This window comes from Zingiber officinale, chromosome 10B, assembly GCF_018446385.1.
Source record: "Zingiber officinale cultivar Zhangliang chromosome 10B, Zo_v1.1, whole genome shotgun sequence".
Lineage (NCBI taxonomy): Eukaryota > Viridiplantae > Streptophyta > Magnoliopsida > Zingiberales > Zingiberaceae > Zingiber > Zingiber officinale.
Window position 1 is genome coordinate 83963653 of NC_056005.1, and position 71576 is coordinate 84035228.

General features: G+C 38.3%; 5 protein-coding genes and 1 long non-coding RNA gene across 7 annotated transcripts; 2 read left to right on the plus strand and 4 right to left on the minus strand.

Moving 5' to 3' along the window:
• Positions 1-7156: 7156 nt before the first annotated feature.
• LOC122030478 lies at positions 7157-8084 on the minus strand. Its single transcript, XM_042589696.1, has 2 exons — positions 7692-8084; positions 7157-7617 (listed from the first exon to the last, which is right to left on the minus strand). The coding sequence occupies exons 1-2, from the start codon at positions 7933-7935 to the stop codon at positions 7241-7243; spliced, it is 621 nt and encodes a 206-aa protein (XP_042445630.1). The 5' UTR covers positions 7936-8084; the 3' UTR covers positions 7157-7240.
• A 6120-nt stretch (positions 8085-14204) lies between these two features.
• LOC122029609 (PH, RCC1 and FYVE domains-containing protein 1-like) lies at positions 14205-18649 on the minus strand. Its single transcript, XM_042588674.1, has 9 exons — positions 18141-18649; positions 17973-18059; positions 17811-17900; positions 17647-17733; positions 17459-17581; positions 15352-17382; positions 15160-15285; positions 14699-15072; positions 14205-14605 (listed from the first exon to the last, which is right to left on the minus strand). Exons 1-9 carry the CDS (start codon positions 18186-18188, stop codon positions 14449-14451), a joined length of 3123 nt encoding a protein of 1040 aa, XP_042444608.1. The 5' UTR covers positions 18189-18649; the 3' UTR covers positions 14205-14448.
• Positions 18650-19442: 793 nt separating this feature from the next.
• Positions 19443-20900, plus strand: LOC122030450. Its single transcript, XM_042589650.1, has one exon. It carries the CDS (start codon positions 19602-19604, stop codon positions 20784-20786), a length of 1185 nt encoding a protein of 394 aa, XP_042445584.1. The 5' UTR covers positions 19443-19601; the 3' UTR covers positions 20787-20900.
• A 7064-nt stretch (positions 20901-27964) lies between these two features.
• LOC122029902 (fasciclin-like arabinogalactan protein 2) lies at positions 27965-29608 on the plus strand. Its single transcript, XM_042589040.1, has one exon. The coding sequence runs from the start codon at positions 28050-28052 to the stop codon at positions 29310-29312; it is 1263 nt and encodes a 420-aa protein (XP_042444974.1). The 5' UTR covers positions 27965-28049; the 3' UTR covers positions 29313-29608.
• Positions 29609-34747: 5139 nt separating this feature from the next.
• LOC122029347 (E3 ubiquitin-protein ligase RGLG2-like) lies at positions 34748-40148 on the minus strand. Of its 2 annotated transcripts, none has more exons than XM_042588296.1 (12): positions 39990-40148; positions 38856-39148; positions 37922-38006; positions 37475-37615; positions 37228-37341; positions 37038-37135; positions 36817-36896; positions 36611-36716; positions 36399-36526; positions 36097-36316; positions 35052-35108; positions 34748-34979 (listed from the first exon to the last, which is right to left on the minus strand). In XM_042588296.1, the coding sequence occupies exons 2-12, from the start codon at positions 39078-39080 to the stop codon at positions 34899-34901; spliced, it is 1335 nt and encodes a 444-aa protein (XP_042444230.1). In that variant the 5' UTR covers positions 39081-39148; positions 39990-40148; the 3' UTR covers positions 34748-34898. The 2 variants fall into 2 exon arrangements, with proteins under 2 accessions (XP_042444230.1, XP_042444231.1); XM_042588297.1 differs by having other exon boundaries at positions 38856-39144; positions 39990-40146.
• A 1896-nt stretch (positions 40149-42044) lies between these two features.
• LOC122029856 lies at positions 42045-45968 on the minus strand. The gene is made up of 9 exons (XR_006125215.1): positions 45798-45968; positions 45436-45696; positions 44850-45008; positions 44432-44571; positions 43360-43554; positions 43078-43243; positions 42811-42859; positions 42607-42744; positions 42045-42246 (listed from the first exon to the last, which is right to left on the minus strand). It is a non-coding gene; the product is annotated as an uncharacterized LOC122029856 (long non-coding RNA).
• Positions 45969-71576: the final 25608 nt, after the last annotated feature.

The window sequence follows — 71576 nt, forward strand, 5'->3', positions numbered from 1 at the left end:
ATTTGTCTCACAAATTTCTGATGCTCCAGCCCACAATGGTCCAAACAAATCTTGAAACAAAGTAGGAACTAAATTGAGTAGAGATCTCATGATCACTATGATCCAACCCTATGCTCATTCACCAATCCTACTTAAGATCTAAGTCTTGAAAGCCTCAACTTAATAAAATATATAATTACAGTATTGCTAACTTTAGAGTAGATCATTTCGTACCATGTCACCTAAGAAAATTTTTTATATATGATAACCAATTTTAACTTCAGAGTATAAGAAGTTTTACTAACTTTTGTAATCATCATCCATCTTAGAGGAGTACCATATAAAAATGCAACTCCTACTAGTTATAATGCATTGTTCATATATCTCCTACATTAATAATATTAGTCATCCTTAGCCATAATAATGTCAAGTTTGAAATTCATCTAACAAAACTAGATATTGAAAGATAATCCATATGATAAAATCACAAATACCAAATATAATTTTTCAAGAAATATTTTGTTAAGCATTAGGATCTTAAGATCCTATGACTCCACAATATTTCTAGATAGGATCTTAATCCAAAACAAATAAATATGCCAAGAGATGCAACTTACAGTGTCATATTAGATATAAATTTTTACAATGATACTAAATTACCTATCAAGTGTGGCACTTATGACGAATGTCTGACCAGCTAAACAACCAGGAGCACCTTCTGGAACTTCCTACTCAACCAGAGAAACAAGACTAAAGCATGGAAACTAGATAGATTTATTAAAGTTAATAATATAATTATTTACCAATTACCTTCTCTCCTTTGTGTGGAGGATTATTCCTCTCTCCAAAATTCATAAACCCACCTCTACCAGCTCCTCTCCCTCTCCCTGCGGCCATAGATCCAGAACCTCTTCCACCTTTGCCCCTTCCACCAGCTTTAACAGGAGTTTCGGGATCCGTATCATTTATCTCATCATCAAGGTTATCACCAACTTTATGAGAACTCTTAGTCATCTTAGTTACTGAGCTATTCTTCATTTTCTTGTCTGGTTTAGGTGATTTCTTAACATTACTTGATGGCATGAAGTCATCATTGTCATCATCAACTGTCTTAGAACTCTTTGGCAATGTAGGTTTAGAGTCCTCTGTAACATCCTCACTAGATTTTTGGGGCTTCCTTTTTGATGGTGTTTTGGCTGCTACTTTTTCTTCTTTTATAATTGTCTGAGGGTTCACTTCCTTAGAAGGTGTAAAATATTTGCTAGTTTTTCTTCTCTCTGAATTTTCTTGAGTTGCCTGGACCGAATTCTTCAATAACAAAAATAAAACAATTTAATTGCTCATTCAGTTGTAAAAAATTCTAAAATGATCTTCCAGTGTATAAGCATAATGGCAAAGGAAATCAAACATATAGATTAGTTACACTAGTTTGCTATGTCTTAAAAACAGTAAATAAACAGTAAATTTGTATGGAATACTTTAATGACCCTATATCTACTCCTAAAACATTTCATTAATAAATTAAAATAAATCTCTAAATCCCGAATGGTGCAACGCCTTCCATCAAACTAGATAAAGAAAATTGATGCTTTGACCTGAACTTTTTTCCTTGTTAACCCTTACAATGGCAGCCAAGCCGATTAATAAGAGTAAGGGAAAAAATATAGGTGAATTACCGATTTCTCTGTATTTGGAGAATTAGGTGTTTTTGACTACCCACAGCAGGCTTTGATGATGTTGTAGCCCCTTTGTCATGTTGCTTCATGAACCATTTCCTCATATCGGACAACTTCATGGATCAAAGAAGAAAATTTAAGGCAGAATGTCAAACAAGTGATAATTAATGTCACCATGTCACCAGGGCATTAGAAGAAGATAAAGGAATAGAAAAACTAAAAACTAAAAACTTGGCTGACCATTTCTTTATCAGGGATGCAATCACCAATTCCTAAAGGCCTGAAACCATCAAGTTAGGAGAAGTCATCTAACATTGAAAACAAAAACCCCAAACGAAAAATAATAATAATAATAATAACAAAAATAAAACTAATAAGGGCGGACCTCTAAAGATCAGACCTTTAACACAAATATGACTTGGCCTGAAACCATCATGGCATCGACAAGTGGATGTTGCTGCTTTGACAATTTCTTCATGTCTTCAACTGGACACCTTCTCCCAATCCTTAACACTTCTCCGAGGATGTCAATCAGGAGCGAGTCTCATCTAGCGCTGATCCTAGGTCGTTGCCTTGGTCCCCGATGCCGTCCTCCGCGGTCGGATCCGGCCGCCAAGGGGGGCATGCGTCCTGGCCTCAGTCGCGCACGCTCCCATGATCCGGACCTTCGCTGTCGCCCTACGATCGCTCTTCCCGGATGCTACTGCTCCTGCTCGACTCCGGTGAGCGAGAGATTGTGAGAAAAGAGGGGCGGAAATGCTTAGGGATCGAGAAGCTAAAGGGGGGAATGTGACAGCAAACAAATTTCGGGGAGAGGGAAAGAAAAAATGCGGCGGTAAAAATTTCGTTGTCGCACATAATCCTAAAAAAAGAGCACATAGACAAGAGTTTTAAAAAATCATTGTTGTAACCTTCAAAAACCATTGTCGTAGCCCCAAAAAAGTATAAATAGACAATGGTTTTTAAAAACCGTTGTAGTAGGTCAAAAAAACTGCTAAAAGACAATGGTTTTTGTTAAAACCGTTGTTAAAAGGCAAAACAACAACGATTTGGCATAAAACCGTTGTCGTTTGAGTGTTGTTAAATGAGGATTTTCTTGTAGTGCTACCCGCCAACATTTGAGGGGGAGTTTTCATTCTGGAAACAAAAAATGAAGGTATTTTTTTGAACTGATTTTAACATAATGCTTTCTATGAAATTTGGTTTTGATGTCCCCAAAAGTAAAGATGGAAAAGAACTCGAGAAGCATCTTTGGACTCAGAAGCAACACGACAAATTCATAGCAAATGGTAATTAAGGTCGAGTTTCACCTACTGAGTGTTCTTCCTACTCAAGAACTCAACAAATCGGCAACTACCAATGCACAAAAGAACTTTAGGGAAAGTTCTAGGAGCTCTATGAACAACCAATGAAAGAAGAATCTGATTACACTATGGATAGCGACTCGTCTTCAAAAGCATTCAGATCCGAGGAGATTACCGGAACAGCGCTAATTGCTAAGTACCTACCCGAAGACGATGAAAGCACCTCATAAATGAGCATCGAGAGCATCGATGAAGGGGGGAGACACTGCAGAAGAAAACAATAATGAAAGGGGAGCATCTACTGACGAATATATGGTAAGTCAGGTAAGTAAGCTTCCTCTAGAGTAATTATTTAAAATTGTGCGAGTGCTAAGTAAATCATTATATAAAAAGAGAACAAAGTATATAAAGTCAAAGAAAGAACATGCATGCCTATAAGAAGAATTTGAAAAATTAATAAATGAAAATATAAAATTAAAAGATAAAATTGAAATGTTAGAAAAAATGATTCTTGTTCAAATTTTCTATATGCTAATGATAGAAATTTTAAATATGATCGAGGACTTAATTAATATTTTAGATTTCATAAGGGCCAAGTTAAAAGAATATCACAAAAACATATTCCGAAGAAATTTTTTATTAATCCAATTGGAAAGAACCTATATTGGGTCCAAAATAATGCTTAAATTGAAAAATCATTATGCATGTGTTGCTTTTATTTTGATTTCATATTCTTGCTTAGAATTATCAAATAAATAGTTCTGTATAATTTTTGTTAAAAAATTAATTAAAATTAATTTTTTCTAAGAAAGAGAATTTCAGTATTCATCTATAGAAAAATTTTCAAATTTTGTTTGACCGTAATACTATTTTTATATGATTTTTTTTTACAAAATTCATATTCTTTCATTTAAAAATATCTTGTAGTGCTATCTTTTGTAAAATTTATTTTTTGTGAAACTTTATCCTTTTCTCTATCTATGAAAATTTTCTTGAAATTTTTTGACCGTTGGTGAATTTTCTATGAATTATTTATCTAAATGTAAATTTTTAACATGAAACTTTTTTGAAAATTCAATTCTCTAAAATTTATTTTTTCTAAATATTTCACATTTTTTCGAGGTTAATACTTCGGGCCTCCCCATAAGTATCTGATCACCTCTGACTTGCTTCAGGACTCCCTACGAGTATCTAGTCACTTTTGACTTACTCTGGACCTCCTCGTGAGCATTCGGTCACCCTGACCTACTTCGAACCTTCCCCGCAAGTATTCGGTCACCCTAACCTTCTCCGGACCTTCCCGTAATTTCATTCAAGGCCACCCCATATGACATTTGGTTTGGGCCATGACTTTAATACTATTTGTTATGTCCAAAAGGATATTCACATATCTCCATAATAGCATGATATTATCTACTTTTGGCCTAAGCCCTCATAGCTTTGTTCTTGGGCTTCCCGCAAGCATCCAATTATCCTGATCTTCTCCAAGTCTCCTATAACTTTGTTCAAGGTTACCTCACATAACATCTAGTCTGGATCATAGCTCTGATACCATTTATTGTGTCCAAAAGGATATTCACATATCTCCACAATAGTATGATATTTTCACTTTAGTACTAAGTCCTCATAAGTTTATTTTTAAGCTTCACCAAAAAGGTCTTATGTCAATAGAAATATCGTATATTCTTTTAAACCTATGATCTTTTCCATATCTTTCCAATGTGAAATTTTAATTGTATCTCTAACACCTACACTTGTGTGATGCAAAATTCAGTTCCTTCCACTTATAACAACAACAACAGCAATAGCAAAAAACTTCAAACAAGAAATCTAACTCCTTGGCTCCAACTACTTGTGTGATGTGAAACAAGAAATATTAGTTATAAGGGCATTTAAGGATTGAAACAAATGTTCAACAACATTGATAGTGATAGAAGTTGACTGAAATTGAATTCAAACAACTTATGGATGGGTTGCACACAACTCAAACAGAGAAGAATGTTTCCTTTTCAGTGATAGCACTCGACACCATCTAGAGTGCCATAGATAAGAATTTGAATTTCCATAAGCTTTGATCTCCACGTGAAGGACCAAGCTCTGCTTGGAATAGCTATATATATCTCACCCTTTGTCTCGAAAATAAGCTTGTGAGACCACCATTCTCTAAAGTTTCCAAGGACATGAATGATACAACCACCACCATTTACCAAATTGAGCTATGTATTCTCTCCAGCAATGAGAATGTCGAGGCCTCCATTCCTCTTCGAATCTTGTTCTCGCCAAGCAGGTAAGATACATTTCGAGCATGTGTAGTTAATCAATAAAGTGAGTATCTTGAGCTACCTCTCATAAAGTATAGTTCGATGTATGAAGTTCTTATTAATATAGAGTCTTGAATTAATAAGACTCAGATCATATTGAATATATTGTATGTAGTTTTATCCTGTAAGAGATTGTTTCCATAATTTAATCCCATGATTAGATTTGACCACAGACTGGGTTCATAATTGGGTAAATAGGTCAGGTACCCGTTGACCCAATTTTAGGTCAAAAATCATAATCGGCCTGGCTCTTTGTTGGGCCAATTACAATTCTATCACATACAAATCTTTGAATCGGTGGGCTTAGATGAAAAATTATTTTAAACAATGGTATTGCTAAGACTTGAACGTGTTCAGTTTTTTTAAATATGGATAAAAATTTATTAAACCAATGGTATTGCTAAGACCTAACCTTGATCTCTCTTAAGAGACTAGTATTCAAACCAACTAGGCTATAATATATTTGATATTTTTATTAGTTAATTAATAACTAATCAATATTTTTTTTTCCTATATCATTATTATTCTTAATAGTACAAAGAAAAGTAAAAAAGTAAAAAAAATAATAATTTCTTTCTTAATAAGTATGATTTAGAATCTAGAGGGAATGGGCAAAATAAACTCCAATTGTTAGACGGTTCTTATTGTCAGGTAGAGGAGAAGAGTTTTTATTTATTTTTTTAAACGGTTCCTATTGATGTCAATTCAGGATACTCTTATAAAATCATAAGAGATACGTAAGCCATTTAAATAAATGCAAATTTTTATTTATTTATTTATTTATTTAATATAGTATTCTTGAAAAGCGGCGAACTGTGAATGAACCATGAATTAATTGACGGTTCCGAACCGTGAATCGTAATCATTTTAGATGGTTAAAGTTAAGAGTTGACCTATCAGGAATCATTGAACTAGCGATTCCAAACCATGGTTGGATCTATCCATGATCTCAGAGTCACATGACAATAATTCTACGATTTCACCGAAACTCACCTTTAACTCCATGATAATCACTACTTTTTTTTTGTTGCTAGGATAACAATCCTCCCCCGCGCTACTTGAACACCAGTGCCATTATCGCGGATCATTCACCCACCCAGTGGAAGTCTAAAGGACTAAGTGACAAAAGAATATCAATAAAGATAGTAAGAACTTTCGGATTTCTCTTCGTCCCAACAACCATGACAACTTTTGGCAGCTTGTTTAACTAAATGTTGCACTGTACTTTAGGGTTATAGTTTGCCTTTATCAGGAACTATATCATACTCTTTTGCCAAGACTAAACTATCGGTTGGTGCCAGATACATCTAAAAACACAAAGGGACAGTCATTAATGCAGGAGATAGACATGTAACCAATGTCTCAAACATTAGGTCTAACTAAAAACCATGAATATGACAAGTGAGCACGTAAATGTTAATGAAGGTCCCAAATGGTTTGGAATCTTTTGCTTGCTAACATTATGCAAGACATAATTAATTAAGGCCCCCAAAACCAACTGTGACATATAGTTTTTTTTTTGGTGTAATTATCACATATATAGTAACTATTTTAATTGTGATGGCAGTTAGTAAGTAGTTATAATAGTTAGTAATTTTATTAAATGGAATATGGAGCAGTTAGTTAAGTTGGGTTATAAGAAACTCTTTAATAGCCTAAATTGAACAGAGTTATTGATCAAATATGTAAACAACTAGGACAATTTTGTGATTGAATATTCAAGTCAATTATTTCACAAGGAAGAGTATATAATTGTGAACAAACATATAATAATATGTAGTTAAGAAGCATCCATCACCTATATTGATATTTCTAATTTATCTGAATTTAGTAGCAGTTTAAGGGTATTGTGCTTTGGTTGCTCTCTCAATTCACTACCAGAAATTTCAATCAAGCACTCATGTCGAAGTGCAGATTACAGTAAACCTTTCACAAACTCCAAATAGATGAAATAATTTTGCTAAAAAGATGATGAACTCCTGCTGAATTTACAATAAGATCTTATCATCTCAATTATCGTTTCTTCTTTAATTTCTTTAAAAATCATGTCTTCTACCTCATCTCCTACTTCTCGTACCTGTTTCAATCCACTCCACGCCCTCCTCGAGCTGGATACTTCCAAAGTCGTCATCTCTCTTATGACCTCTTCAATCTTCTCATGCCTGAAGCATTCATGAGAAGACCCATGGAGTTTTTTCTGGGTCCTCCTCGGCTCGCAATTAGCTGAACGTTTGAACTTCTGCGTTTGATCGAATTTGCATTTTGGCGATCCAAGTAGCTGGTAAAAGGCAGGAGTATAAGCTAGCTCAAAGAGCTCATTGAACAATTCCTCAATACCTGAAGCAAGAAATCAACGTTATGAATCACTGTCACATATATACAGCCAGAGCAGAGGAGAGCAAGTTATGTACCGTGAACTTTTCGGGGTTCAGCTGTTAGCTCTGTCGAGAAACCACCAATATTGAAAGGAGCTTTTTCGACCCAATTGGAGATGCTCTTGAGCTGCATTTGAATCCAATTATGTAGCCTCTTGTAGTAAGCTTTGCTGTATGTGGAAGGGAGAAGTTTGAGGAAGGGCTCTTGTGGTTCCTCAAGGAGCTCGAAAAGGCGGCGCTCATGGAGTGGCGTTGGGGACTGAGGCAGAGTGAAGGCCATTTAAGGAGTCTCGGAGTTGGGAAGAGGAGAGAGAGAAGATGCAAGGATTCTTCTTTGGTTCTTGCAACGCTTCTCCTCAACTTTTCTCTGCTAGTCCCACAGTCGAAGCTTCGGCAGCATGGGGTAGAAGCAAGGACTACAAAAGAAGGGCTTCTGTGCTGCTTTAAGCGTGCATTTCTTGGCCTTCAGGCAATGCTTCCTTCATCAAGTTTGTTGTTGCTGTGAAACTGAATCTCATGGTTGGCTTCTTGGGCTGTAATTGGGCTTTGATTGCAGATAGATGGGCTGAGGTATTCAGTCCCTTAACAATCCACGAAGAAATGTAGAGGTAGGGTTTTAAATGAAAGTTTTGTGTTATTTAAACTTGTTTGTTAAGTTAAATCAGGCCAAGCAACTTAAAATGAATTTGTTCAAACTTAATTTAATTTCTTTTTCATTAGTGATTCTTTTTAGAGCTTGTTTCATTGATTAGTGAACTTGATATTACATATATTACACGCTTGTTTATTCCTTTTTAGAGTTTTTTTATTACCTATTTACAATTTACAATTTGATAAGAAACTTATTAGTGAACATGATTCATAAATTTTATTTATGAATATTATTGTCGAGAATATAGATTATTTAGGAAAGCTATGATGTGTAAATTATGCTAGCTAGCTGTCTTGATTATTCTTAGTAAGCTTTAATTAACTTTAATTAGCTTTAATTAGCATTAATTAGCTTTAATTATTCTTAATTGTTGTAAATCATTGAGCTGTAATTATGTTGTAAATTATTATAAATACAATCTCAATAGGAGAGATCATTATGCCCTCAAGTCATCTATTTCAAGTTGGTATCAGAGTCATCCTTCCCTGTCTAGAAATTTCTTAAGCCAAAGCCATGTCTGAATACCCCAGCGAATCCACCACCATTCCTCAGTCCTCCTCACATCCCGCCCAGATAACCACCATCAAGCTGAACGGAGACAACTTCTTACGATGGCCGCAAACAGTGAAAATGTATATTCGGCGCCGAGGAATGATGGGCTATTTAACGGGTGAAAAGAAAACTCCATCGGAAAAAGACCCAATGTATGCTACATGGGATACCGAAAATTCCATGGTAATGACATGGCTCGTAAATTCCATGGAAGAGGAGATTGGCGTAAATTATATGTGTTTCCCTATGGTATATGAATTATAGGAAAACATAAATCAGATGTACTCTGATTTGGGGAATCAGTCCCAAATTTTTGAGTTGACTCTCAAACTTGGTGAATTGCGGCAAGGAGAAGAACCGGCCACCAAGTATTTCAACTCCTTGAAGAGGATCTGGCAGGACCTTGATCTTTTTGATGCATATGAGTGGAAGAATATTGAAGATGGATAGTACCACAAGAAAACAGTGGAAGACAGTCGTATCTTCAACTTTTTGGCTGGCCTCAATGTTGAGTTCGATGAAGTAAGAGGAAGAATCATTGGTACGATCCCTCGGTGAAGTCTTCTCCGAAGTTAGAAGGGAGGAGAGCCGGAGGAATGTTATGCTTGGCAAGAAAGGACCTACGACTATCATTGAAGGTTCAGCCCTTACCTCTACAGGCTCAAACATACGCAGAGGCACTACCAATCTACGTAAACCAGAAGAAAAGTCAGTTCTGTGGTGCGACTTTTGCAACAAGCCACGCCACACCCGAGAAACCTGCTGGAAAATTCATGGCAAACCTGCTAACTTTAAAGGCAAATCAGGTGAGAAAAATGGGCGTATATTTCCCACTGTGAATGAGGCAATAACTACTGCCAGCACCATCATAAAAGAACATCTGGAGCAACTTCTAGCACTGTTAACTTCAAACCCATCATCCAGTACTCCTAATGTTTTTGTGGCGCATACAGGTAACGAAATAATTGCCTTTCCATGTGGTTTCGGAATTTTTGCTCCATGGATAATTAATTCTGGAGCATCTGATCATATGACCAATTCCTTGAAATTGTTAAAATTATACTCACCCTGTCCTGAAAATAAAAAGGTTAAGATTGCAGATGGAAGTTTTTCAACTATTGCCGGAAAAGGTTCAGTCCAAATTTCTGAGAATATAGATCTTAAGTCTGTTCTCTATGTACCTAAACTTACATGCAATCTTCTTTCAGTCAGTAAATTATCCAAAGACTCTAACTGTCGTGTAGTTTTTTGTGACTCTCATTGTACCTTTCAGGACCGGAGCTCGGGGAAGATGATTGGCAGTGCTAAAATGGTGAATGGTCTTTACTACTTTGAGGACATTTTACCTAGTAAGGAAATTGTGCAAGGACTTAGTAGTATTAGTTCTCTTTCCGTTTATGATCAAATAATGGTTTGGCATTGCCGTTTAGGTCACCCTAGTTTTTCATATATGAAGCATTTATTCCCTGATTTGTTTAAAAATATGAACCCCGTAGATTTTCAATGCGAAAGTTGTATTCTTGCAAAAAGTCCTCGTAAAACATATGTCTCTAGACCTTACCTTGAATCAAAACCTTTTTACTTATTCCATAGTGATGTGTGGGGACCCTCAAAGGTAACTACATCATCAGGACAAAAATGGTTTGTAAGCTTTACCGATGACCATACTCGACTCTGTTGGGTATTTTTGATGAGAAACAAGATGAGGTTGAGAAAATTTTTAAAGAATTCTACAATTTGATTGAAAACCAATTTCAAACAAAAATAAGTATTTTAAGAACAGATAATAGTACAGAATATTTCAATCAATCTGTAGAAACTTTTTTGAGGACAAAAGGCATCTTACATCAATCAACCTGTCCTGATACTCCAGAACAAAATGGAGTCTCTGAAAGAAAAAATAGGCACTTACTCGAAGTTGCTAGGGCCATAATGTTTTACATGAATATTCCAAAGTACTTGTGGGGAGATGCAATTCTAAAATCAACTTATTTAATTAATAGAATGTCTACTAGAGTTTTAAACTACATCACGCCGTTGTAATGTCTGAAAAAATACTTCCCTGAATCTCGCATCAATTCTGATTTACCCCTTAAAGTATTTGGTTGCACTGCTTATGTACACATACCTAAGAGATCACGGTCAAAATTAGATCCTAGGGTAGAAAAATGTGTTTTTATAGGCTATGCTGCAAATCGCAAAGGCTACAAATTTTTTTGTCCTCTAAAAAAATGGTTCTTTGTAACAATGGATGCTACTTTCATGGAAACCAAACCATATTTTACCAAAAATTTGATTCAGGGGGAGAATCTAAGGGAACCAAATTTTTGGGAGATAACTAGAACTCTTCCAAATTTGGTTAATGACCAACCTCCAAAATCTCAAAATGAAAATAATGGGGAGTCCGAACCCATAATTGTCAATCATGAAATTGGTCTATCAGAAAAGGAAATACTTCGAATGGAAAAAAACTAAAATATCCTTGAACCTTTGGTTTATTCTAGGAGAAATGTCCTTGGAAGAAGTAGAGATGAATTAACCATTCCAGCACAAGCCTCATTAGAAGCCCCGGGCAAAGGAACTCTGAATACTCCAGGTACCTCTTTTTCCCCTAACTCACATGAAAACTCCACTTTACCTATTATTCTTGAGTCTACTAGTCCAACCTCAATTGTTCCGCAAGAAAATGACCATGACAACCTTGACCTTCCCATTGCTTTTCGAAAAGGTACCCGAACCTGTACCAAACATCCCATTGCCAGATACATAACCCATGACCATTTATCTGAATCACATAAGACATTTACTATTAATATTTCAAAACTTGTTGTACCTAGAAACATTCAGGAAGCATTGGAGGACAAGGATTGGCGATTAGCAGTGTTTGAAGAAATGAATGCCTTACAGAAAAATGGTACTTGGGAAATTGTTGAAGCACCTAAGGATCAAAAGATAGTAGGGTGCAGATGACTCTTCACTATAAAGAGTAAACCAGATGGGAGTGTAGAGAGATATAAGGCAAGGCTTGTAGCAAAAGGTTTTACACAGACATATGGAATAGATTACCAGGAAACATTTGTCCCTGTCGCAAAAATTAACTCAATTCAAGTTCTTCTGTCACTTGCGGTCAATCTCAAATGACCCTTATATCAGCTGGATGTTAAAAATGCCTTCCTAAATGGAGATCTAGATGAAGAAGTACTTATGAGCCTCCCTCCAAGTTTTGAAAGAAAATTCGGAGTCGGAAAGGTGTGTAAACTGAAGAAGGCCTTGTATGGTCTAAAGCAATCCCCAAGGGCATGGTTTGAACGCTTTGGCAAAGCTGTGAAGCGACTTGGTTATGTTCAAAGTCAAGCTGATCACACCATGTTTTACAAACACTCAAAGGAAGGTAAAACAACTGTGCTTATTGTATATGTTTATGATATTATCCTAACAGGGAGTGACTACAAGGAACTTGAAGAACTTAAAGGAAAGCTTGCAAAAGAATTTGAAATCAAGGACTTGGGAGTGTTAAAATATTTTTCTTGGCATGGAGCTTGCAAGGTCCAAAGAAGGTATATTTGTCAACCAACGAAAATATGTCCTTGACTTGCTGACTGAAACTGGTATGCTGGGATGTAAGCCAGCTGAGACGCCTATGGAGCCTTACGTCAAACTACAACCAGCAGCGGCAGAATCAGTAAAGGAAAGGGAGCGCTATCAAAGACTTGTCGGGAGACTGATTTATCTATCACATACTCGACCTGATATAGCATTTCCAGTAAGTGTAGTTAGCCAATTCATGCACTCGCCTGGGTCTGAACACTTCGATGTTGTGTATCGAATTCTAAGGTATCTAAAGAGAACACCCGGTAAAGGACTTCTGTTTAAAACCCGGGGACATCTACAAGTTGAAGCTTACACTGATGCAGACTGGGCAGGAAGTCTAACTGATAGAAGGTCTACTTCGGGATATTGCTCGTTTGTGGGTGGTAATTTGGTCACTTGGCGTAGCAAGAAACAAAATGTGGTAGCTCGAAGCAGCGCAGAGGCTGAGTTTAGAGCCTTAGCTCATGGAATATGTGAAGTTTTGTGGATCAAGAGACTATTATTGGAATTGAAGATATCAGAATTGGTGCCAATAAAGATGCACTGTGACAACAGAGCAGCAATTTCAATTGCACACAATCCAGTACTTCATGATCGCACAAAGCATGTGGAAGTCGACAAGCACTTTATCAAAGAAAAAATAGATAATCATGTGATTAGTGTGGACTATATCCCCACCATTGAACAGGTTGCTGATCTACTTACAAAAGGGCTACACAAGAGACAGTTTGAATGTTTAGTAAGCAAGCTGGGTATGGAAGATATCTTTAAACCAGCTTGAGGGGAAGTGTCGAGAATATAGATTATTTAGGAAAGCTATAAGGTGTAAATTATGCTAGCTAGTTGTCTTGATTATTCTTAGTAAGCTTTAATTAGCTTTAATTAGCACTAATTAGCTTTAATTATTCTTAATTGCTATAAATCATTGAGCTATAATTATGTTATAAATTATTATAAATACAATCTCAATAGGAGAGATCATTATGCCCTCAAATCATCTATTTCAAGTATTATTCATCAAAATTATTTATGAACAATTTATGGTATTTTTCATGAACATTATTTATGAATAACCCTCACAAGTTGGCATAGCTGGTATCTGTATGAGTAGTTATTCCAATAGTTCTTAGGGTCAATTTTCAATGGGTGCAAAATGTTTCATTGGATGTCTAACCTTTCCCATACAAAGGGACGTTGCACTACGACAAATACCCTTCATGATTTACCCCCTTCTAGAGAGTGTGTGCTCGTCCTAGAGTGGCCGCTAAGGTGATAACTTTAACTTTGCTCCAATCAACATTATTTATGAACCGTTCATGAATATTGATAAGTCAAATACATATGTTGAAGCTTGTCCATCTAGTTTAATGAATTATTTAAATTTGTTCATTTAATTCATCTTGTGCATATTAAACCCGTATAAACAAGTTCGAACTAAGTCAAATACCAAATTTATTCATAAATATTTAATTCATTTATAGTCCTATATAGAGGAGAGGCGATGAAGGATAACCTTGGTGTAACAGTAAAATTGTCATCATGTGACCTTAATGTTACGAGCTCCCGTCGTGGAAATAGTCTTTTATAAAATGCAAAGTAAGACTACGTATAATAGATCTAATATGATCTTACTCTTGTTAAGATCTTGTATCGACGGAAACTCCATACACCCAATTCTTCTTTATAGAGGAGAGGTGCTTGTGAAGTGACTAGAAGGGAACTAACATATATAACACCAAGAAAATACAAGTGACTAGAAGGGAACTAACATATATAACACCAAGTATTATTTTCCATTTGTTTACAAGTGTGAGACTACCTCAAAATACAGGTATGCCTAGTATTGTGGCATCAATTTTCTCAAACATCAATTACCCTACACAATGATCAAAGAAAAAGAAAAAGAAGACTATCTGCTAAAAAGGATAACTGTTCAAGCTTTCTGTCTAGTTTGTAACCTCACTCTACAACTCTCAGTGTTCCTTATCGTAAACCAATTCAAGTGGAAGGGGATGGTGTCACATCTTCCTCCTCATTTGGTGCACTTGTAGGCAATGAGACAATTGCTTGGCTTGGATAGCTATATTTCTTGAGCACTCTTTCCTTGTTTTCATTCCACCAGCCCTCTGCTTCTTGCGCACCAAACCTCTTCCTCCTATGAATGAATCAAGAACAACATGCGAAATAAAAATGCGGCATCTTTTGGGGTATATCGGTCGGTTCGTGCTACTTATGACAATTAGTTTACCTGAATTGTACCCGTTTGAATATCTTGGCACCACTGCCTTGTTGAATGTAGGTGATGTACACACCAGACTCAAACTGTTCTACGAGCTCTGTTTCTCCATCACTGTCACATTTGATTCTAGGTGATTTCGTGCCAATGTCATTGCTACCGGCAATTGCCGACTTACTGCCGTTGTGAGCACCCTGTGTTGTTTCTAACTCATCCTTAGCACCATCATGAGTTAGGAGTTGATCACCGGATAAAGAAACCATTGTCGAAGAGATATCTGATTTGATATATTCATTGTTTTGTTTCAGGAATGTTTCTACTTGAGAATGTACTTCCCTTAAGCAATCGCCATACTCAGAGGGCAGCTTTTCTGTTATATCCTTCAGCTTTAGTGAGAAAGGGAAGAATCAGTGATTTCTATAAGAGAACTTACAAGCTCCAATTACCCATGAAATTTTTGTAAGAGCAAGCACCTGAACGTCGAGGTTTCTGAAAACTTCTACTGCAGCAATGCATTTGGCAGATTCTTGTTGAATTTTCATTTCTGAATTCTGCACGGCGAGTTCTTGCACTTCACATCTTTTTTTCAAATTCCTGACCTGTTAGAAGACGAGGTTTATCGTCCATACTGAAAACAAAAGACAATTCAAAAGTTGTGGATGCACCTGCAATTGCAACTTCTGGACCTCCTGGTTCAGTATTTCGTTAGACTGAATGAGACTGTCAGTGACCCCTTTGGAAAACACAGGAGCAATGGAGCGTGGAGGGCTCGGATTTCTCGAGTACGGCGATGCCGCCGGCCGGGAGCTTAGAGGAGGCGACGAGGGGACAATCGGTTTCAGAGCAGTTTGAAGCGCGCTGATTGAGCCAGTGAGAGAGATGTCTTTCAACACCTGCGGAGCTCTGAGCATAGACAGAGATTCTGATTTGGCATCGTTCTTCATCGATTTAGCTTCAAATTTCGTCTGGTCCACGCTCGGCGACACCAGAGATTTCGAAAACTTCATTTCGCCTTTGTCTGGCTTCTCCTTGATATCGATGGATCGACGGGGAATCACAGCCTTCTTGCTAGCAGCCATGAAGTTCCCGGACTCAGCGGCTTTCAGCTTAGAATAGCAAGAGTCGCACACGCGATGAGGCTTGCCTGGTGTCGGCGCCAAGGCGGCTTTCAACACTTTCCTGGAACTGCAAGCATGGCAATGCACCAGGCCACAGTTGTAGCAATTGTGCCTCTTCTTGGTGAAGCCAAATGCTTGTCGACAGCCGGAACAAGCCGACTGGTCGGCGCCGGAAATCCATTTGTGGATGCAAATGCAAGCCGTGAAATTCGAACCGCAGGATATGCTCTTCACATGCCTGTCCTTGAGAGCTTCGACGAGGGTAGGCGTTTTCCGGTCCTCTGCGTCTCCATGTCCGAGTCGGCCATTGGAGCCTCTTCCCCACGTATACACTTCGCTGCGCGAGGTCAACACCGCGACGTGGCTGGCTCCGCAGGCAATTTCTTCGACCAGCTCACCGACCAGTTTGTCTTGCACCAAACAGGGAACCTTGCCGTCGGACTGCGGGTTGCCGAGCTGGCCGTTAGACGCGCTGCCCATCGTGAAAACATGGCCGGAGGTTGTGAGTCCGAGCGTCAAGTTGTGCCCGCAGGCCAGTTGATGGAAGTTGTAGTCGATGAGCGATGGGACGCAAGTGGGCACCAGGCGCGCCTCCTTGTCGCCGTGACCCAGACGGTACTTGTCGCCGTCGCCCCAAGTGAACAGTTTGCGAGAGATTAGATTGCCGCCGGCGGCTTGCCCCATCACTTCGACAATGGCCGCAGTGTGCCACACGCCGCAGGCGATCTTTATCGTCCTCAACCCGCTCAAGGACTCGACTTCCTTCGGCCGCACTAGACTCTCCCGGTCGCCGTGTCCGAGAACGCCGAACGTCCCGTCCCCAAAGGTGAACACTTTGCCGTTCGACGTAGTCAATGCCGAATGCCACACACCGCATGCGACGGCAATAACTTGCAGCCCTTCCAGAGGGCCGGAAACTTTCTTCGGTATCCATTGACTAGCATCGGTGCCGTGGCCGAGAAGTCCGGTGTAGTGGGCGCCATCTCCCCAGGTAAACAGATCGCCGGAAGTGGATATAGCGCAAGTATGGTACTCGCCGCATGCAATGTAATCCATGTTCCAGAGTGCCAATGACTCGACGAGACGGGGGCGGCTGACGTATCTGTCAATGCCATGGCCGAGCTGACCGCCGGACTGCTCCCCCCAAGCGAATATTTCCCCTTGCCTCGTAACCAGAGCTGCGTGCCGAACACCACAAGCTATTTGATGGACATCTAAAACTACATCTGATTCTAACGATCTTGGGATCAACACATCGGTTCTCGAACACAGAGCATCAGCTACAGGTCCGTCAGACCATACCACTCCCCACACATACACATCGCCAAGAGATTCGATGTCATCGTGTCCAGAGCCTTGGCTGGAAGAACTGGGAGCACTTGAAACGCTAAGTCGCACAGAACCATCTCCGTTACTCAATCTTAGTTGCATATTTGTGTGATCTGACCCAACATCTGATCTTGCCAATCCAGCTGAAGGGCCACCAGTGTGATGTTTTGAGCCAAAGCCACGAGATTTGCTGATCAAAGTGCCGCCTTCTAGTCCGTAACTATGGCCACTCGATACCGAGTCTCCATCCTGATCAGGAAATTAAGCAAGGTAGAGGTACTTACTTTTAAGCCTCCAGCAAAAGGATGCAACAAGTATGACTTACATCAGAGAAGAGAATCCCGTCGCTCTGGTTATCAGTTGATCTCAAACTTTGAGACTGCACTGAAGAGATGAGAGCCCTGAGCCCCCCAATCCACAGTTCCAACTCACTTTGGTCCTTGCAAATCTATACAGAAGAAAGATATGTCACCATTAGAACATGGAGCTAATGTGCTTGTTTCGTACGCTAACCAGATCAAGAGATCTCTCTCCGTTGTTGTAGATAAGAGAGAACGATAAGTAGTCCCTCTCCGGCCGAAGATATCTCCTAAAAACAGCCTGTGAAAAGCTATACCAGTAAGAAGGTTGCACTTGATTCATGAATTCATGTACAGGTACAGCTAAATGAGGCATACAGTTCTCTGTCCAGGAACAATTCGTATTACAGAAGACAATTCGATAGCCCTCTCCTTCTTGTGAGATAACCAAATCAATGTAGTTTCATCCTGGGAACACAAAAGCAGCAGCAAGTTATTATAAATTCATACAAACAAAGACGAAAGGCAACAAGAACTCACATTAGAAATTCGGAAGGGGCAGAATTTTGGCTTTCTTTTGCGACTGTACTTGATTAACTGGCTGCCTTTCTTCAGTGCAACAAGCGCCTTCAAATTATCCACGATTCAGTATTCTTTTCTGTCAGAATTGGTTGTTTATTGCCTTGTGAAAGCTGAAGGAGAGGGTACCTGTTGGATCTCGCGGTCGGGGTTCCCATAATTGGCCGGATCTGCCATTCCATCTGAGACGACGGTCGGGTAGAATCATGAAGCGGAGCATCAGAAGAACTATTCCGCCGCGTCTCCATCTCCATCGGTGAGTTGAGGAGGAAGAAGAGGAGGAGGTGGAGGAGGAAGAAGAATAAGATGATGATGATGATTCGGCTCTCCGCCCGCTCCTACGACCACGCCCTCGCCTCTCATCAATCACTGCTAACTATTGTTCTTCCTTCCGATGGCTTCCCGGCCTTACCTCTGCAACCATCGGTCGGCGCCTCGCCTCTTTCCCTCCGCCGGACGCATAACACAATGGATTGAGAAGAAGAGGAGAGCCCCGGGTGTGGAGACGCTACTGGATAGGCGTCCTGGCTGGGGCTGGCTTTCCTTCGGTGTGGCCTCCGCTCGTCGTCGGGGAAGATGAAGTAGCTCGCGTACAAAGCGCTATGCGGCTGCCCCGAGTTTGCGGGCCATGAGTCGCAACGTACGGTCGTTCCTCTCGAGCACCGCAAATTATATATATTTCTTTTTAAAATCCGCATTCAGTCAAAAAAAAAAAAATTATTCTTGTACATAAAACACACACTCAAATTTAATATTTATTACATTTTATACTAAACTTTAAAAAAAACTTAATATGGAAGTCCAACTTTAATATTTATTAAAAAATACATTTATATTTTAAAATATCTTTTTCTACTGATTTTTTTTCAATCTCTGAAAAAAATAAATTTTTATAAAAAATTAAAACTTTAAAGAGATTGATTTGTAATTAGATAATTAGCTCGTAGACTCTCATGTTAGTTTGACATCATATATTCAATTTATATTTGATTAATCTCCAAAATTTTTTATTGAAATAATCGAAAAACCCTTACCCAGAGAGCACATTAATTTTTGCATTTTGGACCATCACAAGGTTTAAACTTTCCATTTTTAAGGTTATTGTATTTTTTTAGAAAATTTTTGGTAAGAATTAATTAGAAAAAAAATTAAAGAATATTTTTTAAAAAAACTAAATTTACTTTTTTTTTATTAAAAATTAAAATTAAGTGCTTTGCCAAGTGTGCATATTCTGTACTTCAAATGTACTAATAAATAAATTAAACAAAAAGATCAAAATTAATCGAGTGTAAATTTATACATTTGAATTATATAAAAAAAAGATGTTTTAATTTTTATTTATTTATTTTTTTAATCTGGAGTGCTTGATATGGTAATTTATAAAAAGAAATAAAAAAATAACAGACGCTTCCATTTGTTCTCCTTAACCAGGTGACGTTTCAGTTGCATCCAGTTCTTCCTCCCGTTTCTTAAATCGTTTCCTTTCTTCTGCGGCCTCAAAACTTCTCCTTTTCTTCCCTTAAACCCTAGCGCTGTTCACCGGATCATTCGAACCTAGGGATTTCGAAGCGTTTATGATTTCTATCGGCGATGGACAATTCGATGTTGGGCGGTGGCTTGTTCCCTTCTTCGGTCGCTGGGAATCTCGATCTCGATCCCTACGTGAACCACCACCTCCACTTTCATCCTGGACTCGACTACGGCGGCCAGATGTCTTCTCTCTTTGCCCCTTCGTCCGCCGGCGTGGCCACCAGCGACGACGAGGACCATTTCCACGCCAGCGACGAAAACGGCCACGACCCTCGCTCTCTGCCCGACTCCCGAGGCAAAAAGGTATCGCCTTGGCATCGTATGAAATGGACTGATGAAGTCGTGCGGCTACTCATCTCGGTGGTGGCGTGCGTCGGCGATCACGAAGATGGCGCAGTGGACTCGTTGGCGGCGAGGAAGAAGCACGGGGCCTCCTTCCAGAAGAAGGGCAAGTGGAAGACGGTTTCGAAGCTGATGCTGGAGAAGGACTGCTATGTCTCTCCCCAGCAGTGCGAGGACAAGTTCAATGACCTCAACAAGAGATACAAGAGGCTGAACGAGATTCTTGGATGGGGGACTTCCTGCCAGGTCGTGGAAAATCTACCCCTTTTGGATTCCATGCCCCATTTATCTCCAAAAGCCAAGGATGATGCGAGGAAGATCTTGAGCTCGAAGCACCTCTTTTACCAGGAGATGTGCGCGTATCACAATGGGCAGAGGATACCAAGTTGCCATGATGTTGATTTGCATGTCAGCCAAGTACCCAAAGTCACTTCTGTAAGGGATGGTAGAGGTAACGTAGAAGATGAGGGGGAAGATGAGGACAAGGAGGATGACAATGACGAAGAACGCGAAGAAATGGGAAAGTGGGAGGTGGAGAAATTCCGGCTTGAAATTGATGCAGTGCTTCATGACACAACTAGATCATCATGGGAGCATAGGGAGTGGTTCAAGAGACGTGCTTTGATGCTCAAAGAAGGCAGAATAGAGATTGAGGCTGAAGCACTGGAACTAGAGAAGCAACACTTCAAGTGGCAGAGATTTCGCAGCAAGAAGGACAGGGAGCTTAAAAGACTGAGGCTGGAGAATGAGAGATTGAAATTGGAGAATGAGCATATGATATTGCAGGTGAGGATGGAGCTGGATCTTGGCTCGGGGAGGCTTCGGGAACCTTTGAGTTCTTCTCGTCTTGTAGCAGAGAGGGAGCAAGTAAGAGACCCAATGGAACTAGCTATGTCACATTAAAGGTACTGCTTCTTCAGTAATACCATCTTGTTAGTGTTCGTTGCCTTGTTAAATCTTCTGTGTTTTGTTCTCTTGTTAGCAAATTACTTGGTAGTTGTTATTCTCTGTTTATTATATTATTGGTGCAACTTGTTCCCTTCTTATTGTTATGATCTTTATTCTTCATATGCATCAAGATTCATGCAATGAAGAATCCCTTCCATTAGAGCTTGCTCATTGCTGCAAAATAACCATTTTTGTTATTTGTGATGAGCCGACATTACCTTGCCTGGAGTATTCAGGAAATCAGGATTCAAGAATTGTTCATTCTTGGTGTCTAGTATGTGATTCATCTGTCTAGTTTTTTTTTTCAGTTGAAATTGGCAGTCTGATGCCTCACAAAGATCTGAACTATGTGATTTCTCAAATGCTTGTGTCTTTCTATTATGGTCTGCTGCAAAAGGTGAAATCGTTCGTCCCCAGTGCCCCCGCTGCACCCAACCCAAGGCCATCACGAGGGAGATAAATCACGGTAGCCGAGAGGACAAGTGGTGGGTGGGGTGAGGTACACAGGGTCTGGAGATTTACATCTTTTTGTTATGTGACAAAAGGCGAAATCGCTCGTACCCAGCGCCCCCGCCGCACCTGACCCCAGGCCATCATGAGGGAGGTAAATCACGGCAGTCGAGAGGGCAAGTGGTGGTGGGGTGAGTTGCACAGGATCTGAGAATTTACGCCCCGACAGTCCTGCGGTTCGACCCCACGACCTCATGTGGCAAGCATGTCACCACTTACTATCTCGGATGACCTGTGGGATTTACATCTTTTTGTTATGGTCGAAAGCGAGAGAGAGAGAGAGAGAGAGAGAGAGAGAGAGAGAGATCTATCGACTGCACTAGTATTGCTTAGGCTTAAATAACAAGTTTTTGTTGGAGTTAGGTTTGGTTGGATTATTAGTTATGATAGTGAGAGTTTGGTAGAGGAAGTTAAAGTAGGGCTTTGGGTCCAAGTAAGATTCATAGAGTTAATAGGTCTAAGTGGGATTAGAGATGTGCAAAGTCGAGAAAAGTTAGACTAATTTATTAACAAACTATGAGATGGATTTAGTTCCTCTTTTATCGGCCTTGAATGAGCACACACTCAATATGAGAGTTGTCTAGTGGTGCCACACTCTAATTGAGAACTAGCATAGTTTGTAGAATCACGATTCTATGCAGGATCGATTTTGGGTCAGGATCGGATCGATTAGGATCGGATCGTAGAAACGTACGATCCTATAAAAAATCTTTAATAATTAGAAAGGGTGAATACAAACATAAAAAAAGGATGATGTGAAATAATACCAATTCACAATAAATATATCTATGTATGAATGATTTATTTGGAAATGGAAATTTTTAAAAGTCAATATAACTAAATGTAATAATGTATTCATGAATTTAGAATGTCCAATTCTGAGCTAGAACATCATAGTATCATACTATTCAGTGCTCTTTGTTACACACAAAAATAGACATCATGTATTCATACCGTTTGGAATTTTTCTGAAGTCCTCGAAGCCAAAAGCTTTTGGGAGTAGAGTTAAATGTGAATCTGCACATATCCTCCCTACACCAATGAGATTGCAGAATATTTACATAATCCAAAATCCAACTTCAATAAGCATCATAAGTATTAGAACCAATCAAAATGAATAAAGCACACAAACATCCCATTGCAACCACTCTCTGCACTAAACACAGTTGCAATCTCTGCACTACACACAGTCACACACACTGCCGAAATCCCAAAACCAGCAAACCACCTCAGAAAGCTGCAAAACGAGACCATGCCAAGCCTCCAATACATTCACACTTTCAAGTTCAACTCTATTTTCTACAGAATAAGTCCCAACATACACCATATGGCCATAATCCAGAAAAAACCCATATCAAAATGCTCCACAATTTGCAATGCTCAGCCACTTAGACAATGATTCCCCAATTGCCATAGAAACAAAACAAAAACACACAATCCAGAAAACCACATTTTAAACTCTGGTAACATAGCATCCGAAACCCAATAGAAATAGCACAAAAATCACAAAGTGACACAGGAGTATAGGACAAGGCATGGAGGTGGTGTGGTCGTCGCTGGTCGGTGTGGTCGTCGCTCGTCGCCTCAGCCCTCGTGGGTGGCGCCGTGGCGGTGTGGTGGGCGCTCGTCGTCTCATGGGTGGCGAAGGGGAAGCAAACAGAACTACAGAAGTCTTTATCGAGTAAAAACCTAATATCTATTAAGTAAAACAAATTATTTAATAATATTTCGAAATTCGGATTAGGTTGACCGACTGGGTTTATGGGCCAAAAAAGAGCCAAAATAAGAAATGGGCCAAATTGCCAAAATGTCAAACCATGGGTTAATTTTTAAAAACAAAGCAGAATCGTAGAAACGTAGAATCGTACCGATTCTACCGATCCTATACGATTCTACCGATCCCACCACGATTCTACTACGGAAAACGATCTCGAACGATCCTGAATCGATTTTAGGGTTCCGGATCGTAGAATCATACGATCCTACGATCCGGATCGCGATTTTACAAACTATGAGAACTAGTCTACATTTTTTGTTTAATTCATAGAATGAAAAAAAATTATCTTTATATTTGATTGAAAAAATATTCTAAATATTATTATATAAGGAATAATCTTTAGATAAAAAATATATCTTTACATAAATAATTTTTTTGGCTCATCTTACTTGCATGATCTACTTCAATTGGCCTAATAGATATGTCTAATGCGATTGGCTCATTTGAGTTGATCGACATGATCAACACATCTGACCTAATTGAATCAATTCATCTAACTAATCCATCTAGACTGATTAACTAACCCATCTGACATGTCTAAATTAACCAATTTATTTAGCTCGACTGTTTTGTCTTGCCGATATAATCATGCCTTAAGTAGTCAAGTAAGATCAAATATTTTGATATAATTAATAAAGGAAGTTTAAATTAGGTTTATGTTGTGTTTATTAATGTATTTGTCAAGTATTTGATATAATTAATAAAGGAAGTTTAAATTAGGTTTATGTTGTGTTTATTAATGTATTTGTCAAGTATTTGATATAATTAATAAAGGAAGTTTAAATTAGGTTTATGTTGTGTTTATTAATGTATTTGTCAAGTATGTAGATACAGAGAACTTAACGCATAATTGCAAGAGCAATAACGACTCAACACCAGTGTTGTGTCCAAGTATCTCAAGATTAACCGAATACTTGACCGACAAAGGAGTACAATAAACTTTGACAAACGAAAAAGTCTAAAGCACATTAACAAACGGAGAAGTCCAATTGACATTTGGTCGACCATGCTATTCAATACACTTTAGAAGACAAAAAAGTCTAACTAGTCCCAAAGGACCTTACTTATGGCGAAGGCTAATAAGAGTTAGTGGGATTCACAATAGGGTAGATGAGGATAATATGGAGAAAAGGACCAATAACACTTAGGAACTCTAAGTGTAGATAAAAATTACAATTTGATCATAAATATCACTTAAAAGTTATTCTTCATCCTAGGAGGCCTATGCTTGACTCTTCTTGTGATGAAAAGTGTACTTGGAACATGATTGAATTCATGTACGACTCATTTATATCAAAATTCATCCTAATTTAGAATGATTATTTTACCACACTTCACAAAAGTAACAACCTACTACTTCACCATTCTTGTGCAATCAATCACCTACTGAAGCTCCAGCCTTTGCTGTCTCTGGTGTGAAATAGTAAGCTTTTTGGTGAGAACATTAAGTGTCAAACTTTGCATGGCCAATGCTACCAAATGGCATTTTTCATGTGACTAAGGCACAACAAACACGTGTATGCAGAGAAGTTAGACAATGAACAGCTACCTAATTAACTGAATTCACTAAACAAAACACTTGAACAAATCCTGAAGCCTAATGCTGGGGACCCTCCAGTGAGCCATTGTTCTTGTCTAGATTTGCCTAGGCAAAGCCATGAAAGAGCATGAATGATTCGAATCCTTTGGAAATTAAATATTTGGCACTGTGTGGCCACCAGTTTGTCACTGGACCATACATGCTTCTTCTTCACCTTCAAGTAACCAGGTCAGTAAGAAAAACTTAGACATTTTTGTTTGTCTAGTAAAAGTGGAAAAAGAATGAGAAAAAAAAATTACAATTACTTTGTTATGTCTCATCTTCTACTCCATGGTCAACCACGACCACTTAGACTCGAAGTCTTGGCCTCCTAATCCTTGTCCTCGCTTGTCTCTTGATCTCGCTCATTGACAATATTTAAACTCAACCTTGATCTCTATAGACCCTGCACAACTCACTAAAATGTGGCAAGCTTCTTGTCCTCATGGCTAGGCATATAATGCTAGATATTCATTTGTGGGATCTTGGAAAGGGGAGGTTGCTAATGTAACTTGGAGTTGCTGCCCTAGATTTCCCTAGTTGTTGCATGATTTTAAGCAAAAATAATTTGTGCCCAAATTCTTTTATGGAAGGAGATTTGGGCTAATCAATTTTTAAGTAAATGATTGAATAGAGCCCAACGGATGTGGTGTAATAGTAAATCACTTGGCCCCCTTATTGTTGGCACGCATGGTAAAGACATTTCGAATGCATATGAGAGATCACGGTTCAATCCTTTGTTGGGGTATGCCTAGACACTAAATTTGTCGAAAAATTATGTTGGACAGTTTCGGTCGAAATATCCACGTGTGGAAAAAAAATTAAGAGTTTGCCCTCTTCAACATTAGAACGATCTTATAGGGACGGTGAAGACCGTGGTGATCAACTTTTAGGGGTGTTTGGTTCTTTCCTAAGAATAGGAATCGGAATGGGAATCATTGTATTGTGGAATGGGAATGGGTATGAGCATGGATATCACTCTTAAAAGTAATGTTTGGTTAGTTGCATATTTTCTATTTAAATAAATCAAAATTTTCTTTTTTACCCTTAAAGGAAAATAAGAGAAAAAATTAGATGTAAGAGAAAGATGAATGTGAGAGAAAACTATGATGAAAGAGAATGATGAGAGAGAAAATATGATGAGAGAAAATGAGAAATAAGAGTGTGATAGAAGAGAGCATGATGAGAGAAAAAAATATGATGTGAGAGAAAGTATGATGGAAGAAGATGAAGAGAGAGAGAGAATGTAATGAGAAAAAATAAGGAGAGAGAGTGTGATGAGAGAGATTGAGGAGAGAGAAAGTATGATGAGAGAGAAAGTATGATAAGAAAAAAAAAGAACAGTGAGTGTGATGGGAGAGATTGAGAAAAGGGAAAGTATGATGAGAGAGAAAGTATAATGAGAAAGAAAGTGTGTTGAGGAAAAATAAAAGGAGCGAGTGTGACAAGAGAGATTGAGGAGAGAGAAAATGTGATGAGAACGAAAGTGTGATGAGAAAAAAGAGTGTGTTGAGAGAGATTGAGGAGAGAGGAAGTATGATGAGAGTGAAAGTGTAATGAGAAAAAAGAGAAAAGAGAGTGTGATAGGAGAGATTAAGAAGAGAGAAAGTGTGTGATAAAATGATGAGAGAGAAAATATGATGAGAGATAACAAGGAGAGAGAAGTGATATGAAAGAAAAAATAAATAAATATATTTTGATATTTGATATTAAGGAAGAAAATTTTAGTTTTAGGTTAAGGGTATTTTTGGAATAAGGGAATATTTTGATTGATGAAAATAAGATAATGACTTATTGAAGGGGAGGTACATGAGAATGAGTTATTATCCAATTTCAAGGATTCATTCTTTTATTTGTATTCCTATTCCTATAATTCAAATATTAACAATCTTCTATTCCCCTAAACTAAACACCTCCTTAGTGTATTACAATGAGTATTTTTAAATGTACTTGATGGATGAATACGAGGGGAGGATGAAGATTGGACATTTGAATAAATAACTCATATAATTCAAATAACTCATATAAAAATAATTAAGATTATGAAACTTAAATTTTAATAAAATGAATATTCTGAACATGCACCTAGATAAATATTAAATTTTAAATAATAATATCTAATAATTTTATTTGATATCGAATTGCAAATTATTTGTTTAGCAAACTTTAAAAATACAAAATTAAAATTCTTGAGACAAATTATTTATTTTACCAAACCAAATAATGTTAACTAGAATTTATTATTTATTTTATAAATATTTTAAATATCAAGGTTATCCAAATAATTAAGATTTTATCATTATTATCATCGTCTGTTTTAAATACTCTATCATTCTTTTCCATTTCTCCCTTATAACCAAAATACAAATTCTTTAATAAAAATAAATCCCTAGATGACTTGTGAATGAGTTCTGGAATCTGGTAAGGAACAACAAAGTAGACAAAAGAAAGGGAAAGAAATAAAGGGGAGAAAAAACACAGAAGACAGAAGCTCTTGTCGTATCATCATGCACTGGCACTGCGGTGGATCGCAGGATGGTTTACCTTGCGTCAGGGTCGAGTAAAACCAGGGCCCCACCTCTGCTGTGGGCCCAGAACCATCGGTGTCGGTGGGAGCAGGTGGCCGTCTTCCGCTTAATCGATATTATTTTATTTATTTAATTTTTATTAAAAAATTGAATGGATTTGAGAGTTTGATTTTAACTTAGGGGGTGTTTGGTTCATTCCTAGGAATGGGAATCGGAATGGGAATCATTGTATTGTGGAATGAGAATGGGTATGAGCATGGATATCACTCTTAAAAGTAATTAAACCAAACGCCCCCTTAGTTCTCAACCCTACTCACCGGTCGCGACCACCTCTCCCCTCTTTCCCTGTAACTCACCGACAAAGTAGATGGGTTATCTAAGCCGCTCTCTCATGTCAGCAATCACATGCCTCCTCCAGCTTTCTCCCGTCCCCCTCGTCTTCCTCTTGACTTGTCTTCCAACTCGCTCCGTAAAGTTAATGCGTTTCCATCCACATCGCTACGCTTGTCCTCCCGCTGCCAGCCCATGCATCGCCGCATGCCAATCTGCATGCCGCGTCGGTCGCTTCCAGTTTCCTGTTCCTTTAACATATTTTATACACTTAGATTCGACGAGCCAGGCGTGATTGATGCTCGATTGCCAGATATAAGTACCAAACTGATCGAAGGGGCAGGCCTGGTAAATTTCCTGCAACTGCAGGGGCATTTGTGCTGTTCACTGACCCGGCCCTAATACTTCTTATTAGGCTGTATACCGAAGCCACTGCGCTCCACTGAACTGGTTAATTTGGCTGACGGGCTTCGCCACCGCCACCAGCGTTTGCAATGCGGCGATTTTCCTCTGTCCTCGCCGCTTCCTTGGTGGTGCTGGCGGCCGCCGCCTCCCTGCTCCCCGCGGCGCGGGCACACAACATCACTAAGATCCTGGCTCAGCACCCGGAGTTCTCCACTTTCAACCACTACCTGTCGGCCACCCACCTGGCCTCCGAGATCAACCGCCGCCTCACCATCACCTTGCTCGTCGTTGATAACTCCGGCATGGCTGACCTCCTCGCTAAGCATCTTTCCCTCCCCACCCTCCGTAACGTCCTCGCCCTCCACGTCCTCACCGACTACTACGGCGCCAAGAAGCTCCACCAGATCACCGGCGGTGCCACCACCTCCGCCACTATTTTCCAGTCCTCCGGCCACGCCATCGGCACCGCCGGATTCATCAACATCACTGACCACAGCCGCGGGAAGGTCACCTTCGTCGCCCGGGACTCCGGCGGCGCCTCGCCTGCCACTTTCGTTAAGTCCGTGAAGGAGATGCCTTACAACATCTCCATCCTTCAGATCAGCACCATCCTGTCGTCGCCGGAAGCGGAGGCCCCTGTCGCCGCCCCCGGCCCCGTGAATCTCACCGCTCTCATGGCCAACAAGGGCTGCAAGGCCTTCGCCGACCTTCTCCTCGCCACTCCCGACGTCCTCAAGTCCTTCCAGTCCAACCTCGACAGCGGCCTCACCGTCTTCTGCCCTGACGACGAGGCCGTCTCCGCCTTCTCTCCCAAGTACACGAATCTCACCGCCGCCGGAAAGTCCAGCCTTCTCCGCTACCACGCCGTGCCCGTCTACTACTCGCCCCAGCTCCTGAAGACCAACAACGGCCCTTTCTCCACCCTCGCCAGCGACGCACACAACAAGAACTACAAGTACACGGTCAAGAGCGACGGCGACGTCATCACCATCAAGACCCATATCGTCACCGCCGACATCACCTCCACCCTCATCGACCAGGACCCCAACGCCGTTTACGTCATCGACAAGGTCCTGGAGCCGCGGGAGCTCTTCAAGGTCCCGGAAAAGGTGATCGCCGACGCACCCGCTCCTGCGCCTGCCGCCCCACCCAAAAAGAAAAAAAGTACTGCAGCCAAGCACAAGGCCGCCGCCACCGCCGCGAACGGCGCCCCCGCACCAACCACCCCGGCCGGCCCAGAGGAGTCGCCCGCCGACGACGACACGGCGGCGGCGGACAATGCTGCACTCCGAACCACCGCCGCAGCCTGGACGGTGCTCGCCGCCGCAGCGGCGGCCCTGTTCCTTGCATAATTAATCAATTAAGAGGTTTTTTTTTCTCCCCTTTGTATTCTTATTTATTTCCCTGTCTGCCATAAAATTTTCTTCCTTTAATTTACTGTTCCTGGTGCCGCGATTGCATGACCTGAACCATCGAGTGAGGAAGAATAATTGAAGAGATTATTGTACTGTTTTCTAGTTCCTCCGATCTATGTGTCTGCATTTGTAATGCTACGTTTGTTACTTCTGTAGATGGTGTGTGATTTTGAGTGAAATAGCGATGATTACTGTATTTATAATTTGAGAACTGCTTACCGTTTTGATTCTCATATCTTTGCTTTGATCTGCTTCAATGTACATTGTTGGATCTGAGTGAAAAAGTAAAAGAAAAACAACACACTTTCATTGCACATGGTGTGTTTGGGGAAGAACAGACAGGTGCAGTACTGATTGCACTAACTTCCATTCAAACGTTGTGAGGAATCTTCATAGAAATGAAAATGTTAGTTTTATTTACTGATTTCCACCGGCTTCTAACGTTACAGAGGTCCACCTTCCATGCTGAAAGAATGGACAGATTTCACAGAGAGAATGCAATCGGTAGTCCATCGCCACACAAAAGGACTAATTTGTTATGTCGATCTAAGTTTACAGTGCCCGGTCCTCCTAAGGAGATCAACTCCCCTAACTAGATGATGTCCGCTGCCATCGACCTCTTATTCTGCTGCAACACTTTCATAAGGGTTCATACGGATACAACCTTCAACTTTCAGCGGCTAAACAGTCCTTCGAGGGCCTCCAATTCGTGGCCTCAGGTTCACCACAGTCTTTCAAGGGGCCTCCAATTCGTGGCCTCAGGTTAATCTACGCGAGAGCCTCCAATCTTCTATATGATAGCAACCCTTGCAGCTCCGCCTGCAACTTGCAGCACCTTCAAACTACAGTCTAGTATACAAAGTTAATATAGGTGAGCGAGGTTTGGCTAGCTGCCTCAATGAAAAGGTGTCTCCCTAAATGAGAGTGTTTGAAGCTGTGAGAGAAAGATCTTCCGTTGGGGAAGACTTTGGTCAGCCGTGGACTGAGGTTGGGATGCCTTCCGTTAGAGGAAAGATTTTGAGATAGGAGTTGCGGTGTCTTCCGTTAGAGGAAAGACTTTGGCTATCTAAGGAATAGTATCTTTCCTAGAGCAAGGGTTTATTTTATGATGACAAAAAATGATTCATTCGTAACACATAAGAAAAAAATTATGATAATTATTAATCTTAGATAATTGAATAACACATACGAAATGATGATATAATCATATGTCATCATACGTTAATCAACTGTCTGCCAATTCAAGTTGTAGAAGAATAAGAGGAAGAAGGAGAAATGACATGGTGCAGTGGTTGACCAAGTCAACTCACTGGCTTCACTTCTTTTGACAAATGAAGCTCAGTTTTGCGTGTGCAAACACCCATGTCACTTCACCTTTCTGTGATAAGCATCATGTCAGAAACACTTCCTGCCTTTATCTTGCTCCGAACAAGTAGGGGTCAACATTAAGGTATGGAATGATGGTTGTCACTTCATATAAGTAGCACCCCATGGTTTGATGGGCATTTCTCCTGCTACTAACCTCTGAATTCAGTTGACCACACGCAGCTAAAGGGGGAAGAGTTGCATAGGAGGTCCTTTACAAGGGCTGCTCTCATGACTTATCTGTTGACATAACTCAGTGAGCCAGACCTCCCCTACTAGAAAGCTGATGAAAATGAATTAGCAAAGGAGCCAGAAGAATAACCCTTTGTTTGGATGAAATGAGGTAAGATTTATTAATGGAAAGGGAAGGGAGAAAAAGAAAGGGAAAGTAATATATTTATCTTACCCTTATTTGAAAGGGAGGGAAAGTTCATTTGAAAGGAAAGGGATGGAAATAAATGTTAAATATATAAATTTATAAAAATATCCTCTTATTTTTTTTAATAAATCTATATGTGAAAAAATAAATATAGATAAAATTGGAATAATTTCTCCTTTCCCTTCCTTACACCTCAAATTAGGGTGTAAGAAATTTCGCTGATTCCGAGCATGTAAGGGAAAGCTTTACCCTTCTCTCCCCTTCCCCTTCATGACTCACTCTCTCCCAAACAAGTGTAAAAATTCTTTTTACCCATGTTTACCCTTCCCTCCCCTTTACTCACCTCCTCCCAAACAGAGGGTAAGGGTGTCGAGAGAGAATCTGCAGAGGACTGGACTGCTTCAAAGCTTGACTAACAGAGTCCCCTGGTGGATTGCTAATTAAAGAAGCACTAAGGGGAGTAGTAAAAGAAGATAGTCGAAGGGGTAGAGGCCAAAGAGATATTTCCATGAGGATGTTCTCATTGGCTTGTGTGATAGACTGTGGGCATTCCCTAGCGGGAATGTTCCTGTGCTGTTCCTAAGCTTTCAAAGTCCATGAGGACTTAACTTTTCTTGAGATGTACCTAGCGGAGATTTGTTCCCGATCCTTTACCTTTCGAAGTCCATGAGGACTTAAACTTTCTGGGAATGTATTTATCAGGATTGTTCTCGAACCCTTATGAGAAATTATATTTTCAGTCTTGTAATTTGTATCTTTTTCAATTTTAATCCTGTTATAGGTTAATTTACGTTCTTAGTTCTGTAACTTATAATATTTTTCAATTTCAATTATTTTTCTTTCAAAATTGAAATTTTTCAACAAAAAATATCTAGTTTGTGGTTGGAATATAAAAAGCACATGAGTCATAAAAAAAATCAAAATCTCCAAATTCAATTTACAACTCATCATTTTCCATTGAAAATTTTCAATTTTAGAGGAAAAAGAATTGAAATTGAAAAATATTACAAATTACAGGACTAAAAATGTAAATTAATTCATAACAGGACTAAAATTAAAAAAAATATAAATTACAGGACTAAAAATATAATTTTCTCGAACCCTTATCTTTCGAGGTCCATGAGAATATAACTTTTTCATAAATATACCCAGTGAAATTATTTTCGATCCTTTTTCTTTAAAAGTCCATGAGTACTTTAGTGAGTGAATACCGTCTTCAGGTCACATCTGTTTGTGGTCCTTCATGGACTCACACAAACAGATTCAAGCACGGACCGCAAGGTACATCTGAAAATACTAGGGAAGTCACTGCTTTCGTGAGAATGTTTGATTTGTTTACCGTGTTAGATGAGAAAGCTACTAAATGAGCTGCCTTGTTTCATCAGGCCAATTTACACTTCTTGATTTTTTGTTTTGCCCACTCACATTGGTCCACTTTCTTTGTCCTCAACTAGCAAAGAGTCAATGGGGAATTCGCATGGATGCAATGCGCACTTCAAGCCATTAGACAGCCATAGAAATTCTGTCCACTGACAAAAAAATATTAAAAAAAAACTTTCCTTCTTAAATGTAACCTTTTTATTAGTCATAATTGACAGCGTAGACAAAAAAAAAAAAACTGCATTATTTTGTTCTTTTCAGTTATATTTATATTATGAAGGAAGTTAATGATTTTCCACGGAATTGAAGCGCTGGTGAGCCAAACAAGGTAACAAGGAGGTGACCACCAATCAATGTCGTTATAATTGCCATAGCACCGTTTTCATTATTGCAGGGCAATGAAACACAGCAAGATGAAGTTTGCCTGTCTACCGTGCAGCCACCTACAAGCAACAATACACCAAGGAAGACTGACCTGCTTCCATTGACCATAAGCGTAAATTGGAAAGCACTCGCATAGAACGGTACATTAACTTAATATTATTAGATCAACCGTCCATTAAGAAAAATTCAACCATTCACCGGAGTTGAGATCCATAGAAGTGGATTAATTTCCAAAATGATAAAATAAATGGTTAACAAAGCTTCTTTTTGACCTCTTTGCATTGTAAGGAGAGGCTGCCACTTCTTGAAGCTTGTCCTTCAGTGCTATCAGATAGAGCAAAAGAACTAAATATCAGCTCTTAAGTGAACCATTTCTCTCTTCAGGATCAATTTCCTTAGAATGTTTGTCAGGCAACAAAAATGGAGTAGGGGAATAAGTTCAAGTTTCATGGCTTTATAAACTAGGATTGCAAGTAACAGGCCCAAGCTTAGATCCCGAAATCTGCATTCTGTTTCTTCAATTGAGCTTCGTAACCAAATTTTAAATCGGTCTCGCAAGGAAGAACCCAAAACCTTGTCTTTGTCATTAAAATAGGTGTTGGGATCTTTGGTTTTGCATGGGACAGAAGATCTGGTGAATGTGATTAAGTTTTGGTGGCAGACATTTTGCAGACCAACCATAACCGAGAGTGTTGAAATACTAATTGATATATGTTTGAGAAGAAATATTTCCAATACGAGCATCTTGATTGAAAAATGGCAACTTTTGTACTTGTTTTGGGGTATTGAATTCCTTAAAGTGTGAGGGCAAAGGGAACTCAAGCAATCCATGCGACACTTTTGCTCATCATCTATCCTTGAATAGGACTATAATTGAACTAAACATTCATTAGCCAACTGCAATGTTACATTACAAGAAGATAATATAGTAATATCCTTATTGAAATATTTAGGTGGTGTTCTATGAATTGAAAGAGAAATGAGAATGATAATATTATGAAATAGGAATAGATATGAATATAGATATTACTCTTAAAATAATATTTAATTAATTAAATATTTTCTATCAAAATAAATTAAAATTTTATTTTTTACTCTTAAAAAAATAAGAGAAAAAATTAGATGTGAAAAAAAAGTTGGATGAGAGAGAAAAATATGATGAGAGAAAATATGATAAAAAGAATGAAGAAAAGGAAAGTGTGATGAGAGAAAATGAGGAAAAAAGAATGTGATGAAAGAGAGTATGATGAGAGAGAATAAGGAGAGAGAAATGTGATAAAAGAGAAAGTGTGATGGAAGAAAATAAAGTATGATGGGAGAAAATAAAAAAAAAAGAAAGTATGATGAGAAAAAAATGAGAGAGTATGTGATGAGAGAGACTGAGGAGAGAGAAAGTATAAATGTGAGAGAAAATGTGATGAGAAAAAAATAAGAAAAGAGAGTGTGATGGGAGAGAAAGCATGATAAGAGAGGATGAAGAGAGAGAAAGTATGATGATATAATGAGAAGAGAGAAAGTATGATGAGATAAAACAAGGAGAGAAAAGTAATATAAATAAAAAATTGAATAAATATATTAAGGATATTTTCGTCCAAAACTTAATTCTCATCCCATTCCCATCAAATCCAAGGGATGAAGTTAGTTTCATTAATATCCAAATTTTTGGATTTTACTCTAAAATTTTAATTACATTCCCATCAACTAAACAAAAGATTTGGAAATGAATCCATTTCCTCATCCTAAATCCTTAAATCAAACGCCACCTTAAATTTAGATCGGTAAACAAATTCACCAATGGCATAGCCACTAATTCTCTACGAATGAGATTAAATATACAACTTCAATAAAATTCACAAGAAAAATATAAAGCAACAATCAGCAATGATACATTACGAAAAGAGTGCAATAGCAATATCCTTATTGAAATATCAAGAAGTGATCCACACAGACTCAGAAATGCAAGAAGAGACAGACCTACAAGATCTTTGCGAGTGCAATGCATTTTTGTTCAGGGATTAGTAGAGCTTTATCCTAGTTGTAATATTATCCTGGCATAAAGGGCAACGCTGCAACTCTTTTCCGCAGTCGTAACATGTCTGTAGAAGAAGATAATTACTTGTCGTTTAACCGATCAATTGATCAAATAGCTACAAATGGTATTCAATTACCTGATGGCCACATCCAAAAGCAAGATCCTTTTGTTTCCAAAGGCAAACTGGGCAGGTCTGTAAACAAATAATTCCATAGGACGAAAATTAACATTTGTACAAAATCAACAAACACAAGCTAATACAAACCATGATCAAATAGATGAGTTTAAAAGCCCCAACACTGGCTTTCTGGTTGAGTAAATTAAAAGAATAAAGACAGAAAAATTCATTCATGAGTTCAGTTAATTTTTCTTCTGATAAAGACAACATTTGATGGAAATTTGGCTCACAAGGCTAAAATTATGTGCTCGTCTCCCAGATGCTTCCCTGCTTATCATCGTTCGCGCAATATATCGTCTCCAATTGAATTTGATTCCGTAGTATTGACAGCAAAAAAGATCGAAAAAAATCTATTTGAATTCTAGATGTAATCATTCAAAGGCTTTGTTGTAACCTATGTGGCCACTAATCACACATGAAACCTATGTCGACTTTATATCTTTTACTTTTCAATTGCGATATAGGTCCCAGGCAAGTAAAATGCAAGCGAAATTTGACAAAACAAATACTTTTTATTGATGCACTGTGCCTCCTTATGAGAGTGCAGAGATAAGAAATTTGGCTGTGGATTGGCTAGAGTTTCACTGAAGGACTGCACCTGCTTATGAGAGTGTCAAAATATGAAAATTTGGCTGTGGATTATCAAGAGTTTCATTGAAGTAATTTCCCTACATCGTAAGTACAAAGAACATTGATCAAATATGGAGTATTCATTAAATGTTTCATTTTATCTATCGTAGACAAATCTACCGGTAATGAAAATTATGAATAGGTAAGACCTAGACAAAGCAAAGGTTAGGTAATAGAGCTAATTGTTATCAATGCACAAATATACAAGTTTATGAGAAAAGGTATGGTAGTTCTTAGATGAGACATAAAATAGTAAATGACATATTTCAATATGATTCTATTTAGATCTTTATTTTGTTTGTCGTGGAATTTTCATCGCGGCTAAGCATTTACTGAAATGCAGACAAATTTAGAAAACTAGAGCCATTCATACCAGCTTCTCCTCTATAAGTCTTTCAGACGAGATAGCTTGTGGACTTCTAGTGATTCCAGATCCTTGCTCCAAGATGCTGGGAGTTCTGGTGTATGCAGGTCCTTGCTCAAAGCTGCTATTTCTGGTGAATGCAGGTCCTTGCTCGAAACTGCTTGACCTTGAATAACGGTTCCTAGTTGGTGGAGGTAGACAAACCCTTTCAGGTATCCCTTTTCGTCGACTGAAAAAAACATAGCATACTAATAAAATGAGCCACACTTTTCATTGAATATTAATAAGAATAGAGGAATATGATTGAGTACCCCAAAAGTTGAAGGTCTATTGTTGCCTTATACTGTGAAGGGATCTCCATCAGTGCTGCAAGTGCAAATTCTGTCTCCTTTCGACTCGCAGGAATGTTTCTAGACATTATCTCCGTAAAATTCACAAACTGAATACGAAACAACAAAAGTAGGCAATAAATCATATACATGTAGAAAGATATAAAAAACGTCATTTAGGTTCATCTTGCAACCTGGAAATTATCAAATGCCCGGGAAGGTATATTGTCATCAAACTCATGCATCATATCCCATGGACCATCACCGACTCCAACCAGAACTATTGACAATGGAAAACCACTGGAAGTGACAAAAACATAGTCAGAATAGTTTTATTTTTTAATAGAACGACATGATGAAGCATCCTGAGCATTGTGGAACCTCAGTTGGCAGTACTTACCTAGCTTTAACTATTGCGTTTATAGTATTTCTCTCTTGTGGACTTAGTTGCCCATTTTGTGTGTCAACACTTCTTGTTACCTAAACTCATTATCGACGATAGCCAAATAAGTAAGTTAACTCATCACGACTAACTTGAAAGAAAATATTCAGACAAGAACATGAAGTCTGAAGGTAGACAAGACTATGGGATGATATGACGCTGCAAAATCATTAGCTGACCTGTCCATCAGCAATAATGAGTAGAACATGGTACTGCCCACCAGAGTTGTCAACAATGCCTATGGCTGTTTCAATAATTGGAGCGAAGGATGTTGGCCCTGAATGAAAATTGAACACGCTAGTCAACACAGACAATATAGAACTGATATCAACTTCAAAGAAGCATAAGAAGCACGATACAACCACATACCAGCTAGGCGGAGATTTGGCACCAGCTCCTTGTACCGCTCCAGTGCTTCTCCAAATCCTTCACATGGTCGGTTATCTGGATAAAAGCCGAATATTTCCTGATCATGAGTAGATGCTGCACAATGAGAAAGAAAATGCATTAGCATCTAAAATTTTCCCAGATAGTGTAGTATCTGGATTGCTTTCAAATACTATGTTAATCTACAGAATGCCAATAAATTAATTCCTTTACAAAGAATTATACTGACCGTCGCCAAATCCATAGCAAGGAATCAGATTATCTTCATCAAAAGCAGAGAGTGTCCTTCCAATAATAGATATTGCTTGTTGGTAGGGATTTGGGTCACTCCCAATGTCATGCAAACATCGGCGTTTGAAAGAAACTTTACCTAACAACATTCACCAGGCTGTCAATCTGAATCTTAATATACTTAGTAAGATACGGTTTCTTAAGAAAAACATAAGAACATGAAAAGAGGAAATCTAGAGGCTTGAAAATTGGCAAGTTTTATACTAACATTCTGTAGTCAACATTCATTAAATAACTCAACAAAATTTAAGTTGATGATTGAACCTTTCTATACATATGTTTGAAATTTTCATCTATTTTATATGCAATTCAGAAGTAGGAAACAGCTAACGTTCATCGTAAAAAAGAATTCAAAGGAAAAAAATATAGGCTTGTAAGTCAGAACCTGTCCACTCATTGCTCTTTGTAAAGTCAATTCCCACAATTAAATTTGAAGATTCAAGGCCTGCTTCTGCAAGGGCATCAGTGACCTAGAAAAACATTCATTGTTTAGACTAGTAGGAAAATATAACATGGACATTCGATAAAATGAGTAAAATGGTGGAACCAAAGTTATTATATGGCACGAAACTCTATGCGGTAAAAACTAAAATGGTAAGAATATCAACCACATCATCTGATGATTGTCTTTATAGTCATCTAGTCATCTTGTAAGATAATGTAGAATCTCATAAGATATGGATCGATATGATTTGTCATTAGATGGTCCTCTGAAATCTATAGACACACTAAAGATTTCTTTTCATCTCAAAGTCTATCTAGCTCATCTTGTGACATGTGTGCTATCTAATCCTACTTTAGTAATCAGGAGACATGATGTCTAACAACCAATGTCCGATGCAAACCTCCAATTTGATGGGAGTTTTATCTTCGATTATTTTTCAATCTAATTCCAATATTTTCCTATTTCACCATGATACAAAAGCATCTATATATCTTTTTCAAGTTATTTACCATCATTATCACCTCTATACAAGATGACTCATGTTATCACATCAATAAAAGAGGAATCATCTTGTTACCTCCTTACAATATAATTCATATATTATGATTGTTCAAGAGCTATGAATTAAAGTCTGAAGATAGTGAATGAACAATAATTCTTTTTAGACAATCTCATTCCTTTCATAAGCAAGTTGCTTTATTAATTTCCAGACATCTAATAGAAAAAGGCATCTAAAAACAATCATAGCACCACCAGATATGCGATATTCAATTCAAAGGATTACTCGTCACCACTTAAAGAGACACAGGACGACACCAATTTAGAATAGAACAACAGGAAAATGTTAGCAATTTCTGTTTTAGCTAACATATACCTGATTGAGTGTCTGGAAATCATCATTGATTCTTGAATACCTCTTTTGCACCCTGCTTGTTGCTTCAGCCTGTGCATAGCTTGTAGACATAGTGGAGTACCTTGGCGAGTAACCTGAAGAGTTCCCAGATTCGTATGGGCGGTGATGAGGACTGTAATCTGCAGAGTTCCCAGAATCGTATGGGTAGTGATGAGAACTGTAATGTTTAGACTCTCCCCCTCCCATTCAAGAAATTCCAATACACCACAACTCTCAGACAACTAAGCTCTTCTCCAGAAGAAGTTCTAAGCTGACTAGAAAAAAAAACATAATTCATTAGATTTAAGCAACTAAGAGCCAAATTCTTTTACAATATATGAATTTTTATAAATATAGGGAGTGAGAAGGCTTTTTTTCTCTGTAAGGAAGCAGGAAAACCAAAATAATAAAAGTTTTATTCAGGAAAGAATATCCTTATAGCGACCTATTTAAGCACTATGCTTAAGCGTATTGGATTCTTTTTCCCCTAAAAAGGGTGTGCTTGATCCGAAAGAAATTGATTGATAAGCCAACCTTTGTTTACTCTCCCCTTCACAAAAGGCTGTTCAGTAAAAGCTTCTAGCAAAAAAAAAAAAGAAGACGAAGAAAAAAGACTCAAAAGCCTCAGTCCCAATTCACATGTGAAAGAAAAGGCAAAGCATCCAGTCCATGTCAATAGCTAGACAAACAAACAAACAGGATATTCAAATTTTGACCTAAAGAATTTTTCCAAACAAACAGATATTTAATTCCCACCAAAATTTTAAGTAGACAGCTAAAAGGCAATAAATTGAGAGAAGAAATAAGTAAAACCCCTGCAACCCAAGAAATTGTAATTGAAACTGAAAGAAATTATGCCTGTGCCTTAAGCTAATCGGGCAATCCAGACAAAGGCATTAATCCTAGCATGACCTAAGAGCATCACCATCACCAAGCAAGGAACAAAAATGCCAGCTAGGGCATCCAAGAATAATGGTACTCGCAACTCCATTCTCTGCAAGAATCAAACTTTAAGAGAACCCTAAGCCGACTCAAGTCTGACAACTACTATAAAACCTTTAAAAAAGGGGGGAAAACAAAGGCAATCCATCAAATTCAACAAGGTTTGGAACTCACAAGAACACAATCAGCAGCTAAAGCGAGCAGCAAGCTGCAATATTTGCTACTCGCCCTGTGCTGAAGAACGCTTACCACCAACCCTAAATGCACGCACTTCCTTGACCGCCAAGGCTTGCGCGTGATAGGAGCTCAACGAGTCAGGAAATTACGAGGAAGGAAGAAGCAACCACAAATTTGCACCAAGCGTAATTTGCTACGAAACAAAAGAGCTCCGACCAATAAACACTAGAAACGTACCCAAACGTGTAATAAATTATCTGCACGAGCATCCACCAATCCTACGACTTGAGTATCTTTCTAGGTTTATTAAATTGGGGTGGTGGCTTAAGCAGATCTTTCGGGGTCAAGTCAATGCAATCATGCAAAGCGGACTCAATGTTCATGGATTGTAATCTCTTTATCGGTTTCGGCCGACACGGAGAAGGTGAATTGTTCTCTCAGATACGTTGATCTTGATTTTATCGGCGACGACTGCAACTGTCGGAATCATCGGATTAATTACGCTGTGTGCAACTGTAAGGAACTAACGGTGCCCCGGAATTAAGGTGCGGCGGCTAGATCTTCAAATGCGGATCTTAAGAATTTCAGCTTTAAAATTTAGCTGCCATGAATTATATTTTCCCTCCCCTGCATAATAATAATAATAATAATATATATATCTAAGAAAGTGAATCATTTGGATAGATTATGGTACAATGAAAAACTTCCATAGGAATAAATTGATCAAAAACATTAATCATTCAAATACTAAATACGTCAACTAAAAAATCTACGACGAGACGGGATAAACATGAGGCATTCATCAAGTAACTCTGGAAATTACTGACACTTACTCCGATCACTATTAAAGATGGATAATTTATTCATCATCACTAATTATATAATAAAATTTTAAAAATTAGTTCATCATTGGCAACAAAATATTTAATTTCGTTGCTAATAGCATCGGAGTAAATAATGTCCACACTATAACAAATACATTAAAATACAACGGTTAAAAATCCTTATCATAGGACCTTTAAAATAGGGATGACAATTTCACCCGAACCTGATGGAGGATCCGACATCCGACCCGAATGGAGAAGGATATGAAGGGACTATCAATACCCAATACCCGACCCGAACACCCGATTAAATAATATATATACATATATTAAAGAAAATTTTCTTTTTCCAAAATTAACTTGCTATTTTTGTTGATATTAAGAGAAGACTATATAGATGTTTAATTTATTTTTTAATTATATATATATTTTTTAATAGGTTGTTAATTTTAATATATTTTTGTTGAATGATAATAGTTGGATAGAAAGAAGGAAAATTATAACTATAGAAGATATCCGATCATTTAATGGGTATGGGTATACCCATCGGAGATCCTATACCCGATGGGTATGGGGACGGAGGATATAGAATCCGACCCGAACTCGACCCATTGCCATCCCTACTTTAAAACCGTTGTAATTGACAGTGTTATTAAAAGAGGAGGGGGGGGGGGGGGGGGGGTTACGACAACGGTTTTAAACCGTTGTCTTTGAGTGAAAAGATAACTGTTTTGCAATGGTTTTAAATCGTTGTCTTTGAATGAAAAGACAACGGTTTAAAACCGTTGTTATTTAGAGTATTTTTAATAACGTAACACTGCTAGTTACAATCGTTTTTGGGGCTACGACAACGATTTTTAACCGTTATCTTTGAGGGTGATAGACAACAGTAACGGTTTTAAACTGTTGTCTTTTAAATTATCATCTTTTAATACCCATATATCATATTTCAATTTAAATATATAATAAATAATCATAATCAAGAAAGAATATTCCCCACATTAATATCATTCAAAATGTTAGTTATACAAGAATTACAATCACAAAAGAAGAAACATATCTCATATTCAAATAAAATTTATCCCAATACAAATAAACAAATAAATTCTATTTACAACTAATGAACAATAGCCAAAAGACTAGAAACTTTTAATGGTGGTTCATGCCATGTAAGATTGCACTTAATTATTATTTACCCAAGTCCCATCACAATCTTCAACTTGAAGGATTTCATTGGAGTCCTCTTTCTCACTTGCTTATTTTTTTCATACCAACCTTTTCCAATATGAAGTTGGTGCCGAAGACTTGATTAAGGTGCTTGGATGAGAATGAGAAGGGAGACGAGGAGGCAAGCCAAGCCAACCTTGAGGGAAAAGGTCACCCTGTACTTGGAACGTTGGTGGCACGCTAGGAAACTTTGTCAATAGAATCTGTAAAATATAAACATATATTAGAAGATAAAAATATCCAAAACAAGGTCATTATCCCCTCAACTAGTTAGGTTTTTTATTCTACTATGAAGCATTACAATACAAACATGTCTCAACTTTAAACAATGTAAACTAACCCTCATTTAAGTAATTGTATTTGATAAAAAAGAGAAAGGATAATAAATCATGCAATTAAATTTGAATATAAAGAACAAACTTTACATTAAGCTAACAGAAGTTTTATATTGATTCTAGCAATCTCTTGTCTAAATGAAATATTAATACATTGCATGTGATAGTAAGAATACATCAATGCAACTATACATAGACTAAGAAATGAAGATTGACAAAATTACTTACAACTGCGATAGAAGGGCTAAAATCTTCCCCAGGATGAGGATCTGTTACGTCAGCACCAAATATTATAGTTGGTCGGTCACTAACAAGAGGAATGTGCCTTGACAATGCATCGACAAGAATTGTGTCCCTTCCTCCAACCTATGAATCAAGCCTTAGTAACACAAAGAAGAACAAGAAAAATATATCCACCTTCCACGTACTCACCTTTCCATTGATCTAGTGACCAACATTGGCAACGTACTGTTTACTCATCCTGAAAACATGCTTTGTCAAACAACATTGTGAAACTAAACCAAGGCCAGTCTTACATATCTGCTTTTGATCACTTGTAATAACTATGACATATAATAATAAAGCGAACAAGGAAAGGGGAAAAAATTAAAGCTAAAAGGTTTAACCAATTGATATTTGTCAACAAGCAAAAATATCAAGTTGTGTCGAACAAGATCAAGTGCAAGAAAGACATCATACCATAAAGAGAACCATTATTATCAGGCAATATTACAATGAGCAAATCAAGCTCCTTTCCCCGAGGTTTGAGTATGGTCATTGCATCATGATAGCGTGTTGAAAGCGCTCTTTCAACATGATCAGGCTGAGCAGTTAGAGGATGAAGCACAGGATCTAGAGAAAATTCCTATAAAACATGCAGATAAAAATAATGATCTATGTGACTCTTCTTCAAATAAGATAATTAAAAATTAAGTTGCATGTAGTAAATCATATGCTGTAGTAAAAATGTTGAAATCATACCATTCCTGATATCTGGCACATCTAAGCAAGCTCGTGACAAAATCCCCTAGCCAAATTATCTTGCACATTCTTTGCAAAGTTGATACATATCCAGCTATTCACTCTCCCACAAAGAGCTGTAGCATCTTTGGCATTTGATTTGCATACTACACAAAAAGCTGGTCTAAAGTATTGCAGATCACCCTATTGCCTCATCTACAAGGACATACACATGTCAAGAAGTGGCAAATGCATACAGTGAAAGCCAAGTTATGTATAATAGTTCTCTTATCAGTATCAGAAAATCTTCTTCTCCAGTCTCCTCTCTACTTCTTCAAGGGTTGTAAAGAAAAATTTTCCACCTTAATGGAATGCATCTATGCAAGTACATTAAGTCGTCAATTTTTGCCAACAAGTTGAATAGATCATAGAAGGTTCAATCCTCACCGCTTACAAAACGTAGTGCATAGTCACATACATAAGATAATGCATACACAAGAGTCAAGAAATTGAGATATGAACCATTTTTCCCCTTAATTCCCGTGTTCCTACCATTCTCCATCGAAAAAATATTGTTTTTACACCTTCACCAGTTTGTGAAAAACATATGATGTGCAAACCAATAGTTAAGCAAGAGTAGAATGAAAGACAAAGAAAGCAACCTAAATAATTATGCTAACGAATTAAATACTTAGGAGAATGTAGAGTCTCATGTAATCATTATTCCTTTTAAGTTAGAAGAGTTAACAATTTGAGTGGAAGGTAAAAGTGTAGAGGAAGATCAAAGAAAATATTTAATCAATTATCCAATGCAATATAAAGTTAACTAATTTGAATATTACTAGTGATATAGCTAATAGAATTCATTTAGCCAATACTGATAGCAAGGACAAACACGTTAGATAGTGATGGTAAGGATGATCAAAAACATTGTCAACTCCACATACATGTAGCAATGCGAGTTATGAACAATAATGCATAACCGTGACAGGCTCCAACAATGTCAGATTATTTTGTATAAACTAAAAAATTGTGCTTGAAAAATAATCTGAAATCAAGAAAAAAGGGGAAAATAAAAACCAACATAACTCACCCGATATTTTCTGCACCTGAAAGGTTCTGAAAAGCGACTCCAGCAACTTTGTCACCCATAATTGCTCACACAATTGGATTTTCCCTAAGCCTTTGGATTAGCACAAAGCAGTGCATTGAATCGAACCTACCTCACGATGCCTGTGATTTAAAGCCTAAGATAAGCTCAAAACTCAATGGAAACACATCACATAGTAAATCTTCAATTCTTCACCCTAGATATCGAGAATCAAATGTAGCCAACAAGGTAACCAAAACATGGTAATCAAGGAGACTCATCCAACAGTTCATCCTCGAAAATGTTAACTTTCGAGTAGAAAAGGAATTACTTAGTAGAAATCAAACTAAAATAGGTTTCACTTCACTCCTCTTTAGATTCCCAGACTTAAAATTGAATAAGAATTAGCAAAAAATTTTACCGTTTTGGTCCTATTCCCTTGAACTTGGATAGTTCAACTTTGATCTCGTCCACAGACAAGCTTCGCAATTATTCCAAACAAATTTCGCCTCTTTTCTCCTTCAATGCCCTCAGAATGTTCTTTATGCTTGCTGCCTTGGTCACAACCAATCCTCCACACCTTATACAAAGAGTAGAACTCGAGTCAACCAAAAAACAAATAACCAAATTCGTTTCTCGTAAGGAAAGGAAAAGTATAACTAAGTTGACATCAGTAAGAAAAAAACTTTATAGTTCTACCAACTTGATGATGAAACAGCTCTAAAGACTCTAATTTGAGATCAAGCTAATTAATAAAAAAATTATCTCTGTAGTCTCAACTTCCCAGAAAACAAAAGAAAAAGAACAATCATCATGAAGTCACATCTCACAGGAAGAGTAGAAGTAACCAACTTGGTTTCAGGGAAGGAGGAAAAAAAAAGTAGATAAACAAGGAGAAGGGCCCTTGAATCGAATGCCTCCAAGTTCAGATCTAATCTCAAACAAGAGCTATTATCCCCAAAATAAACGAAAACAAAAAAAGACAAAAATTTTAATTCAAAGATCACCTGAAATCCTCTCCGTGGGGCGATTGGGTTGGTGCCCCTCTCCAAGAATCCCTTGGAAGAGAGAGCAAAGGATCAGTAGCGGTAGAACTCAAAAGCCACCAGCCATAACCCCCTCAAATATGCTTTTGCAGAGAGAAGGGCAACAAGATCGAAGAAAGGAGCAACCTTTACACGACGACAAGGGAAGATTCCTCTGGGCAGAGGGTGGGAAAGGGCAAGGGGTGGTTGGTGCCCGGAGGCCTGGAATTGGGGACCTGGAAGCTGAGTAGCAAATAAAGAGGAGGTAATTAAATGAAAAGAAATTGGCGGAGTTGGTCGTAAATGGACTTTTGCTTCAAGAGAGAGGGAAAAAAAATCTGTACCTTGACCTTGCGATGGATGTGGTTTGTTTGGTCGGATGCAACCATTCAATTCCGATAGGAAGAAGAATGCGAGCCATGGGAGGTGCTCACTTCGTCATGGAGGAAGATCCAGCGGTCGACAGGATGACGTGAAGAGATTGTATGAGGAGAGGGAAAGAAAAATGACTTAGGTTTGGGAGCGCAAAGGGGAAAACAAGGCGCTGAAAAAATTTGCGGAGAGAGGGAAAGCAAAACTGTGAGGGGGAAATGACGAAACGAATAAAGTCAAAGATAACAATTTTATCAAAACCGTTGTCGTAGCCCCTAAAAAAGTGCTTAAAGATAACAGTTTTAGATAACCGTTGTAAAATGCGTTGTTGATTTAAAAAAATATTGCTTAACGACAACGGTTTTTACAAAACTGTTGTCTTTTATATTTTATGGGATCTCAAAGACAACGGTTTTATCTAAAACCGTTGTCTTTTACCAAATTTACAACAGTTTCATCTAAAACCGTTATCTTTGCGGTGTTGTCGTTTAACATTTTTGTTGTAGTGTCATCACTAAATTTGGAAAGTAATTAAGATTTGTTACCTAATCTTCCCCTTGCACGCTCAATTCCCTAGTGACTAGCTGTTAGGGTTGATTGACGCTAGGGAGGAGAGGTGAATAGCTTTTCACGCTTCGGTTGCTTGCTTTGATGATGTTGTTGTAGCAGAAAACACTCAAGCAACCCTCACAATGCTAATACAAGGGATTTACTTGATATCCAACTCAAAAAGAGGTGACTAATCTAAGGATCTGACCCTCACTCACTCATCCACTATGAAGTAACTCATTCTCGGTAACTACCGAAGACGGAGAAGCCTTGTATAACCTCTCAATATAATATATTTGCTTCTTCTTCTTGTGTGGAACACATCTTGACCTTGAAAGTGCAACAACACTTGTTAGAGTGTATACTAAAAGCCTAGCTTTTTGTAAACATTTATTTTGAAATAAAGAATCACCTTGGTCAAATGTCTACATTTATATGCTAAGTGTAGTTGTTCAATTAATTTATATTGTAGATAACATGATATGTGGTGTCACATACAGAAGATCATGTTATCAATTCCTTATAAATTATAAACAGTAGCTCATGACTAAGATGGAAAGGAACAAACCATTAGAATAGTCGTAGTGTAATTTAGTATTAGTTTATCTTAACTATAAAATTACACAAGTACACTCAGAGTGTATTGAGCTGGACCATTTAAGGTATGTTCTTTTATACTGACTTAATAAAAGAACTAGACCTTTGTTATTATGGAAGTGTGTTATCTAAATTTCGATATAGTAATAAGCACGTGTACTTAGTATTTATTTTTTTGACTTATCAAAGGGTGAGATTTAGCTCGATAAATCAAGAGACCCGATAAGTTGGGAAATGATATTATTTATAGCGTGCGTTGTTGATTATAGAAGGAAACTGTGTCCTAGTAATCTAGGTTGATAATGTCCCCAAGAGGAGCTCATAAGGATTGTCATGTAAACCCTGCAAGTGGACTTAGTCCGACATGACGATAAGGTTGAGTGGTACTACTCTTGGAGCTAGATATTAATTAATTGAGTTGTCAGTAACTCATTTAATTAATGGACATTCGATATCTTAAACACAGGGAGATTAACACACTCATGATAAGAAGGAGCCCAAAATGTAATTTGAGATTGGTGCGGTAGTTCAATAATAATTCTTTAGTGGTATGAATTATTATTGATGAAATTAAGTTGGGTGTTCAGGGCGAACACGGGAAGCTTAATTTCATTGAGAGACCAAAACCAATTCCTCCTCTCGGTCTCTATCGTAGTCTCTTATTTATAAAGTATTATACCCACCACCTTCTTACCCACCTTAAGGTGGCCGACCATATTAATAAAAAGGATTTTATTTTTTAAAATATTTTCTTATGTGGAAGCCATGGTTTTAAAAGAGAGTTTAAAATTAAATCTTTTTTTTTATAACTTTCTACAAAAGATTAAGTGAAAGGTTAGATATCTTTCCTTATTTGTAGTTAAAAGAAAGATTTTAATTTTTGATAAAACTTTCCTTTTTTGTAACCATCCTTATGATTTAAAAGAGAGCTTTAAAATTAAATATTTTCTTTTATAGTTTCTACAAAAGATTAAGAAAAGATTTGATATCTTTCTTTATTTGTAGATTGAAAGGAGAATTTAATTTTAGAGAAAATTTTCTTTTTATAAATCATCCACGTGTTTTAATAGAGAGATTTTAATTTATAAAAGTTTCCTTTTATGACCAACCATGAAGGGAATTTTTTAAAGAGAAATTTTTATTTAAAAATTTCCGGAAACAAATTAGGAAGTTTTAATTTTGTGTTTAAAATTTTCCTTTTTTGGAGGGATTAAGGTGGCCGGCCATATATAGTTTGAAAGGGAAATTTTATTAAACTTTCCTTTCATTGGCAAAGAGAATAAGGAAGTTTTAATAAAACTTTCCTTATTTGCCAAGACCAAGGAATATAAAAGAGAGGATAGAGGTGTCTCACCTCATAACAATATCTCTTCTATTAGTTCCTCTCTTCCTTGGTTGGTGGTCGCCTCCTCTCTTCCTCTCCCTCTCCTATTCTTCTTCGTTGGCCGATGCCATCTTCATCTCAAGGAGCTTGGTTGGTGGTCGGATCTTGCTAAAGGAAGAAGGAGAGATAGTAGGCATTGTTTCTAGCATCCCTTGGAGCTTGGTGGTGGTGGCCGAACCTCATCTTCTCTTGGAGATCTTGTGGTGGCCGAAACTTGTTGGAGAAGAAGGAAGCTTTGGTGGTTCTCATCTCGGTAGATCGTTGCCTACACGACGTCCGAAATAAGAAGAGGAATACGATAGAAGATCAAGAGGTTGTTGCTTATAAAGAAATGTATAACTAGTAATTCTATTCCGCATCATATTAGTTTTCTTTGTATAGATTTTGAAATACCAAACACAAGAGGCATATGATTCTAGGTTTCGAATTTGTGATTCAAGTTTGTGTTCTTTTCTTTTCTTTTTCGATCTTGTGATTCGATTGTTCTTATTGGTTAAACCTAGGGTTACTATAAGGAGATTGAATATTGAATTTCTTTAAAAGGCTTTGTCAAGGAAGTGGTGGATGATCCTATAACCAAGAAGGCCTAGTGCCTCGCCATGTTTAACCTGGAAGCCAATTTTAGAAATAAATATGTAATCAACTTTGTAACATGGGTGGACTTGGATTAATAATGTTAAGCATCGTTTGTGATCCAAGTCTAAACCTCTAAGAACAGATAAGTTAAATTTGGAATCAATAATGTTAAGTTCCGTTTGCGATTCCTAATTTAATTTCTAAAGAACACAATAGGTTGTTAGGAATGGTTCAGGACTTGTACAAAATTTTTGTATAGGGAAATCAGTACGATATTTCGAGTATCAACCAACAACACTTTGCTCCAAGAAGCTTCTAGAACTGGTCTGAACCTATGAGAAATGATCGTAAGAAGTGGAGACGAAGAGATAGGAGTCGCTGTAAGGAAGACGGCTTTAAACTCGATGCTTCCTTCACAACGATCATATTCCAATTGATTGACCAATCGATTGGGGAGGGTTGAATCGATTGATTTAGAGCGCTTTTGTGCTATGCTGGAGAAGGCCGAACTCGATTGCCCAATCGCGTCACACGCAATTTCCAGCTGTCAATCGATCGGATGATCGATTGGGAAGGCTTCTGTGCACGATATAAACTCCCAATCGATCGACCGATCGATTGGGTTGTTGTTTATCACAACACTATGCCCAATCGATCAGCTTATTGATTGGGCATGACCTAATTTGATCACTTGATCAAATTGACTAACCCTATCTTGCCCGACGCAAGTCCAGGGCTCCCAAACCCAACATCCGGTCAACCGTGACATGTTAGGACTCCTCATTCCTAGCATCCGGTCACCTTGACCTGATGGGACTTCTTCACCAAGTGTCCGATCAATCCTCTGACCTACTTGGACTTTTCTTCTCATGCCTAGTGTTCGGTCAACCTTGACCCACTTGGACTTTTCTCCTCGTGCCAAGTGTCCTATCAACCTTGACCCACTTGGACTTACTGTCTCGCGCCAAGTGTCCGGTCTTCCATGACCCACTTGGACTTCCTTCCACCAGATGTCCGGTCACCCTTCACCCATCTAGATTTCCTTATGCCAAGTATTTGATCACTCCTGTAGTCTACTTGGACTTCACAACACCAGGTGTCCGGTCAATTTTGACCCACCTGGATTTTCACTCGCCTGACTTCACTCATAGGTCTTTGCATCTACTTAGCTTCACTCACTAGGACTTTCCATCTGCCTGACTTCATTTACCAGGACTTTCCTACTGCCTACCTTCACTAACTAGGATTTTCACCTAGCTTCACTCACCAGGGACTTTCACCTGCCTAGCTTCATTCACTAGGTCTTTCACTTGGTTTCACTCACCAGGATTTCTCAACTACCTAGCTTCACTCACTAGGTCTTTCACCTACCTAACCTCCAGTTAGGACTTTCCCAGTCAAGTATCCGGTTAAACCTTTGACCTACTTGACTCTTCTTCTCATCTAACTAGTCAAACCTTGACCAGAGGGGAATTGCACCAACAATCTCCCCAAATAGATGATTGCTTTTGCAATCTCCATATATTGTCAAATATTGAAACCCAAACATTGAGACTTAAACTTAAGCCAACTAAAGCTTAGTCAACCTGGTCAACCTTGACTCAGGGGATATTGCACCAACAATCTTCCCCTTTTTGATGTTTGGCAATCACTTTAAGTTAAGTTAATCCCATAGCCTCAACTTCTTCTTCATACCAAAGCATGAATGAGGGTTTCCTTCATTCTCTCCCTTCCTAGAGAGCAAACTCCCCCTTTGGATAATGAAGACATAATTTAAACCCTAGATTCTCCTCCAAACTTTCCTAGAGGGCAATGAAAGCCTAACTTAAACCTTACATTCTCCCCCTATTGGTGCACATCAAAAACTCTCCCCCTGAAGAGTTACTCAATGTTGTTCACAACCTTACATGTTATTCACAACACTACAATGAACGTCTCATACCCTTCACTATATCTAATGCTCACTCTTGAGCATTAAACCATGTCCACTGCTCATCCAAGAGCATTCATCATTCCAACAATGAAGGTCTTATTCCCTTCATTGTAGTCAATGCTCACCCTTGAGCATTAATCTACTTCATAATGCTCATCCTAGAACATCCACAACTTAACAATGAAGATATCTACTCTCTATTATTTTTTAATGCTCAACCTTGAGCATTTACTTTAACGAAGGTTAAACCACCTTCCATGGTGTTTGAAAAATTAATTTTCATGTCCTTAAAGAGTAACTCCTCCTAAAGACATGCTTCAAACTTTTGTCATTGCACCAACAATGATTTGGAGTTCCTAAACCTTTAGGAAACCCAAGAACTTAAAATTTTGAGGTTTAAGTATCAATATTTGAATTCAAACCTCAACCTAACTTCAATCTAGTGTTCCTTAACTATTTCTCCTTGTTTTCATCATGAAAACTACCCATAAATGTATATAAATATATTCCAAGGGGTTAGGAGTGGTTAAAGGGACTAAAAGTGGCTTAAAGTGATGAAATCAGGCTTTCTAAACCAAAATCAACCTCTTCAATCGATTGGGTTGGGACTCAATTGATTGACACCATTTTAATCGACCGCCTGATCGATTGAAGCTATTTCAATCGATCCACTAATCGGTTCTACGACGTTCTATTCATGTAAAATACCTTTGAATCGATCGACTGATCGATCCAGCCAGGGTTGAATCGATCAGTTGATCGATCCAGCCAGGGTTGAATCAATCAGTTGATCGATTCAGCAGGCTCCAGCTCGCGAAAATCCCCTTTCTCAATCGATCAGTTGATCGATTGAGCCTTCCCAATCAATCGGCTGATCGATTGAGTCTGCCCAATCAATCGGTTGATCGATTGAGTTTCTGAATTTCTGAAATCCAATTTTAGCCGAAATTCAGAAATGCCCTAAAAATTATACAAAATTCTAAAAATCATGAAAACTCTTGTAGACATTATTTAAGGTATATACTATCATGAAAAAATAGTTTTCTAATAAAATACTTCCTTTTTCAAAAAATGACACAAAATTGAAAACTTGAAAAAACTTTAATGTTTCTTTTAAGTTTGTGTCTAACTTTTCCATGATGATTGCTTTCAAAAGATAACATTCATCAAAGTTTTCCAAAGTATATTTAAAATAATTTTCAAAACCAATTTCCAACCATGTTCTTTGGGCTAAATGCACATGACTTGTACATTAGTTTTTCCAATGATTGAAGTACACATAACTATGTGTTTAGATGAAATCAAAACTCAAATAGATGCTCTAAATCAACATCTTGAGTCTTGTTCATCATCCTAGCATCTCACTTGTATCTAATGTGCACTAAAACATATACAAGTCACCTTATAGTTTTTGTGAGATGTAGATTTTAATTTTGCCCTAAACTAGGGATCATGCATATCTATCTAGGCATTTGAGGAATTAAGAACATCCACCTAGGATGTCACTTGTTAGTAAATATCATTGTTCTTAATTACAAGGAAATTAAAATAATGCATGATGAGTTTGGCATACATCAAAACGAATTAATTTTTAAAAGAAAATATACTATTACTATATGATGTATGTATGACATGACATGATATTTTTATTTATTTTTCATAATAAGCATGAATGCAAAATATGATGTCATGGCAAATGATGGGCAAACAATCATGGCAATTTAGCATAAATAAAATATACCTATATATTCTATCTAAGTATCCTTAATCCTTAGCTAAACATAAAATTGATCCTAGATTTGCCCTCATTTCCTCAAGAAAGTACCAAAACCTAACTTGACATTTCTTTTACTCTTGATTTGTTGTGCCAATTAAAATTAAGTCCAATTTCTCAAATTTTGGCACGTTTTACTCTTCAAAGAGTAATCAATTAATCCATTTCATTTTCAAAGGTTAACAAAAACTCTGAAAATGCAGCCAAGTGTCAACTTTATCAAGGTTGAGTTAACCACCCTACCCATTTAGAGTTGACACTCTCTAAACCCATCTAGGGCGTAGAGAATATGCTTCTTAAAATCCAAAATCTATTGGTGCTCCTTGGATGATCTAGGTACTCATTAGGGATGACTTCCCTAGATACCTTCCTAATAACCTTCTTAGACTTCTTAAAAACCTTGGTCACTTCCTCTAGGTCAACTCTAGGGATAACTTCCCTTGTGACCTTCTTGGTGACTTTATTTAACTTTTTAAAAGTCTTAGTCATGTTGGTCTTGGCAAAGATACTTCTAGGGATAACTTCCTTTGTACTTTTGACTTGATCGCTAGACCTAGGGTTAGTTCCATAACTATATGGAACTCTATGATAAGAAGCTTTATCCTTCTTGGTTTTAGGTTTGTATCCCAAACCCCTCATACCATTGGATGATTCTTGTCTAATTATCCCTAGGTTATTCTCATTTTTACCCTTAATAATATTTTCCATTTTCTTTAGGGTCTTTTCTAATTTATCAAGTCTCGACCTCAAGGCTTAGTTTTCCAACCTTAAATCCTTAGATTTTAATTTTTCTTGATTTCTATGAGAATTTCTATTTTTAGGCCTATAACTAAAATCCTTAGAGTTATTGCCTAATTTGTCTACCTTCCTAGCCTTAGGTGTGATAGTCTTAGCATGATAGGCCACATGATTTTCCTTAATTCTATCATGCTTCCTATTTTCATGATAAATAGCATTAAAATGATATAAATTATTTCTAGCATGCTTTTTATCATAGGTCAAAAGAATAGGTTCAATGAATGATACATTGGATTTTACATTAGAAGCTCCCCCATGACTTGTACTTCCTCCTTTGACTTTGGTTAACTTCTTCCGTTTAGGACATTGACTCCTATAATGTCTTCTTTGATTGCAAGAGAAGCACACAATGTGCTCCTTATCCTTGCATTCCACGGGACTGACTCTCTTGGGCTTCTCCTTGCCCTTGGGTGCCACTTGGCTCTTCTTCTTGACCAATTTTAGACACTTGCTCTTATAGTGTCCTCTTTCCCTACACTCAAAGCAAATAATGTGATTTTTATTTTTTAAACTTGAAATTGTTATACCTTTACTTGTAGGGGTGACACATGATCCTCCATTTGATTTTTCTTGATTTGTGGAGGTGGCACCATCTTCTTCTTCTTCTTCTTCATTTAACCCGAAAGTGGAAGCCTCTTCTTGCTCCGGTGTCAATACATGATGCTCCCCCTCAATCCTAGAGGCGGAGGCTTCTTCATCTTCATCCTATTTCTCATTGAACAAAGAGTATACTCCCTCTTTGCCCTTTTTATTGCATTCTATTGAGGATGAATCTTCTTGTTCTTCTCCTTCGGAAGTTGAGCATCTCTCAATTTTGAAGTTCTCTTCCTCTTGATCTTGATCCAATGAGTTACCCTCTTTGGATTCTTCTTGGTTTGGTACAATGGAGGGGATCTCATAGAGTTTAGCCAATTTGCTCCATAGCTTCTTGGAATCTTCAAATTCTCCTATTTGCTTCAAAATGTTGCTCGACAATATGTTGACCAATACTTTGGTCACTTTATCATTGACCTCGCTTCTTTGAATTTTCTCTTGGCTCCACTTGTGCTTCTTGAGAATTTTATCTTTTAAATTTGTTAGAGCTTGTAAACCTTCCATTAGAGAAAACCATTGCTCTATGTCCATCATGAAGAAATTTTCGATCCTTGATTTCCAAAGATCGAAACTTGTTGATGTGTACGATGGAGGCACCCTCATGTCGAATCCGAATCTATCTCAAAATTCCATTTGAAGTTGAGCCTTGATGAAATCTTTGACTTATTGAATTTGTTGCTTTAACTTCTTCTCCCTCTAGCTTGTTGCCCTTTCTGACGGTGATTCTGGTGAAGAGCGACCTTGCTCTGATACCACTTGTTAGGGTCGATTGATGCTAGAGGAGGGGGGATGAATAGCTCATCGCGCTTCAGTTGCTTGCTTTGATGATGTTGTTGTAACGGAAAACACTCAAGAAACTCTCACAACGCTAACACAAGGGATTTACTTGGTATCCACATCAAGAAGAGGTGACTAATCCAAGGATCCGACCCTCACTCACTCATCCACTATGAAATAACTCATTCTCGGTAACTACCGAAGGCGGAGAAGCCTTGTACAACCTCTCAATACAACAAGAAGAAAATACAAGCAAAATACAAATAATCTCTTATAGGATTTACAATATGAAACCCTAGATTTGCTTCTTCTTTTTGTGTGGAATGTCTCTTGACCTTGGAAGTATAGCAACACTTTGCTCCAAGAAGCTTTAAGAACTGGCGTGAACCTGTGAGAAATTATCGCAAGAAGTGGAGAGGAAAAGATTGGAGTCGCTGCAAGGAAGACGGCTTTAAATACGATGCTTCCTTCACAACGGTCACATCCCAATCGATTGACCAATCGATTGGGGAGGCTTGAATCGATCAATCGATTGATTCAGAGCGCCTCTGTGCTATGCTGGAGAAGGCATGAATCGATCACCCGATCGATTTAGCCTTCATCGCATTGCGTACGATTTCCAACTGCTAATCGATCGACCGATCGATTAGCGGTGGCCAATCTTTCGGCTGATCAATTTGGAAGGCTTCTGTGCACACGATATATGCTCCCAATCGATCGGTCGATCGATTGGGCTGTTGTTTATAGCAACACTATGCCCAATTGATTAGTTGATCGATTGGGCTTGGTACTTGATTAAATTAACAACCCTATCTTGCCTGAGTCAAGTCTAGGGCTCCCAAACCCAACATCCGATCAACCGTGACATGTTGGGACTCCTCATGTCTAGCATCCGGTCAACCTTGACTTGCCGGGACTTCTTCACCGGTCAATCCTTTGACCTACTTGGACTTTTCTTCTCGTGCCAAGTGTACGGTCAACCTTGACCAACTTGGACTTTTCTCCTCATGCCAAGTGTCCGGTCAACCTTGATCCACTTGGTCCTACCGTTTCACGCCAAGTGTTAAGTTTTTCATGACCCACTTGGACTTCCTTCCACCAGATGTCCAGTCACCCTTAACCCTGTCTGGATTTCCTTGTGCCAAGTATTCGGTTACTCCTTTGACCTACTTGGACTTCCCAACACCAAGTGTCCGGTCAACCTTGACCCACCTGGATTTCCACGTGTCTGACTTCACTCACCAGGTCTTTGCATCTGTCTAGCTTCACTCACTAGGACTTTCCATCTACCTGACTTCACTCACTAGGACTTTCCTACTGCCTGACTTCACTCACCAGGACCTTCACCTAGCTTCACTCACCAGAATTTTCTCACTACCCAACTTCTCTCATCGGGGCTTTCACCTGCTTAGCTTCACTCACTAGGTCTTTCATCTGCCTAACCTCCAGTTAAGACTTTCCCAGTCAAGTATCCGGTCAAACCTTTGACCTACTTGATTCTTCTTCTCATCTAACTAGTCAAACCTTGAGTAGAGGGGAATTACACCAACAATCTTCCCAAATGGACGATTGCTTCTACAATCTCTATATATTGTCAAACATCGAAACCTAAATATCAAGACTTAAACTTGAGCAAACTCAAGCTTAGTCACCCCTGTCAACCTTGACCCAGGGAATATTGCACCAACACTAGCGATTTCCCCTCCGGCGATTAGCTATCATATCCCTCCGGCATGCAAGTATTTCCCTCTTCCTCTTCCCTTTTCTCAATTTGTTGTGGCTACCGACACCGAGCATCGCCGCACCTGGTTGTGCTCAGTCAATGCCGAGAATTGCCACGGCTGGCAGTGCTATCACTAAGCAATGCTCGACCGCTGAGACTTTCGCCATCACCAAGCTACTTACCATCGACAACGCCTAACCAAAGATGATCAAAATAATTTAAATATAAGTATGCTTAGTTTGACATGATTAGCAATGTTAGAAATTTTATTCTTATTAGGATACAACGAACAAGACTTGGATGTATAATAAGTTAAACAATGAATTTATTAGTTAAGAATTTTTTTGTTGGGGTTAAAGAGTTACGTTTATGAACTTCGCTAAGTCTCATACAGAATGTTTGAATGATGTCAAGTTAAAGTATCCATGTAATCGGCACAAATGTTGAAATACAACTTTCCGTGATGAGGATATAGTGAAAACACATATATGTATATATGAGTTTGTTCTAAATTATTATAACTTGTATTGTTATAGAGAACTGTATGCATTTGACCAAATTGGACATTTTGTTGCTTCGTCATTCTGCCTGAATAAACTTTGTGCCCAAATTTTGTATTAGATTTTTATCGAGATGTCTTGTATGGATGATATAAATTTTGTGCCCAAATTTTGGATGTACTATGCAATATATTCTATTAGTTTTGGGTGTTAATTTTTTTTTGTGTAGGGATGTTTGTTAATGTGATTTTGTGCCGTAAGCTTATTGATATAGATTGTATTGTAAGTTTGCTGTGAAAATCATCTTGATTGTATTTGATTTTATTTGGATGCAAACAAAGAAAATGAATGAAAATGAGGCTTTTTTTTTAATTTATTTTAATGAAGATTAGCGACGGATTTTAATATCCATCGCTAATACATTGTTAAGTTTAGTTTATCAAATTAACGACAGAGATTACATTTCTATCACTAATTAACGACATATATTAACTTGTCATTGTTAATTTTTTGATAGAATCTAAATTCTATTTAGGATATTAACAGTTGATAATAATTTACTGTCACTAATTAACGATGGTTTTATTTAAATCTATTACTAATTACTTTACGAAATATAATGATGGAATATATAAATCCATCAATATTTTAGCAATAGAATACATATTTTATAGCTAATCAGTAATAGAATATATAGTTCATCGCTAGTTAGCAATGACATTATATATTTTATTGTAAAAAATTATCAGTAACAAAAATTTAATCGACGGAATATATTTATTTTATGGCTAATCAGAAATAGAATATATATTTCATCGTTAATCAGTAATGACATTATATTTTATTGTAAAAAATATCATGACAAAAATTTAATCGACGGAATGTATTTCTATCATTTGATCCGTCTTTAATTACATTGCATATAGCGATGTATTAGCGAAGAAATAAATCCGTCGCTAAATGCTGGATTTTCTGCGGTGTCTCGCTCGCTCTAGAATTCTAGAGGCAGAAAAAAAAATTATAATAAAATCTTTTATATTTTTCTTTAGAGGATTAGACTTTACAGGATTGGACTACAATGATTACTTAAAAGATTTACAATAAGGCCCTGATAGGGGTGATAGGATTAAAATTATATTTTCAAAAAGTAAATAATATGTTATTTGGTAGGGTGGGTTAGGGGTAGGATTAGGATGGATTGAGAGTGGGATTCATAATCTCTAGGCATAGGGAGTGATTATTAATCCTACCTCTAATCCTATTCTATCCTCCTATTTATAATCCTATCACCTCTACCAAACGGAGCCTAAAAAATTAACCTCTATTTTCTTTAACTTCATTTGTTATTTTATTATTTCGTCAGTCGATCAATTAATCCACTATATATAAACTCTATAAATCATCTAACCATATCCGCTCCACTATAATGAATATTAAGGTGGTATTTAGTTCTCTCCTAGGAATCGGAATGAGAATAAATATCATAGTATTATGGAATGAGAATGGATATGAGTTTGGGTATCATTCTTAAAAATAATATTTGGTTAATTGAATATTTTCAATCAGAATGAACTTAAATTTTCTTTTTTATCCTTAGAGGGAAAATAAAAAAAATTAGATGGAAAAGAAAGTTGAATGTGAGAGAAATATATGATGAAAGAAAATGATAAGAGAGAAAGTGTGATGAGAAAAAATGAAGAGAGGGAAGTGTGATGAGAAAAAATGAAGAGAGAGAAAGTATGATGAGAGAAAATGAGAAGAGAGAACGTGATAGGAGAGATTGAGAAGAGAAAAAGTATGATAAGAGAGAAAGTGTGTTGAGAAAGAAAGAGTGATGGGAAAAAAATAAAGAGAGAGAAAGTGTGATGAGAGAAAATGAGAGATTGAGGAGAGAAAATATAATGAGAAAATGTGATGAGAGAGAAAGTGTAATTGGAAAAAATGAAGAAAGGGAAAGTGTGATGAGAACACATGAGGAGAAAGAGTGTGATGAAAGAAAATGAAGCGAGAGAAAGTGTGATGAGAGAAAACATAGAGAGATAGTATGATAAGAGAGATTGAGAAGAGAGAAAGTATGATGAAAAAATGAGGAAAGAATGAAGAGAGAGAGAATGATGAGAGAGAGTATGTGATGAGGCAGAATACAGAGAGAAAATGATAGAGAATGTGTAATAAGAGAAAATGAGGAGAGAGAAAGTGTATTGAGAGAGAAAGTGTGATAATAGAATGAGGAGAGAGAAAATACGATGAGAGATAACAAGGAGAGAGAGTGAAATGAAAGAAAAATTTAACAAATATATTAAGAATATTTTCGTCCAAAACTTAATTTTTATTCTCATTCCATCAAAACTCAAGGGAGGAGGTGGATTTCATCCATACCCAAGTTTTTGAATTTCATTCCAAATTTTTAATTTCATTCCCATCAACCAAACACTAAGTTTCATAATGATGGGTAATAAAGAACGCGGTGTAGGAATATAATTTTGACACCATACAATTTTTAACTTCTATATGAGTAAATTTTGTTCCTGCATGAGCCTATTTGTTTAGTTGATCTCCATTACTATAAAAATGTGCCTCTCCTACGGGCTACATGATTTACAATCCCTCATCCCCTTAGATATTATAATAGTTGAGGCATGAAGTACTATCATATAAAGTCTTGAAGTTAAAATTCGGTACGTTCGAACATGCTTTCTTTCATGTCTTGACCATTTATACTAATGGCTAGTTAGCCACTCATGATTTATCTTCTCCATGTTGACTTAGAAATGAATTAACAGGGACACTAGTAACAAGCCAATTGCCTTTGTTACCACATGATTTACAATTCCTCTATCTATTGTTCATAGACTTGCCCATGATTTACAATTCCTTGACTTTGTCTCTCCGAACTTTGGTCAGGTTCAAGTACTCTATTAGTTCATGGTTCAATGAAAAATAATGATTAATTAAGTTAGCTAACATTGAATTTGGGATTATCGGTCGACCAGCTAGAGTTCATGATTAAACGAATGAAGCATACGCTTAGTTGGTTCTTTAGTTTATTTCCATTTATCTTTCCAACGAGAATATTTTTTCCCTTTTTTTTTAATGTTCGCTTTTTATTATTATTTGGAAACCATTAGAAAATTTACGAACAAAAATAAAAAAAAATCTATTTTTATTGAAATAGTCAAAAACAAAAACATCTTTTATTCATTATCAAAACCAGGCTTCACCTAACCTCCGCACATTTTTATTTTTAAAAATATATTTATTTTAGAGTTGTTGTGACAGTTACACTGGTATAAAATGGACACTTTAATTTTTATCAACACTAATAATATTATATCAGCTGCAATTGTATAGTTGTGACGGCTATGAATATTAGCTACTAGAACTGATGAGTAGTTACGGATCATAAATATTACAACTATGTAATTACTATAACATCATCAGAAATAATAATATTTTTGAAAATAAAAATAGATTGAGATAATAAATAAAAAAATGGTTAGCTTTTGCCGATTCCATTAAAAAGAAGCACCCTTTTATTTTTTACCCAAAATTTAAAAATTTGGATTCCAAAGGTTTTGTCTAACAGTCTTTATTAACTCATGATGCTCTCGTAAGACTCAACATGGTAAGTACCAAAAATCGTAATATCTTTATTATTCGTTTTTTTTTTTGATTTCCCAACTTTCAACCAAGAATTGGATCATAGATAGAACTTATTTTTCATCGAAGAAAGTGGGATCAACTATCTTCGGTTCAATCATTCTCGACATCTCTTAAAAGATACACAATTATTAAATGATTAGGTCTCTTCTCATAACTCTCAAAGTTGATATATAATTGTCCTTGGGGCAATGGTACAACAACAGGATGCATTCTCAATTTTTCAGATACTTAAGATTGAGTTTTAGTCTCAATAAATTAATAATTTTTTTTAATGGACGGTTGATCTAATAACGTTGAGTTTATAGGTCTCCCGTTATAAGTGCTTCCTGATTTATCCTGGTGACGGATAGAAAATTTATATGAGCTCAGGCTGCTCACCGTCAGAATTAATCGACATAAACTAAATATCTGATGTCAACTAAAAAATGATATATAGTGGTTCCCATGCTACGGTGCAATGATAAAATACTTTCACAATTAATCAGGCATCCATGGGCCAATTCCTAGCTATAACGTACTGTAGAATTAATTTCCTTAAGTAGGAAAACAACCTTGGAATGTTGACTGCAGAGCGATGAGTCGTTCGCATTTTCATATTTATCCTAATGGTCGATGAGAAATTTTCGTGTGGGTAAAACTCGTCACCTCTAAAATTAGTCGATTTAAAGAGATGGACACCTAGATTATATAAAAAAAAGTTGATATATAGTTATTAATTTGGTTTGCTTACACCCATAAGAATAGCAACTTAAGGGATCCACATCTCATGGATAGTTGGGGATTGTTCATTTGCAAAAATTGAGGTCATTCTCCATAAAATTAATTAGAATGCCCTTCGCGCCCATGGGGTAATGGTCGCGCTCATGGGGTAATGGTGCATCAGCAAAAAATGAGGTCATCCTCCATAAAATTAATTAGAATGCTCTTCGTGCCTATGGGGTAATGGTGCACCAGTAGGGCATCTTTTCAATTTCTTAGGAATTTAATGATCGTATCTCAGTTTCGACAAATTAACAAATAATTTTTTCTTAATGGTCAGTTGACCTAAGAATGTTAGGTTAATGGGTCTCTTTGTTACAAGCGCTTCCTGATTTAGCCTAGTGGGTGATAAAAATCTTCCATGGAGCGGGACTGCTCACCCTTAGAATTAGTCGACATAAACTGAATACTTGATACAGATGCTCTTCACAATGCATTGTGTAGGATCGATGAGCATGTGAGAGGGGCGGGGGAGGGGTGAATCACATGATTTTAAAAATATTTTATTTTTTGATTTTATAAAAGTGAGTGTGAAGCAAAAATAAAAAAATAGAAACGAAAAGCAAACACAAGAACACAATTAGTTATTTGGTTTGGAGCTTTCGGCGACTCCTACTCCAAGACCCAGGTCACTCAGACCTATCGACTGGTAATTTACTAATGATCAAACAGTACAAGAATAAAGTGTTAGAGTGTATACTGAAAGCCTAGTTTTTGTAAACATTTATTTTGAAATAAAGAATCATATTGGTAAAAAATGTCTACATTTATATGCTAAGTGTAGTTGTTCAATTAATTTATATTGTAGATAACATGGTGTGTGGTGTCACACATAGAAGAACATATTATCGGTTCTTTATAAATTATAAACAGTAGCTCACGACTAAGATGGATAGGAATAAACTATTGGAATAGTTGTAGTGTAATTTGGTATTAGTTTATCTTAACTATAAAATTACACTAGTACATTTTGAGTGTATTGAGTAGGACCATTTAAGGTAAGTTCTTTTTATACTGACTTAATAAAAGAACTAGACCTTAGTTATTATGGAAGTGTGTGTTATTAATCCTAATATAATAACAAGCACATATATTTAGTATTTATTTCTTTGACTTATCAAAGGGTGAGATTTAGCTCGATAAATCAAAAGGCCCGATAAGTTGGGAAATGATATTACTTATAGTATGTGTTGTTGATTATAGAAGGAAACTGTGTCCTAGAAATCTAGGTTGATAATGTCCCCAAGAGGAGCTCATAAGGATTGTCATGTTAAACCCTGCAGGTGGACTTAGCCCGACATGATAATGAAGTTGAGTGGTACTACTCTTAGAGCTAGATATTAATTAAGTGAGTTGTCAGTAACTCAATTAAATAGTGGACACCCGACATCTTAAACACAGGGAGATTAACACACTCATGATAAGAAGGAGCCCAAAATGTAATTTGGGATTGGTGCGGTAATTCAATAATAATTCTTTAGTGAAATGAATTATTATTGATGAAATTAAGTTGGGTGTTCGGGGCGAACATGGGAAGCTTAATTTCATCAGGAGACCAAAACCAATTTCTCCTCTTGGTCCCTATCGTAGCCTCTTAATTATAAAGTATTATACCCACCTATACCCACCTTCTTACCCATCCTAGGTGGCCGGCCAAGCCATGCTTGGAGCCCAAGCAAGGGTCGGCCACATAAAGGCTTGGATGGGATGAAGTGTGGCCGACCCTAGTTTGAACTCAAGCTAGGTGGGCCGGCTATAAGAAATTTAAAAGGATTTTATTTTTAAAATCTTTTCTTATGTGGATACCATGGTTTTAAAAGAGAGTTTAAAATTTAAATCTTTCCTTTTATAGTTTCTATAAAAGGATTAAATGAAAGATTTGATATCTTTCCTTATTTGTAGTTAAAAGGAAGATTTTAAATTTTTGATAAAACTTTCCATTTTTGTAACCATGATCATGATTTAAAAGAGAGTTTTAAAATTAAATCTTTCCTATTATAGTTTCTACAAAAGATTAAGAAAAGATTTGATATCTTTTTTTATTTGTAGATTGAGAGGAAGATTTTAATTTTAAAGATAACTTTTCTTTTTGGAAATCATATATTTTAATAGAGAGATTTTAATTTATAAAATTTCCTTTTATAATCAACCATGAAGGGAAAATTAATAGAGAAATTTTTATTTTAAAAATTTCCGGAAACAAATAAGGAAGTTTTAATATTGTGTTTAAACTTGCCTTATTTGGAGCTTGTGATGTGGCCGACCATGATAAGGGTTAAAAGGAAAGTTTGATTAAATTTTCCTAATTAACAATTGGCAAGGAGAATAAGGGAATTTTAATTATAATTAAATTTCCTTATTTGTCAAGACCAAGGAATATAAAAGAGGGGGTAGAGGTGCCTCACCTCACAACCTATCTTCTATAGTTTCTCCCTTTTTCCTTGGTGGTGGCCGGCCCTTGCTCCTTTGCTTCTCCTCTTCTCTTCTTCTTTGGTAGCCGGCGGCATCATCCCTTGGAGCTTGGTGGTGGTGGCCGGATCTTGCTTGGAGGAGAAGGAGAGAAAGAACGCTTTGTTTCTAACATCCCTTGGAGCTTGGTGGTGGTGGCCGAAACTCATCATCTTAAGGAGAGGTGATTGGCCGAAACTTGCAAGGAGGAAGAAGAAGGGTTTGGGTGGTTCTCATCTCGGTAGATCGTTGCCCACACAACGTCCGAGATAAGAAGATAAATACGGTAGAAGATCAAGAGGTTGTTGCTTACAAAGAAAGGTATAACTAGCAATTATCTTCCGCATCATACTAGTTTTCTTTGTATGAATTCCAAACACAAGAGGCATATAATTCTAGGTTTCGAATTTGTGATTCGAGTTTATGTTTTTTTTTTTTTCGAATTTGTGATTCGATTGTTCTTTTTGGTTAAACCTAGGGTTATATAAGGAAATTAAATATTATATTTCATTGAAAGGCTTTGTTTAGGAAGTGGTGGTTGCTCCCATTGTTAGGATCGACGGTCGAGGCTAGAGAGGGGGGGGTGTGAATAGCCGACCCCAAATTCGCGTTTCTTCCTACAATTTTAGTTAGCGCAGCGGAAATACAATGTAGAAATGAAACAAATAATAGCAAACCTTAAACTCGATGATGTAACGAGGTTCGGAGATGAAACTCCTACTCCTCGGCGTGTCCGTAAGGTGGACGAAGCCTATCAATCCGTCGGTGGATGAGACCCCGGAAAACCGGCTAATAGAAACTCCTTCTGGGTGGAGAAACCTCGCCACAAACTTCTTGCAACAGCAATAAAGGAGTACAAGAAATAAAACAAGAAACAATGGATAATATGAATGTAACTACACTCTACCAAGTTTGCTTGCCTTCTTCTCGTCGACTGGAGTCCGTTGATGAAGCAGCAACTTCACGGATGATGCCAGCAGCAGCTGATCAACCAGTCGAGGGAAGCTCACACGAAGCTTCAGCAAAGAGGAGCTCAGCAAAGCTCAAATCGCAGTGAGAAGGAAGAAGAAGAAGCACTGTTACTTCCGGAGCCAACACTTGAAAATCCCCTTATATGAACCTGCGAAGAAGACAAAGAAGACACAGAGAGAAATCTAGCCGTTGTGTCTCAACGGCTAGACCTGGACCGATCAGGCTCCATCCTGATCGGTCCGGACCTTCTCTGATCGGTCTTGGGGACCGATCAGGACCTATGATGATCGATCCCCAGACCGATCAGCACGCTTCATAGAGAGTTGCCGAACTCTCTGATCGGTCTGTGGACCGATCAGGACTCAGGTGGATCGGTCCACAGACCGATCCCCCTCTTTCTTCTCCCGATCTTCTTCGCTTCTGATCGGTCACCAGACCGATCAGGTAATTCACAGAAACACACTATTTGGTAACTGATCGGTCACCAGACCGATCAGTCAACCAGCGTATCACTGGATCGGTCACCAGACTGATCCAGGTTTAGAGCTCCCAGCCCTAAACCCTACCTGGTACTGAGAACGAGCTACCGAGCCCTCTCTGGCCTAGTCCGGAGAACGAGCTACCTAGCCCTCTCCGACTTCCCAAGTCCGGTCCAGAGAACGAGCTACTGAGCCCTCTCTGACCTAGTCTGGAGAACGAGCTACCGAGCCCTCTCCGACTTCATCCGGTCCAGAGAACGAGCTACGGAGCCCTCTCTGACCTAGTCCGGAGAACGAGCTACCGAGCCCTCTCCGACTTCGTCTGGTCCAGAGAACGAGCTACCGAGCCCTCTCTGACCTAGTCCGGAGAACGAGCTACCGAGCCCTCTCCGACTTTGTCCGGTCCAGAGAATGAGCTACCGAGCCCTCTCTGACCTAGTCCGGAGAACGAGCTACCGAGCCCTCTCCGACTCCATCCGGTCCAGAGAACGAGCTACCGAGCCCTCTCTGACCACAGTTCGGAGAACGAGCTCCCAAGCCCTCTCCGACTTCCCATGCCAAGTTTCCATACTTGGACTTTTTCGTGCCAAGTCTCCATACTTGGACTTTTCCCGTGCCAAGCTCCCTGCTTGGACTTTTCCGTGCCAAGTCTCCATACTTGGACTTTTCTCTTGCCAAGCTCCCTGCTTGGACTTTTCACCAGATGTCTGGTCAACCTTGACCTATCTGGATTTCCCTTGCCTGGCTTCACTCACTAGGACTTTCCAACTGCCTGGCTTCACTCACCAGGACTTTCCCTTGCCTGGCTTCACTCACCAGGACTTTCACCTGGCTTCACTCACCAGGATTTCCCGAATCAGGTCGACTCACCTCGGGTCAACTAGGTCAACCTTGACCAAAGATTGCACCCACAATCTCCCACGTTTGTATTCTGTCAAACCTCAGAATACAACTTTTCTACTCTCGTCAAACATCAGAATAGAACTTTTCTATTCTCGTCAAACATCAAAATATAACTCGAGTCAGGTCAACTCGAGTCAGGTCAACCAGATCAACCTTGACCTAAGGTTGCACCAAAAATCTCCCCCTTTTTGATGTTTGACAAAAACCATAATCAAGTTAGGTTAACCCGATAACCTAACTTAGGTTTTCCAATGTTCTTCCTTGAACATTCTCCCTAAATTCTAATGTTCTTCCTTGAACATCCTTTGGACATTCTCCCATTCTCCCCCTTTTTGACACACATCAAAAAGAGTGAATCAAGGTCAAGAGTTTCTTCCTAATGAAAGTCCCATACCTTTCATTGAAACCCTTAATTTCTCCCTTGATACTAAAGTCAACAATCAACTTAGTGATAATCCCATATCACTCAAGTCTTTAGTGTAAAAACTCCCCCTAAAAGTCAACTCCCCCTTGACTAATAGGTAAAACTCCCCCTAAAAGTCAACTCCCCCTTGACCATTGCACCAACAATGTCTTAGAGAGTTTTAACCCTTTAGAAATCACCAATCTAATCAGCTGGAATTTCAGAAATTTCAGACAGCACATTTCAGAAATTTCAGACATAATTTGGCACGCCCGATCGGTCACCAGACCGATCAGGAGCTCCCTGGATCGGTCCAGTGACCGATCCAGCATCCCCTGGACCGATCAGGGAACCTCCTGATCGGTCACACATCTGATTTCTGAATTTCTTCCTCCTGAAATTCAGAAACCCCTACAAAATTACAGAAAATTCCAAAAATTATAAAATTTTGAGGATACATTCCTCATAACATATACTATCATGGAAAAATAGTTTTCTATGAAAATAACTTCCATTTTCAAATCTTGATACAAAGTTCAAAAAGTTTTGAAATAGCTCAAAGTTTCAAAAACTTTGTATCAACTTGCTCAATGATGAATGCTATCACTAGAAAAGCTTCATCAAGGTTTTTCAAATCAATTTTGAAATGATTTTAAATCATTTAATTTAGGACCACAATCTTAGGGCTAAGTGTACATGACTTGTACACAAGCTTTCCCTATGATCCTCCATTTTGAATTAGGCTCATCTAGGTACAAGATCTATGCACCTTGATCCTAACTCATGATCCTAATATCTCACACACATCTAAGGTGTATCAAAAACATCCAAGTCAATTTTGATGTGAGATATGGTTTAGGTCATCTTAATCTAAGTTCTCATGCATTTTCTAAACAACAATTTGATCTCCATATCAAATTGAGTTTTTATCCTTAAATCAATTTAATTGATCATTAATGCAAGAGATGATGACATGACATACAATAATATCATAAGTGAAAACATGTGCCAATGTCATGATGTCATGTCATAAAGTATGAAACTTAAATAAAGCATGACATATAGCTAACCTAAGTATTATCATGACATTTCAAATGATAATGAATTAAATATGATGTCATGACATGTCATATGACAAACAATACATGGCAAATAATATATAAAGGTATAGAAAATACCTAATTCTAGCCTTAGTTGCCATTTTTGATAATTTTGATCATTTTGCCATAAATTCCATATTCCTAAGTGTAATAGACCTAAAATCATATACTAAAGATTTTTAGATCACTATGTGCCAATTAGATTGACCCTAGAGAATTCCTCAAATATGATTGGCACATCCTAATCACCTTAGGAATAACTTTTAATTTCATTTTCAAGGCTTGATTACACCTTGAAAATTCTTAAAGTGCCACCTTTTGTCATGAATAGATTAACTACCTATACAATTAAGGTTGGCACACTCTAATCCATCTAGCGTGATGGAATCATGCTCTTAGGAACCCAATACCTATTTGAGCTCATTGGGTTCACTAAATATTCACTAGGGATGACTTCCCTAGCAACCCTCCTAATGACCCTCTTAGGCTTTAAAGCCTTGGCCATTTGGCACTCATCAAGATCAACTCTAGGGGTGACTCCCCTTGTGACCTTAGTGATGGTCTTCCTAGCCCTAGGTCTTGTTCCATAATTGAATGGAACATTATGGTAAGTGGGCTTGACCACTTGAGACTTAGGCTTGTGACACAAACCTCTCATGTCCTTGGGCTTTGGTTTTTGACCCTTAGACCCTAGAGTTGACTTCTCTAAATTCTTAAGGGCCTTTTCTAAATTGTCAAGTCTTGACCTCAAGACTTGATTTTCCTTTTCTAATACCTCAAGTTTTAATTTGTCATTTATTTTTGAGGTATTCCTAGGCATATGTCTAGTTGTTTTGGGATTTCTACCTAGGTTCTCCTTAGCCTTAGATGAGTTAATTCTAGGGTTAGCATTTCTAGAATTGTCCTTACCTAGGCTAACATGTTTGGCACCTAGGCACATGTATTGATTTCTATTGTTATCATGCCTATCTTTATTGACAATTGCAACAAAACTACTATTAACATGTGTCTTATTCAAATTGCAAGAATGTGCCTTAAGGGTTACCTTAGGGTTTGCCTTAGCTCCCCTTATCGATGTGCTCGGTCTCTTGTCCTTGTGAGGTTGCCTCCCCCTCGGACACTGGCTCCTATAGTGTCCCCTTTGCTTGCATTGGAAACACACCACGTGCTCCTTGCCCTTGCGTATCGGGACTCCGGCTTCCTTGACCTTTGGCGCCGGTGGGGTCTTCCTAATCCTCTTTGGACATTTATTCTTGTAATGCCCAAATTCTCTACACTCAAAGCACATTATATGTAATTTACTTGAAAGTAAATTGCTTGAGTTACCTAGGGTTGAGGATGGTTGTATGCTTTCTTCTTCATCCCTTCCGGAAGTAGAGGCTTCTTCTTCTTGCTCCAATCTTGAAGAAGAACTCTCCTCCTCCTCTTCCTTAGATGTTGAGTAGCCCTCAACTTCTAATTCCTTCCCTCCATGATGTGAGCTATTTGGCTCACTTGACTCCTCTTCATGACTTGAAGTGGTGCTCTCCTCATGGAACTTAGCCGAGTTGTTCCACAACTCCTTGGCATCGTTGTATCCACCTAACTTACAGAAGATATCATTAGGTAATGAAAATTCAAGGATTTTAGTTACCTCGTCGTTGATTGTGGATTGGTGGATTTGTTCCTTTGTCCACTTCTTCTTCTCGAGAGGTTCTCCCTTTTTATCCACCGGAGGAGTAAAACCTACTCGTACACAATTCCAATTCACTAGGTTAGTCATGAGAAAATACTTCATTCTTACCTTCCAATACGCGAAGTCGTCGCGATCGTAGAAGGGTGGAATCGTGATGTCTTCTCCAAGTAGATCCATTCTCTAGCTTGTGCTCCCCCGGGTGTTAATCCGACGAAGAGCAACCTTGCTCTGATACCACTTGTTAGGATCGACGGTCGAGGCTAGAGAGGGGGGGGGTGTGAATAACCGACCCCAAATTCGCGTTTCTTCCTACAATTTTAGTTAGCGCAGCGGAAATACAATGTAGAAATGAAACAAAGAATAGCAAACCTTAAACTCGACGATGTAACGAGGTTCGGAGATGAAACTCCTACTCCTCGGCGTGTCCGTAAGGTGGACGAAGCCTATCAATCCGTCGGTGGATGAGACCCTGGAAAACCGGCTAATAGAAACTCCTTCTTGGTGGAGAAACCTCGCCACAAACTTCTTGCAACAGCAATAAAGGAGTACAAGAAATAAAACAAGAAACAATGGATAATATGAATGTAACTACACTCTACCAAGTTTGCTTACCTTCTTCTCGTCGACTGGAGTCCGTTGATGAAGCAGCAACTTCACGGATGATGCCAGCAGCAGATGATCAACCAATCGAGGGAAGCTCACACGAAGCTTCAGCAAAGAGGAGCTCAGCAAAGCTCAAATCGCAGTGAGAAGGAAGAAGAAGAAGCACTGTTACTTCCGGAGCCAACCCTTGAAAACCCCCTTATATGAACCTGCGAAGAAGACAAAGAAGACACAGAGAGAAATCTAGCCGTTGTGTCTCAACGGCTAGACCTGGACCGATCAGGCTCCATCCTGATCGGTCCAGACCTTCTCTGATCGGTCTTGGGGACCGATCAGGACCTATGCTGATCGGTCCCCAGACCGATCAGCACGCTTCACAGAGAGTTGCCGAACTCTCTGATCGGTTCGGTCCACAGACCGATCCCCCTCTTTCTTCTCCCGATCTTCTTCGCTTCTGTATGATTACTGATCGGTCACCAGACCGATCAGGTAATTCACAGAAACACACTGTTTGGTTACTGATCGGTCACCAGACCAATCAGTCAACCAGCGTATCACTGGATCGGTCACCAGACCGATCCAGGTTTAGAGTTCCGAGCCCTAAACCCTACCTGGTCCTGAGAACGAGCTACCGAGCCCTCTCTGACCTAGTCCGGAGAACGAGCTACCTAGCCCTCTCCAACTTCCCATGTCCGGTCCAGAGAATGAGCTACCGAGCCCTCTCTGACCTAGTCCGGAGAACGAGCTACCGAGCTCTCTCCGACTTCATCCGGTCCAGAGAACGAGCTACCGAGCCCTCTCTGACCTAGTCCGGAGAACGAGCTACCGAGCCCTCTCCGACTTCGTCTGGTCCAGAGAACGAGCTACCGAGCCCTCTCTGACCTAGTCCGGAGAACGAGCTACCGAGCCCTCTCCGACTTCGTCCGGTCCAGAGAACGAGCTACCGAGCCCTCTCTGACCTAGTCCGGAGAACGAGCTACCGAGCCCTCTCCGACTCCATCCGGTCCAGAGAACGAGCTACCGAGCCCTCTCTGACCACAGTTCGGAGAACGAGCTCCCAAGCCCTCTCCGACTTCCCATGCCAAGTTTCCATACTTGGACTTTTCCGTGCCAAGTCTCCATACTTGGACTTTTCCCGTGCTAAGCTCCCTGCTTGGACTTTTCCGTGCCAAGTCTTCATACTTGGACTTTTCTCTTGCCAAGCTCCCTGCTTGGACTTTTCACCAGATGTCTGGTCAACCTTGACCTATCTGGATTTCCCTTGCCTGGCTTCACTCACTAGGACTTTCCAACTGCCTGGCTTCACTCACCAGGACTTTCCCTTGCCTGGCTTCACTCACCAGGACTTTCACCTAGCTTCACTCACCAGGATTTCCCGAATTAGGTCGACTCACCTCGGGTCAACCAGGTCAACCTTGACCAAAGATTGCACCCACAATCTCCCACGTTTGTATTCTGTCAAACCTCAGAATACAACTTTTCTACTCTCGTCAAACATCAGAATAGAACTTTTCTATTCTCGTCAAATATCAAAATACAAC

Bases quoted from the DNA above. Each gene is read 5' to 3' on its own strand.
- LOC122030478 (XM_042589696.1), bottom strand. From the start codon at position 7,935: ATGGCCTTCACTCTGCCTCAGTCCCCAACGCCACTCCATGAGCGCCGC. The intron at 7,618-7,691 runs GTACATAACTTG...TTCTTGCTTCAG, and splicing joins TGAACCCCGAAAAGTTCACG to GTATTGAGGAATTGTTCAAT.
- LOC122029609 (XM_042588674.1), bottom strand. From the start codon at position 18,188: ATGGCAGATCCGGCCAATTATGGGAACCCCGACCGCGAGATCCAACAG. The intron at 17,582-17,646 runs GTTAGCGTACGA...TCTTCTGTATAG, and splicing joins GAGAGAGATCTCTTGATCTG to ATTTGCAAGGACCAAAGTGA. The intron at 15,286-15,351 runs GTGCATCCACAA...GTCTTCTAACAG, and splicing joins TCCAGAAGTTGCAATTGCAG to GTCAGGAATTTGAAAAAAAG.
- LOC122030450 (XM_042589650.1), top strand. From the start codon at position 19,602: ATGGACAATTCGATGTTGGGCGGTGGCTTGTTCCCTTCTTCGGTCGCT.
- LOC122029902 (XM_042589040.1), top strand. From the start codon at position 28,050: ATGCGGCGATTTTCCTCTGTCCTCGCCGCTTCCTTGGTGGTGCTGGCG.
- LOC122029347 (XM_042588296.1), bottom strand. From the start codon at position 39,080: ATGGGAGGGGGAGAGTCTAAACATTACAGTTCTCATCACTACCCATAC. The intron at 37,136-37,227 runs GTATGTGGTTGT...ATTTTCATTCAG, and splicing joins GCCAAATCTCCGCCTAGCTG to GGCCAACATCCTTCGCTCCA. The intron at 36,717-36,816 runs GTAAGTACTGCC...TGTCACTTCCAG, and splicing joins AACGCAATAGTTAAAGCTAG to TGGTTTTCCATTGTCAATAG.